General features: G+C 44.3%; 8 protein-coding genes across 14 annotated transcripts; 5 read left to right on the top strand and 3 right to left on the bottom strand.

Annotated features, from left to right (window-relative positions):
• Positions 1-9,397: 9,397 nt before the first annotated feature.
• On the top strand, positions 9,398-11,411 carry LOC4347746 (ornithine decarboxylase 1B, chloroplastic). The gene is made up of 2 exons (XM_015755390.3): positions 9,398-9,503; positions 9,889-11,411. Exon 2 carries the CDS (start codon positions 9,909-9,911, stop codon positions 11,151-11,153), a length of 1,245 nt encoding a protein of 414 aa, XP_015610876.1. The 5' UTR covers positions 9,398-9,503; positions 9,889-9,908; the 3' UTR covers positions 11,154-11,411.
• Positions 11,412-19,504: 8,093 nt separating this feature from the next.
• Positions 19,505-21,552, top strand: LOC136351726 (uncharacterized). Its single transcript, XM_066303994.1, has 3 exons — positions 19,505-19,510; positions 20,059-20,849; positions 20,937-21,552. Exons 1-3 carry the CDS (start codon positions 19,505-19,507, stop codon positions 21,550-21,552), a joined length of 1,413 nt encoding a protein of 470 aa, XP_066160091.1.
• A 948-nt stretch (positions 21,553-22,500) lies between these two features.
• LOC4347745 (phospholipase D delta) lies at positions 22,501-28,543 on the bottom strand. Its single transcript, XM_015756659.2, has 10 exons — positions 27,386-28,543; positions 26,773-26,889; positions 26,125-26,319; positions 25,704-25,979; positions 25,549-25,617; positions 25,246-25,393; positions 24,803-24,951; positions 23,970-24,134; positions 23,299-23,496; positions 22,501-23,084 (listed from the first exon to the last, which is right to left on the bottom strand). Exons 1-10 carry the CDS (start codon positions 28,343-28,345, stop codon positions 22,791-22,793), a joined length of 2,571 nt encoding a protein of 856 aa, XP_015612145.1. The 5' UTR covers positions 28,346-28,543; the 3' UTR covers positions 22,501-22,790.
• Positions 28,544-33,397: 4,854 nt separating this feature from the next.
• Positions 33,398-34,414, bottom strand: LOC4347744 (uncharacterized protein At1g76070). The gene has a single exon (XM_015756660.3). The coding sequence runs from the start codon at positions 34,356-34,358 to the stop codon at positions 33,594-33,596; it is 765 nt and encodes a 254-aa protein (XP_015612146.1). The 5' UTR covers positions 34,359-34,414; the 3' UTR covers positions 33,398-33,593.
• Positions 34,415-37,104: 2,690 nt separating this feature from the next.
• LOC4347743 (pentatricopeptide repeat-containing protein At1g20300, mitochondrial) lies at positions 37,105-40,527 on the top strand. Of its 3 annotated transcripts, none has more exons than XR_001548594.3 (3): positions 37,105-38,815; positions 39,586-39,809; positions 40,047-40,527. XR_001548594.3 is itself a non-coding variant. In XM_015795870.3 (2 exons), exon 1 carries the CDS (start codon positions 37,137-37,139, stop codon positions 38,766-38,768), a length of 1,632 nt encoding a protein of 543 aa, XP_015651356.1. In that variant the 5' UTR covers positions 37,105-37,136; the 3' UTR covers positions 38,769-38,815; positions 39,586-40,527. The 3 variants fall into 3 exon arrangements, 1 of the variants encoding a protein (XP_015651356.1); XR_001548593.3 differs by having other exon boundaries at positions 39,586-39,909; XM_015795870.3 differs by having other exon boundaries at positions 39,586-40,527.
• A 1,319-nt stretch (positions 40,528-41,846) lies between these two features.
• Positions 41,847-44,956, top strand: LOC4347742 (serine/threonine protein phosphatase 2A 57 kDa regulatory subunit B' alpha isoform). The gene is made up of 2 exons (XM_015755578.3): positions 41,847-43,126; positions 44,285-44,956. The coding sequence occupies exons 1-2, from the start codon at positions 42,005-42,007 to the stop codon at positions 44,609-44,611; spliced, it is 1,449 nt and encodes a 482-aa protein (XP_015611064.1). The 5' UTR covers positions 41,847-42,004; the 3' UTR covers positions 44,612-44,956.
• A 2,984-nt stretch (positions 44,957-47,940) lies between these two features.
• Positions 47,941-49,615, top strand: LOC4347741 (NEP1-interacting protein 1). Of its 5 annotated transcripts, none has more exons than XM_066304309.1 (5): positions 47,941-48,126; positions 48,243-48,424; positions 48,507-48,611; positions 49,083-49,266; positions 49,385-49,615. In XM_066304309.1, exons 1-5 carry the CDS (start codon positions 48,048-48,050, stop codon positions 49,549-49,551), a joined length of 717 nt encoding a protein of 238 aa, XP_066160406.1. In that variant the 5' UTR covers positions 47,941-48,047; the 3' UTR covers positions 49,552-49,615. The 5 variants fall into 5 exon arrangements, with proteins under 5 accessions (XP_066160406.1, XP_066160407.1, XP_025876287.1 ...); XM_066304310.1 differs by having other exon boundaries at positions 47,946-48,126; positions 48,507-48,593; XM_026020502.2 differs by having other exon boundaries at positions 47,946-48,126; positions 49,083-49,253.
• A 416-nt stretch (positions 49,616-50,031) lies between these two features.
• Positions 50,032-54,081, bottom strand: LOC4347740 (protein ALTERED PHOSPHATE STARVATION RESPONSE 1). Its single transcript, XM_015755131.3, has 4 exons — positions 53,066-54,081; positions 52,070-52,299; positions 51,190-51,413; positions 50,032-51,102 (listed from the first exon to the last, which is right to left on the bottom strand). Exons 1-4 carry the CDS (start codon positions 53,925-53,927, stop codon positions 50,250-50,252), a joined length of 2,169 nt encoding a protein of 722 aa, XP_015610617.1. The 5' UTR covers positions 53,928-54,081; the 3' UTR covers positions 50,032-50,249.
• Between the last annotated feature and the right edge of the window lie 1,632 nt (positions 54,082-55,713).

The following is a 55,713-nucleotide window of genomic DNA, read 5'->3' as shown; positions in this document are numbered from 1 at the left end:
ACGTTAAAATTGAAAGTTCGGTTGAAATTGAAACGATGTGACGGAAAAGTTGGAAATTTGTGTGTAGGAAAGTTTTGATGTGAATGAAAAGTTAGAAGTTTAAAAAAAAAGTTTGCAACTAAACACGGCCTTTAATTTCTTCTTCTTCTTCTTCACCTAACCATCTAACTGCCACAAGCTAGCTCTAGGTCAGGATTAAATTAACGGCAAGTTCTTGCAGTGTAGAATATTCTTGATCCAAAGATCAAACCTCGTTAATTAATTGTTAAATTATACATATGTGTTGTTGCATGGTACAACGATGAACCAGCTAGGAGGCTGCATGAGCTAGTGCATGCATGTGACAGGGAGACCATGGTCAATGTTTGTCTGAGTCTACTAGATCACTGTACTGTGCTCTTCAGCTCTTGTCGTGTGAACTCATGCCCGTTTATTTAGGTGATTATATTAATTGACTGACGATTAATTAGTACTACCTACTAATCGATCATATAATGTGAGATTGATTGATTCGTTGGATCTACCATATATATATATATATATATATATATATATATATATATATATATATATATATATATATATATATATATATATATATATATATATATATAGGACACTCATATGGGGCACCATGGTGCCCGGGCACCATGGTAACTAATGCACAAAATCACTCAAATTTTTTAAAATTTTCAAATTGTGAGTATATACCTAGTTATAATAATTTGATTCATACCTATACTTATCAACAAAACAACTCAAATTTAACTTTATTTCACAATCCATGATTACATACCTAACTAATTATATGTATGGATGCTATATACCTAGAATCAAAATCTAACAAAAACAAGTTCAAATTCAGTTCAAACTTGCTTTAAACTAGTTAGTAAAGTAGTTAATGTTAATACCTAAGTAATTGAAAAAGTTTCATACTCATTTGAATTGGGTATATACTCAATTTCAACAATGGTGCCCGGGCATCATGGAGCACCAAACAAATTTACTATATATATATATATATATATATATATATATATATATATATATATATATATATATATATATATATATATATATATATATATATATATATATATTAGAGAGAATCCACTCAGTACCACTGAGTTCGTCATGGTTCAACAATATGCCACTGACTTTGTCGACTTCCATTATATACCATCGCCTTTGCTTTAACCTCTACAATTTACCATCACGGGCACAAACTGTTAATTTGCATTGAAGAAAAGACAAATATGCCCTTATGATGCGTGAAGGCCAGTAGCACTACGACCATGGCATGTAGGGTCCTGAGAGTGATAATAATTGAGAGAGAATGTATAACATGACTACACATGTGAAAAATATCTCATCATGATTATAAATAATAATGAGGACATATTATAAATATGAATAATGTACAACATGTGTGCAATACAGCATGTGTGCAAGGAAATTCATCCATAAAAGGTGCATAGCACAATTTGACAGTAAGGTGTATAATATCCAATGTCCAAGTTATGTAAGGAAAAATCATCCATAAAAGGTGAACATTACAAAAGCTAAACAAATAAGTTATGTGGAAAAGATGTTACAAGCACATATCCCAGGACGACAATTACCCATCTTGGATGTCAATGGAGGGAGCAACAACGGCAATCGGCACCAGGACAACCTCCTTCGACGACGATGGCACGCGGCAGCATAGGGGTATCTTCTCCCATCGGCAGCACAGGGGCATCTTCTCCCATTGGCAGCACCTCCTTCGACGATGACAGCGGCGCTGACGACGACGGCACCACCAGCAACAGAGGTGCAAGGGATGGAGGAGCCGGGGCCGGCGGTTGTCGCGGCGCCAGGCCCGACGGTCGGGGCGGAGCTGGGGACGGCTGTTGGGGCGGCGCCGGGGACGGCTGTCGTGTTGGGGACGATGGGCGGAGATGTAGCGCGGCGGCCGGCAGAGATGCGGCGCGGCGGCCGGCAGAGATGCGGCGCGGCGGCGGAGGAGATGCGGCACGGCGACAGGCGGAGATGCGGCGCGGCGGCGGGTGGAGATGCGGCGCGGTGGTGACGTGGCGGCGCTGGTGCTAGCCCTAGAAAGGGCTCGAAGAGCCGATTGACTGGGCGCTCGAAGAGAGGATTGACTGGTTAGGTTAGATGAATCAAAGGGTATTTCGGTCATTATGGAAAAAAAACAGTACAAACGGTATATAGATGACGGACTGTGGACGGCGATGGTAAATCGTAGACGTTAAGGGAAAGGCGATGGCATATAATAGAAGTCGACAAAGTCAATGGCATATTGTTGAACCGTGATGAACTCAGTGGTACTGAGTGGATTCTCTCTATATATTAAGGGTGTTTAATTATTTTTTGCCACAATAATTTCGGTCAAGTTTCACCGAATTAGGATGGATTGATTATGAGGGTTACATGAGTTCAGGATACTTCTGAAAATAGTCTCGGTGTGATTTTGTGAAGGAATAATCAAAACCAAATTAGTGTTGAAGGTTACTCTTTTTTTTGTTTGATGTTGATATATTCTCTATTATGAGATTTGGAGTCTTAAATATTCGATACAGAGAAGTCGAATTTCTATCCATTATCTTTTTTAAAAAATTACTAATTTTCAGCAATATGTTAATTAATTGTGTTTCAGTACTATTAATATTTTTCTTGACTTAATATGGACGACGACTTAAACAAAAATGTCAGATCGTTGTGTACTATCAAGGAAGTATAGTACTACCTATAGCTGGGTAGTGATCGAAAAATCCGAAATTTTCTTCTGTTCCTAGGTTAGGTAGAACGCTGCCAGCCAAGGGCAACCTTATGCATGCCCAATGTCGTCGGGACCTGTATAGTGCAAACTTAATGTCACTGAAAATCTCGGTTAAGTTTGTTTCCACTGAAAGAAAAAAGAGAGAAGAAAATCACGCAGTGCAAACTTTAGGATTAATTTACTGTATTTTGTCAATGCATATGTCTCCTTTTATCCCAATCAAGTAATTGTCGGCTGTTAGGAACACAAATGACGGCGTACTCTTGCGCAGCCATGGCCGGTAACTAACGGAGGATTAATTAATTAATTAAAACGTGGAATACTTAACTAGTGGACGTCATGGTCGTCAGTAACACTAAACTTGAATTAAAACACATGACGTATATGAATGCGCCCTGCTATCTTAAGTGTGTGCTGTGCTTTAATCTCTACCCTTTTTTACTTCGCATTTTTCAACAGCCAGCCGTACGTTTGAATTCAACGTAACCGAGTTTCCAGTCGTCAGATCGACATAAAAATTTCTCCCAAAAAGCGAAGAAAACGTCAGGCGTCGCTAGTTCGTCGATCGATTCGAACATCCCGTTTTTCTTCACCTAATCACGAGCAGCAAATATTCCGCTGCGAAGATTTCAAACACTAGTCACTACTAATCGAGAAATTAATAAAACGAATTAGTTTCTTCTGGACCGATTTGATTGATTGCAAAACTAGTCGATGGATAGCTTTCACCGAGGTAGGTATATACAAATTCTTTCTATCTGCATAAGACGGCAATATTTAAGTTGGCCATGCATGACTGTATATGTGTAATTTGCACGTGTGTGCATGCATGGTTGGTTGCAATTTATTCTTTCTACTATAGCTGTTTCCGTTTCAAAATGAACGAGGTTCAAAAAGTTCAATCCGTTCAAATTCAACTAACAGGCTGTATGCGACCAATAAACTCTCCATCGATCAATCTGGACAGCAGCCAGATTCTGGTCCATCGATAGATATCCAGAAGTATGTTTATAACGTAGTGCCTAGTGTGTTTTTTTTAAAAAAAAAATAATTTTGAGAGAGGAGATAGTGTGTGTCTAGCATGCTGTTGAGACTTGAGACTTGAGATTTTCTGTGCTTGGTCAATTTAGATGTCTACGTAGAGCTGGACACGTCCACAAGCAGTGTCCATGCATGTAAACACTAGCTACCATACTATACACAACAACAATTTTTTGGGTTTTTTTCTCTATATATGCATGGTTCCGTAGGATGATTATTAAATCAGCAGGAGAATTACCAGATCGGTAAAATTGAAATTAAAATATTTATGATGTGTGGTGGTGTTTTCTTTTCTTCGGAATGGAATGGTATAAACATTCCGAGCTCCTAAACAGTGTGTTTTTTGTAAAAAAAAATTAACATATGTGAATTCTTTTAGAGAACCATTTACAATCCATTTTTTAACTTTATAATATTTAACTAATTCGTTTTTATTCTTAAATAATTGTGACAAATTAACCATTCATCTATTCAGCACAAAATAACAAACCTACTTAAAGTTACACTTATTTGTTTGGAGCCGCCGTTGTATTTGATATTTTGATCCATGAATCAACGAATCAAAAAACGACTGCAACAACCTTATTAAAACTCAAGATATTGACATGACTCTGATGTCTTATTAAGTTTGATGTACCAATCATATTTCAACCGAAAGTTTAGGTAATGGAAAAAAAACCTGGTTAATTCACTCATATTGCAATAATTAATTACAAATATATGTTGACCTCACTTTTTTTTCCCGAGCAACACAACTCTGAGTAATCGTTTCGGTCCTATTGGTCCCCAGCCTCACAACTGGAAACGGTCATCACCATGCTTTCTTTAGTTACGTTTGTTATAAGTCAATTCATCAGCTTTGTCCTCCCTGTGCCGTACGCATCCTTCTAGAGTTACAGTACTATCGGCATCGTGTTCGTTTGTGAAGACAGAGTTAGGACACGGAAAACAAAATAACCATTAACAAATAATTAATTGAGTTTTACTGATTGTTGCAAACTTGTAAAATGATTTATCCTATATTTTGAAGTAACTTTTATACATAAAGTTTTCACACGAAATATATTATTTAATAGTTTAAAAAACGTGCTAATAAAAACTGAAGTAAAATCCATATTTTAATCAGAAAAGAACGGGGTGTAAGGTTCCAGCTTGACTGACCTTGCGATATAATTTGCAAGTTGCCAATATAGCTTGCTCGACAACTTTGAAAATTGCAATGTTTGGTTAATTTGCCCATTTTAGACCTGTCAACAATCTAGTACTGAAAGAGCAAGACCCACTTGAGTTTGGCTTTTTTTAAACCCATCAACAATCCTACTATAGTATACTTGTACTAGCTAGTGTTGTACTACTCCTATTCAGCAACTGAAAGAACAAGACCTATTTGAGTTTGGCCTTAGAAGCATCCTAATAATGAGAATCAATTCTTTTTTTCATTAACGGTTAGCTAAGACAATGTTGTTGAACATTGCTTTTGATTAGGCTGGTCAACAAACCTTGACAAGTACAAAAATGCTAATGATACTACAGAGGTAGCATGCGTGTTGTACACTTGTACATAGTGGAGGTGGATTTCTATACCTCAAGAGAACGTTCCCTTTGTTATGCATGCTGCATAAAAAATCACAGAAAAAATTGAAAAAAAAAGACAGATCAATACATAATACATGATATATCATAAATTCGAATTTAACTTCTATAGGTAGAAAAATATGTCAAAGTTGACTGTCAACGAAGATGCAGACTATTTGCAGATTTGTTGTTTTTGTTTCTACTCGTATATATCAAAATTTTGAAATTACATGTTTGTTGAGTGATATACTCCCTCCATCCTAAAATATAAGCAATTCATAGCCAAAAATTGTTGTATTTTGGGACAGAGGTAGTACTACATTAGGGTCAATCTTACTATTATTTTTTTTAAAAAAATAAATGATTTCCCTTCCAGAACAAACGGTGGACTTTCACCTTGTAGGATTGTACAGCACCATAGCTAGGAGACATGTACGATTGAGACAGCATTTGCAGCTGTCGATTTGATGAGATGTTGCACTCACAAAGATGGGTTTACTACTGGTAGTATAGTAATCCACAGCCGTTGAATTGACGTGCAAAATCAAACGGCTGCGACTTGGCGGCTCGACGGATCATATATATATATATCAACAATAGCCACCAACTGCAAACTGGCCAAACCAATTCAACCCCTTTTATTTGTCCTTGACACACGTATGATCGATCGATCTATCAAGAACTGAAGTATGAAATGCACTGGATTCTCTTCTTTATTTTCCCGTCTGTGAAATGTCCTTTTCAATCGGAACAAATTATTATTCCGTCGCTGAAAAACACAACATGCAAGTTTCCATTTCTTTCTGCCTAAAATTAGTGCCTTTTTGTTGCATTCTCAAATCGTGAATCTCATTGTTGCAAAATTAGGAGCAATTAGCCGTTCGTTGGTACTGTCTCTCCACATATGGATGTGGCGATAATTAATTAGGATAAGTTTGTATTATTTTTGGGCTGAATGGAATGCTGAATAGCTGAATGATTCAAGGGTACAAATAAATCAATTAACTATTACTACAAAGTTAAAAAAATAACCCCGCAAAAAAAGTTTAAAAAATAAACCTAAAAAAATGTTTTAAGAAATTTATATGTAGAAAGATTTTTTTTTAGAAAAAAAAAGTAACCTGTAGGAGCACTGTTATTAAGCATGCATATTTTTATATTTCATTCTATTACGGGGAAAGAATAGGCCAGATAAAAATCAACTACTCCTTAATTAAGCCTATCTTTCTGAATAATCTGAAATGTTCAACACGATAAAGCTAGGAAGCTTTTTATTGATTCAAACACAAGATGATACAACTATACTGAAATCACATTTAAATTTAGAACCACGCTTAAATCAACAGCGAAAGAGTCTTCAGATAAAAATCAACTCGTAAGCTTATTGTTGTAAATAATCTGAACTGTTCAACACGGCGCATATATAGAACATAGGAGTAGCTGGTTGATGATGATTGAAGCATTTGCCCAGGTCAGTCAGAGGTAGGCTGACAAATTATGTGAGACCCAAATTCTACTGGGTGAAAACACACCTTGAATGTCCACACACTTTAGAAAAACTTTGTCCAACATGTTTAATTATATGCGGTGCAACGTAAGTAGATTTGTAGATTTCTCCTGAAATCTTCCGTTGTCTCATCTGTCTTCTTGACACATTCACCAGCTAGCTGCCTCTCGATCTCTCTGAATTTAGTTAGTGGAGCAAAATGTTGCGTGCGTCTCTGTCCGTAATTCTCTGTATCGCACGTACTTCGTCCGTTTTAGGTTATAAGGCGTTTTGACTTTGGTCAAAGTTAAAATGTTTCAAGTTTGACTAAGTTTATAGACAAATATAATAATATTTATAATACTAAATTGGTTTCATCAAATCAATAATTAAATATATTTTCATAATAAATTTATCTTGGGTTAAAAATGTTACTACTTTTTTCTAAAAACTTGGTCAAACTTAAAGCAATTTAACTTTATCTAAAGTCAAAACATCTTATAACCTGAAACGGATGGAGCAGTACGTGTCAGTCGTTCTCCCGGTAAATTTGAAGGCCTGCAGAATCGGAAAACTCCATCTGGTTTAACAATGATTGACGTTTTGAATAGTCCACAAAACTATAATTTCCTACTATAATATATAAGAACAAGTAAATACATCATCATATTTTAATGTATTTAAACTAAATATTTTTAAATTTAAATACTTTTAAAGGTTATTGGTGGTCAAAGTTTTAAATATTCAACTTCAACAAAAAAAAATATAGAACCTGAGTGGTAGGAATAGATGAATCTGATGAATATATGCTAAGTTGCTAACTTACAAATCGAGCCTGATAATTTCGAGTAATTTAAGGTAAAAAAAAAGAGAGAGAGCTCCGAACTTCCGTGCTTTGAAAAGAGAAAAACAAAAACAAAAAGATAAATAAATACAGACCATTGAGGAATAAGGGTTCAGAGATTAAAATTCCGAACCCCCTTGTGCGTGTGATACCCTCATTTGCAAAGCAAATATATAATGTCCCTCAGGTGTCGTTTGGCTTAAAAATAGTTCTAACATAACGAAGGTGTATGTATGTGTAATTATGTACCACGTAACCCCAATTCGATGAGGCACCAGATGGGCTAGGGCTGGGCCTGGGCTCACACAATAGGCCCATGACGGCCCAACCAGGCCCGGCCCGGTCTGGCCCGAGAAACACTGTGACTCAGCCCACCCATCCATCCAAGAAAAGCGGTAAACAAAGAAATCTCATTGGATATAAGTGTTTTTTTTCTCAGTTCAAAGAAATATATACTCCTATGTGTTTGTGTCCTTTTTGTTTCGATCGGCTGACCGGGCTCGATCGATCAAACCACCAACCACCCCTCTTGCCGGCGCTTGCGTGCATCCAAAGGACCAGGAAAGTCTTGTGTTAAAAAAAAATTAAAAATAAAGTAGGACTCTCTACCTACGTACAAAGAATGGGCGATCGAGGACGAAATGTCCTGGAATGAACAAGAACAAATTAATCCCAAAAATCTAATCAACCAAATTTAAGGGCACAAGTTACATGCGCAAGTAATGTTGTTCAGCGAGCTAGCTAGTCGATTGGTCAGTCGTTGATCGTGGCGCACTGCGCACGCGCGCCTCCGTACGTACTGCAGTCGAGTGGAAAACCACCTACCGATCGAGCAAGTAGTGCAACAAAATTATATGAGTAGACTATATGGGTTGTTACATTCGATTTTTTTAAAAAAAAAATTGATTGTCACATTTGATTTGCATTGAGGTGAATGACTACTATAAGGCTAGCTGCTCAATTTGGTTGTAGAGGGCCGGTTTAATATAAACCATTGTCAAAAATGAAATAAGGGTGGTTGTTTTGTGGTAGGCTCAGTTGAGTGTAGCTATTTAGTGATACGGAAAAATGAGATGAGATGTTATTGAATGATTAATTGAATATAACCATTATAAACTTAAAAAAGTTGTATATTATAAATGTTATATTTGTTAGTGTTACCGTGGATGACGCGGTTCTACCTCCGTTCTAAAATATAGTTATTTCTAGCATAGTACATTGTTCCAAAATAAAGTTATATTTCTCCACCTATCGGATCCTCTCAACCAATCACAAACATTCTCTTTCATCTACTTTATCTTCTCAATCATTCACACATTTTATATTTTTATCTAATCATTCTCACCTATTTTGTTAATACCCGTGTTAATCTTAAAAATACTTACATTTTAGTACGAATGAAGTGATTTTTATATATGGTCTGTTTGCTGCGCGCGCGGGTTACACCAGGTAGCGACCCAGCACAAATAGCATTTCGTGCTTTCGCTGCCCGTATACCATTGACCTAGCTTACTACCGTACCGACCTGCATGCTAGCTACCAACCGCGCCGTTGCAGGCGAGGCCTCCTTCCTTCCTTCCTCCTCCTCCAACGAATACGATCGAGGCCCATTTGACCACCATCCCACGCACCCAACCTACTCCATCTCCATCCCACGCTATATAATGCTCTTGCCTCCTCGCCAACCAAGCCGCACACACCCAAACACACTAGCAACGTGCAAAACCACTCGCATTTCCTCCCGGCAGCTGCCCGCCCGTTGCAATTAACTCTTGGTAAGTCGCCACATAATAATATACTCCCTTCCCATGCCCTAAAATATAAAAGATTTTAGACGGATGAGACATTTTCTAATACAACGAATCTGGACAGACTTACTATCCAGATTCATTGTACTAGTAAGTGTTCCATTCGTCCGAAATCTCTTATATTTTAAGACGGAGGTTGTATATGCACAACGAACTTACCACCTAGCTAATTAATTGTAATTAACTAATCATCATGCGTGTGCATTGTATTTACCGATCGAGCACGCATGAACAGTTATTTATCTAACTAGCTAGCAACATTAACCGTCGCGTACTATGTTCCTTAACTTTTAACTGACATGGTAATTAACTAACTCTCTGTGAAAATTAATGTGCAATGTTTGTTTTACAGTAACCTATCACGTAAGTACCATGGTTGGAGGAAGCCCCATGCAGGCCGTGCTCATGGCCCCCGGCGTCAAGGACAAGAAGGTGCTCGCCTTCAAGCGCGGCAAGGGCAAGGACGCCGACGCCGGCGTCACGGCGCTCATCCGCGACATCGTCGCCGGCGGCGCCCGGAGCGCGTTCCACGTCTTCGACCTCGCCAAGGTCGTCGACCTCCACCGCGGGTGGCGCCGCGCGCTCCCCGACGTGCGCCCCTGCTACGCCGTCAAGTGCAACCCCGACGGCGCCATGCTCGCCGCGCTCGCCGCGCTCGGCGCCGGCTTCGACTGCGCCAGCCGCGCCGAGATCGAGGCAGTGCTCGCGCTCGGCGTCCGCCCCGCCACCATCGTCTACGCCAACCCGTGCAAGCCCGAGGCGCACCTCGAGTACGCCGCCGAGGTCGGCGTCAACCTCACCACCTACGACTCCGAGGAGGAGGTGGCCAAGGTCCGGCGATGCCACCCGCGCTGCGAGCTGCTGCTCCGCATCAAGGCGCCCGACTCCGGCGACGCCAAGGTCGACCTGGGGCTCAAGTACGGCGCCAACCCGGACGAGGTGCTACCGCTCCTCCGCGCCGCGCAGCGCGAGGGCGTCGCCGTCGCCGGCGTCTCCTTCCACGTCGGGAGCGGCGCGTCCCGCGCCGACGTCTACCGCGGCGCCATCGAGGCGGCGCGCGAGGCGTTCGACGCCGCGGCGGCGCTCGGCATGCCGCCGATGCGCGTCCTCGACATCGGCGGCGGCTTCATGGCCGGCCGGACCTTCGACGAGGCGGCGGCGGTCATCAACCGCGCGCTGGAGCGCCACTTCGGCGACCTCCCCTGCGTCGAGGTGATCGGCGAGCCCGGGCGGTACTTCGCCGAGACGGCGTTCACCCTCGCCGCGCGCGTCATCGGGAAGCGCACCCGCGGCGAGCTCCGGGAGTACTGGATCGACGACGGCCTCTACGGCTCCCTCAACTGCATCCTCATGGACCACTACGTGCCGCGCCCGAGGCCGCTCGCCGCCGCCGCCGCCGGCGAGGACACGACGGCGGCGACGACGCACGCCTCGACGGTGTTCGGCCCGACGTGCGACTCCCTCGACACGGTGGTCACCGGCTACCAGCTGCCGGAGATGAGCGTCGGCGACTGGCTCGTGTTCGACGACATGGGCGCCTACACCACCGCGGCTGGCTCCAACTTCAACGGCTTCGCCACGTCAGCGATAAAGATCCACCTGGCATACTCCAGCTAGGCAGCCACGTCGGCAACAATATTCAAATCTGCATATATATATATATATATATATAAACTAAAACACAAGTTCATTTGTTTGTATCAAATTACAACATATTCAAAGGGTTGCAATTAAGCTGTACACAAAACGAACGCATGAACGTTCATGAGTTGTGTTAGTTGTTTCTCTAGGGGTTGATTCAATACATGTACAACTTGATTTTTATGTATCAAATGTGAAATATCAAGTGAATACATACGATTTTTTGTTCCCTAATCGAACATTTAGCCCTGAAGTATTTTAGACACTGGAAAAGAAAAAAAACAGGACATGCAACCTGGTATATATATTTTTTTTACCGTGAAACAATAGGGGATTCTTCTACGATATATTAATTTTCATACAAAGTTTATGTACAAGAAAAATTCATTTACACCTAATGGTTTCATACAAGGGGACATGCAACCTGATGATACTCCTCCCTTCATCGATTTACACCAAACTTGTACTGAAAAAAGAATTGCAATCTGACGGTTTGAGCCGTACAGAATCTGTTAGCCATGGGCCAAATACAGGCCCATTTATTTATTGAAAAGAAGGCCCAGGCAATCTCTCTACTGTCAACCACCTCCGAATATCCTCCGAATCCTGATCAGGTCGACAACAGTAGGGACTGAATTCAGAGATGACAATATGCTGTATTAATTCATACTTTTTGGATGTTTACACACACACACACAAATTCATCATAGAAAGAGCCTCTAAAAAAATCTTGTTTTTTTTTCAGATTGTTCACCTAATTCAGATTCTAATGTACTAGCTCAAAATTTCAGTTAGATATTCAGAATTAACTCGTATGGATCTACCACTGTCTCATTATATATGTGGTGGCATCTGAACAGCACCTCATCGTGGATAGAGATTTCAGAAGAAAACCTCAAATACTCCAGGAGCCGTTTAATGAGTAGAACGAACGCCATTAATTTTTGCCGATTTTAAGTCGGTTAATCTGATTGGATCAACAGCTCAACACTAATAACATTGATCTACCAATACCATTTCTTAATGCCTTTTACGTACAATTAGGTTGTCGATTAGTTGGCACAAATACAGAGCCCTGATCTGTATCACAAACGATCACTTCTAGTAGGCCCACACACCATTTTTGTCTCATCTGCTATATATGTTAATATAGTTACGTCAGTGTTAAAACATGTCTAAATATATAAGCAAGACATTGCGTATGCTGACAGCATCTGTAATTGTACACCATTTTCTGTGGCTAGGAGCTAAGTAGTTTAAGATAAATAAAATTCATGTGTAATTGTACACTTTTTTTTTCCTGTGGCTATGGAATTTCTGCCCTTTTCTTCACGACCTATGCAGATGTTTAGGGAACTGTTTTAATACAATGACATTGCATCATGATTGATTAAGCAAAGAGCAGGTACCTGCATTTTAGCTGTCCATTTAAAATTTAGTTTAGGCTGTAACTGCTCCCGAAGTACACAAGATCTCGATTAAGAAAGCAGCATTTTCCTCTGCATTTGGTCGCATCAAATGAAGATATTCCTGCGGATATCCATAGTTCTCTTCCTTTTATATTTTAGCTCGAATGAGCAGAGTCAGTAATTTATATCCGAGTTGAATGATTGAACTGCATCTTGCACATGTTTGTTGATTGTGAAAGTGCAAAAATTAATATAGCTAGCTTGTTATTCTGCCGTATAAGTATGCTCTGGTCTGTAGTTTAATTCATAGCCATGAATGAAAAATAACTAGTTTTATAAACCATACGATATTTACTTGCATTGCTTAATTATTAATTAATCATGGCTATCGTATCACATTAGGTTAGTAAGGTGTACACATGTGTTTGAATTACATTTGATGTCTGGGTTTGTTGCGTAAGTTCAGAGAAACTTAATTCATTTCTTAATTAATCAATGTCTCTTCTGCACTACATTTGTCTCGGTACTTTTCTTAAGATTACTCTAAAAACTAGTACTACCATCGAATTTACGTCATGTTGTAGCGTGTTATAATTAAGATTAGATAGGGTTTGTTCTTAGTTCACATCTATCATAATACGAAGGTAATGGCACAATTTAAATTAGTTGGCATATAACCGTGATATATACGTGTGAGGGCTTGAGATAAGGAGAAAAGGGAAGATTAAGAAGATACGTAAAATGAGGTGAGTCATTAGCATATGATTAATTAAAAATAGATTCATATGATTTTCTAAAAATAACTTTTGTATATATTTTTTTCAAAAAAAAAACACCCTACAGTTCAGGAAGCTTACGCGTGAGAATGAGATAAATATTATCTTTTTGTCCACTGATCAAACGTAGAGTCACTAATAGCTCCATCGTCTCGCTTATGTTTATGCCTTCAAGCGAAAATTAATTTAAATTTTGAAACCTAGTTTCGAAACCTAGCGAAAATGTTTTATGAATAAATTATTTTTGCATGGTTGCTGATAAGTCGTACAGATAAATATATAGCATAAGCGAAACGATGGGACTATAATTAAACTTGTGATAAATACAGCATAACACCAGTTGAAACTCTTTGGTGATCAGCTTTTGCTCAAACCAGCAACCTAAAGAAAGTATTGCACAAACAACGGAAAACATCGTTACACATGGAATCACCTCATATAGCGGTAGAGTGGGGTGCGTGATTTTAATTTGTTGGACAATTTTTTAACCTAAAACAATGGTCTTTTATGAACGGAAGGAGTACATAATTGTTATGTTTTTTTCTAACAGAATATCCGGTTTGCGCAATAACAACGTGCCTTGTGCCTTAATTACGCATGCACACACCGTAACACTGACTACCGATTAGCTAGTTAGACAAGCTTTCACACATCATTTTCACAAGGCAGCGAATTTCTGGTTCTGATTAGCTAGCTTAGGCAGATACATATTATTATCAAGTCAAAATAGTTGTCACCTGCTAGCAAGGGTCACATCTAGGATGTGAATCGGCGAAATGGAATGGGAATCAAGCCAATGAACACTTTACCTACCCAATCCTTGCACAGAGATTATGGAAAACGACTTGAGAGAGATGACATGTCAACTTGATTAATTGATCTATTAGTTACCAAAATTAATATTGGGCGACATTTGCACACATGTAGTACTATATGATTAGATCTTAGTCTTATGTAGACAACCAATTAATCAATCATATCTAATAAACTAATGTAATAGCTTTGACCTCATCTTTGAATATAAACTGACACTTCAGCATCTGGTCAAAAATAAGAAAATTAACCATCTTGAGTAAACACAACGAATTTGTTCTTAAGAATATCCGTTTTGAACCTTAACTACTCCAGGACTGGGCCAACAAAATATTAATATGCATGAAATGAACTACAATTACTCTACTATTTATAGTTGAACGTGCGTATCAGCCGGAACTAGATACAAGTGTTCCTAGATATGATTATTACAAGTGGCTAGTGATTAGTTAAATTGTTGAACCTTTGGCCATACATTATTTTTTTTAGAGGACCATACATTAATTAGTATAATCATCTATAAGCCAGGGAGAATATGGTTTCACTGTATTCCCTTACCAATGGAACTTAGACTAAAAAACGTCCGAAAACATTTCCTAATTAACCTCAATTTCCAAATACCCTAACTTACTCCCTCATGGCAAACTAGCTCAATGTTGATTTTTTTTTTTAATTCAAGGATCCGTTTAATGGTTTCTCTTTAAAAATCAGTACATTACGAACGCAGATGCTCACAACTCACGCATATTCGTCCATATGAGCACACACGACTAGACTAGAATATCCTAATTAAGATTGATGAAGTCATTACGAACGCCTCGTTATCGACGGACACGTATACATCAACTACCACCGAAAAATAATTAGCCATAAATATAACAATCTATATTACGTACATAAGATCAACAAATGGCACTACAGTATTAATTAAGACTGTATTGTTCAATAAAATCTAAAAAGAAAAGGAAATGATTATAGTACCTTCTTAATGGAAGGAGATGGATTCACAACAGTAATGGTAAGCTGAACGGTTGGGACATGCGGTTCATTGAATGTGGACATTTAGTTCCATGATCCCGGCCAGGTTCGTTTGACTTATTGGAGAATACTGTATATTCTTTTGGTGGTAGTTTGATAGTGTATAATGGGGGATTACCTAATCCTAACGCATGTCCACGGTATGGATGTATGCAACTGTGTAGCCTGCTTAATTTCTTTTCAGAACATACAGTATTTGCATGGTTTCATTTAAGACCTTATTCCGCTAATCCTCATGATAAATTGATTGTAGAGGATTTATTCTATACCTATTGTAATGTAGAATTATTTCCCCTCAATCTCCTCCAATTATCTTCAATCCTCTCCAAAGCGAACAATGGCTTAGGACTTTGCAACACACTTGCGCACGGTGTAAAGTTATGTGGAAACATTTTGTTAGGGCATTGAGATCGATGAGGTGATTAGCAGTTGTATGGAAGGATTGTAAGGGCTTGTTCACTTTGATGCCAAAAAAAAACCTTACCAAATTTTGGCATTGTCAAAATTTTAGCATAGTTACCTGCGCACGGTGTAAAGTTATGTGGAAACATTTTGTTAGGGCATTGAGATCGATGAGGTGATTAGCAATTGTATGGAAGGATTGTAAGGGCATGTTCATTTTGATGCCAAAAAAAACCTTACCAAATTTTGGTAACTATATAAGAAAGCCTGCCAAAATTTTGGCAAGTTACCAAAATTTAGCAGCAAACTAAATGTAGCCACTTTTTTGGTAACTTTACTAAAATTTGGTAAGGTTGAAAATAGCATCAAAGTGAACAGGCCCTAAATTTCAAATGTGGATTTGTGTGGAAGATAACCTTTGGGCTTTGGCCCTAACAGTCAGTATTACATCCATGGGCTTAGAAAGGCCTACACGTGCACTACCTGTCCAAAACGGAGGCCCAGCGAGATTAGTTTTCTTTTTTTCGTTTTCATACTAACTTCAGTTTATCTGTTCTTTGGAAAATTAAAGTGCCAATTTGACATGAACTCCTGTTAATTAATAACAGCAGACACATGAATTAGTGAGACTGCACGTCGTGAAAAGCTCCATTCGATCGACCGCAGCACTCGATCGAGTATATATGATTAATATCTGACCAAACACAGTTGACTAATGCAAAAACAAGAAGTCAGTCAGTTAATTGATTACCCGAGAAGAAACTGCAGTTTGCACTAATTAATTTGGTCTTATCTCACACACAAGACAGTTTCTTCGTACGCGTAGACCGAGCAATCACAGGTTGCACTACTGGGAAAACGATTTTCCTAAGATGAGGTGCTTATATTTTTTTTAGACGGACAAAAAAATTTCCACCATCGATCTGCCTGCAAAATGGGGGAGAGGGTTGAGATGACCGTCCACCTGCGAATATCAATCTTTTCGGGCGAATGATATAAAGCGCCCTATGGAAAGATACATCTTCCCAGCTGGACACCTTAAGCCAGGGATAATATAGTTGCACTGTATTCCCTTACCAATGGAACTTAAACTAAAAACTGTCCGAATGCATTTCCTAATTAACCTATATAACTTACTCCCTTCTGGCAGCTTCAATGTTGAATTTTTTTTTAATTCAAGGAGCCGAGCAATTTTAATGTTTTTTTTTAAAAAAAAGCATTACAAACGCAGTTGTTCACAATGCGCGCACGTTCATTACTATGAACACACACAACTAGGTCGGAATATTTTAAGATTGACGAAGTTACTACGCGAGTCTCGTTGTCGACGGATACGTCAACTACCACGAAAAACATAATTAGCTGTAAATGATACAATTCATGTTAAGTCTAAGAGTTGAACCCATATGGGTTGGTTCTACCACAAAGAACTTAACCAGTTTAGTTACGCTCACTTCATAATTTTAATGTTTTTCAAAACTCGAGGAGGGAAGCAATTAATTTTCAAGCTATCTTTTTTTCCCAAGAATTCGTAGTGTGTACGGTTTGATTAATTGAGAGTGCGCATGCAATTTCTGTCCCATTGAACACACAAGATGCTTGCTTAATTCTTCCAACACAAATAGACAAATAATTTTGAAAGTTTGATCACTTACCCAAAGAATAATAAAGTTTGATTGACTTGCTCGTGATCGATCAACAGGCAGACAAATTGCTTTAATTTGTTGTATGCACACCTGGCATTTTAGTTGGTTGGATGGATCATATCGATGTTCATCTAACGCAGTGTTCAGCCAGGTACAGCAGGATAATCAAGGAAAATCAAAGGATCGCGTGAGAATCTTGGGTTTGAATCTGTGCTGCAAGAAAACTAAGTGAAAACGCAGGAACATCTGAAGAATCAAACTTTAATTTACTTGGCATTGGAATATATATAGTCCTGGCCGTAATGAACATCAAACTTTATTAATTGGTAGGTAGTAATAGTAGGTAAGTAGGGACGAAAAGCAAAGGAAGGATCTGATGGAAAATAAGTTTCTTCCGTGAGACTGGCGACCGGCCGAGTAGAAGAAGAAGAAGGTGTCAATTCATCGGCTAATTAAGCTGGTTTCAATTTTCATTTTCCCTACCTGCCGACAGATCAGTTGATCCAGGCCCGTGATTAACAAGGCCCGGTGAGCATCTGACCGCGCGACGAGAGTTGGGCCTCTTCCGGCTGCCTGGTGTTTTCAATGGCTGATGGGCCTAGCCCATATGATGAGTAGACTTCTACAAGACTAATAATTTATCCGTGCTAATGCATAGTATTTCCTACGTTTCATATTGTAAGTCATTTAATTTTTTTTTAATCGGCCGGATGGTAACATGGTGTATCAGACTATCAGCACATAAAATGCTCGTTTCTAAAAGGATACTCCCTCCGTTTCGAAATGTTTGACACCGTTGACTATTTAGTACATGTTTGACCGTTCGTCTTATTTAAAAACTTTTGTGAAATATGTAAAATTATATGCCTACATGAAAATATATTTAACAATGAATCAAATGATAGGAAAAGAATTAATAATTATTTAAATTTTTGAATAAGACGAACGGTCAAATATGTGCTAAAAAGTCAACGGCGTCAAACATTTCGAAACGGATGGAGTATATTGAAATTGAAGGCTCTGAGCATTTTTCACTTGCACAAACTTATGTTTACTTTACATGATTGTACAAGTTTTTCATAATGCACTGTCATTATGCGCCGGACCTCGCAACCTTTTTAACTTGGAAGTACAGTATTGAGATAATGCAAAATGGTAAATTAAGCGTATGGGTACGTATTGTGTACAGTACAGTTTGTGAGCTTGACGAGGAGCACACGCATGGCGCTACGTGACGTGGCGCTGCTTGAGCGTGGACACGTCCGAGCCCAAGGGGCTATGGGATTGGGAGCTAATGACTTGACCATGTACAACAGCACAAGCTCTGTTGCGAAATGAAGATTTGAAGGAGAAAAAAAAATCAATTTTATTGTTTTTTTCTCCTTACGGAGCGGAGTACGAATTTAGATTTCAAATTGCTTTTCATCATTATAGATTTTGGTGTGTCAATGCGTACTACTCCCTCCGTTTCTAAATATTTGATGCCGTTGACTTTTTTAAATATGTTTGACCGTTCGTCTTATTCAAAAATATTTTAAGTAATTATTAATTTTTTTCCCTATCATTTGATTCATCGTTAAATATATTTTTATGTATACATATAGTTTTACATATTTTATAAAAAATTTTAAATAATACGAACGGTTAAATATGTACTTAAAAAGTCAACGGTATCAAAAATATATATATATATTTAGAAACGGAGGGAGTAATAGTTTATTTGAGGAAACGAGTTTAATTGGGCAGGTGCCTCTCCGTCAGGGATCGTGTTCTGCTTGCTGGGCCGGTCGTGCAGTGGAGGCAAGGGTGGTCGGCCCATCTAGTGAGGAAGGTGGTGTCACTAGCATGGAATAAGTTCACTTGTCTTCCCTCAACTTTATATCGAGTTTGTTTCACACCCCTTAACTCTAATACCAGAAATCTTCACTCCTAAACTATATAAAATCGCGCAATTTAGGTCCATAGCAACATGGATACCTAGTTTCGCTGAAATGATGTCCTATTAATAAGCAAAATAAAAATAAAAAGGGGCAATTGCGCATTTAACCCTCTTTTAAAAGTTAATTACCAATTTGACCCTATTTTATCACGTTTATTTGACCCTTCTTTTTAAAATTAAAGATATGGTATAACCCTATTCTGTTAACGTCTTCTAACGATGTTAACTAAAGCACAAACTATTTCTTTTGTCCTTACTAATTTGACCCTATTATATATGGGACCCTATAATATGTGGGTCCGACATGCAAGTGAAGTGAAAAAAAAATATGTTGCCCATGTGTCAGCTCCATCATCTTAGAGAGAGGGAGGGAGCCGGCGAGAGGGGGGAGAGGAGGTCGGCGAGCCTGGGAGGCACGGGCTTTGCTTATTTGGGCTGTCGCCACTTCTAGGTAGGCCTGGGCGTTCGCTCAGGTGGGCCGGCATAACAGGCTAGGCAAGCTCCGCCACGGCTTGCCGGGGGCCATTTTTTTTCATTTTAATTTTTTTAATATTTACATAAATATTATACCGTTGAAAATATTTAAAAAATAGAAGTAGAGAGCGGCAAGGCGACGTGCCACACGGGCCATATGTGTATTTTGCGCTGAGGTGTGAAATGTAATTTTCGCCGCATGCAAAATTCGCATGCCCGCTCAGCGGCCTCCCGCGCGTACTCACACACGTAACCTTGTCGTCCTCGGGGAGGGTTGCAGGGTCTATATTTGTAAATATTTTCACCGGTATAATATTTCTATAAATATTAAAACAAAAAATTTAAAAATGAAAAAAATTCTTGCCGGGGCACCACCCCTCGAAGAGGGCGTGGAGAGATGGCGGTCGTCACGGTCGCCGGCTCGACCTGCTCCGCCTCATCCTCCGCCGCCTCGACACCCGCTCCGCGCTCGCCACCGCCGCGCTCTCCAAGCGCTGGCCGCACCTCTCCCGCCACCTCCCCGCGCTCGACTTCCGGGTCACCGACGTCATCCCGGAGCCGGACCGCTACCACTGGTACCTCCGCCGCCGCCGCACCGCGGGAGATCGCCGCCGGCCGGTCAGGGTCTCCACGCTGAACAAGCTCGACGTCATCATCGGCAGGTACGAGCGCCATGGCATGCGCTCCTTGGCTAACTCTGTGAACAACTTCTTGGACGCGGACGACGACGACGGCGGCAATGGCGAGGCTCACCGGAGGTACCAGCGGGTGAGCCTGGAGGTGTTCCCCACCCACAACTCCGGCCACATGAACCGCCTCATCGCCACGGCCATCGCCGACTGGAGCGTGCAAGACCTCGAGGTCACCATTCTCGACACGACTAGCAACCATGGCAGCATGGGCTACAGCTTCCCCCACCATTGCTTCGACGACGACGCCATGTTCCCGGCGGCGACGGGCTGCAGCCTCAAGACTCTCAAGCTAACCAACTGTGCGCCGCTCGCCGTCGCCGGCGGCGGAGGCGACTTGCAGCACCCGCCGCGCGTGTTCGGCTCGCTGACCGTGCTCGTGCTGCAAGGCATGCCCATGTCGACGCGCTACGAGGGCGTCGTCCGCGCGTGCCCGCGGCTGGAGGTGCTGCACCTCCGGTCATGCAGCTTCCGCGAGAGGAGCCTGTCCATAGACGCGCCCGGCTCTCCGGTGACGGAGCTGCTCATCGACGGCTGAGACGTCGGGGTGGTCTACCTCCGCTCGCTCCCGAGGCTGGAGAGGCTGGCCTGCGTCGGCGGCGAGCCCGTCGAGTTCAGCTTCGGCGCCGTGCCGCGCCTCGCCCGCCTCAGCCTGAGCTTCCACGCCGACGTCAACGCCACGACATGGCTGCTGCACACCTTCGCCGGAATGACGCGAAACGAGTACCCTCTCTTCAACTTCCTCAACCGCCTGCCGGACCTGGACACCCTCGTGCTCCGGTTCACCGGCCCGGAGAGGTGGGTGGCGCCGGCGATGCTCCACGACGACGCGCCGCTGCGCAGGCTGAGGCGGCTGCTCGTCGCCGACATGCCGCCGTCGTGGGACCTCACGTGGACGCGCTACCTGCTGGAGGCGGCGGCCGCCCTCGAGACGCTGCACATCCACGTCGATGTCGCCGCCGGGACGGCGGCGTCGCCGGGTCGGCGCGTCGCCTGGCCGACGGCGGCGGAGTTCAAGCACCGCGCGCTGAGAGAGCTGGTGATCGTCGGCTACAGGCCAAGCGAGTGGCAGCACGAGGAGTTTGTGAGCTTGATGATGAGCACGTGCGTGGCGCTGCGTGACGTGGCGCTGCTCGAGCATGGACACGTCCGAGCCAAGGGACACTGGGATTGGGAGCTGATGACTTGAGCACTCCCACAAATGTGCTGATCTGTTGGATGAAACATCTTTCATCTTTTGGTGTTGTGCTCTTTCCCAGTGGAATGGAAGGAATAATTAAAAAGTACACTGCCCGTCTTTAATGTTGGAGCGATGTGTCATTTAGGTCTATAATTTTAAAAAAAAGATATTAGAGTCCGTGATCTTGTTTAAATAACTCATTGAGGTCCAGAAGACCTCTGACCGGGTTGACTGGCTTACGTGGCCATCTAGGGTGGCAGCATATTTGTATTTTAGCAACGGTGGAGGGCGGAGGGCGTCGAGCTATGGCGGCTGAGCTCTATACCTGAGGCCATGGTGGCGGAGGTTGGATTGGCGACGACTCGGGGTGTAGTGGCGGGCAGCCCGGTACAGCAGCAGCTAAGCTTGGGGATGACACGAGCGAGCTCGCCGGAGGTCACCCTCGTGTTGCTACTTCGCGTCGTCCACGCGCATATAGTCGGGAGATGACGAGGGGATGACAAGCGGTGGCAAACAACACGGAGCAGGAAGCAGCAGCACATCGAGAGCCAGGAAACGACGAGCGGCGGCAGCTTGCAGCTGTAGGGATCTGGCCGCAACTGGGATGGGATACGCCGGTGTGTGCACCGCCGCTTGACGCGGTGACGTAGACATATAAGGGCTCACATGCCATAGACAGTGAGTGACAAATAATTAATTGTTACATATTAGAAGTGGCAAAAAGTTAAATGTCCCACAATGGAAGGAAAGATACATCGTTTTTCACACGCACACTTTCCCAACTACTATATACTGTGTATTTTCTTCAAAAAGATTACACATAAAAGTAGCTTTAAAAATCATATATTAATTTAAAATTTAAAATAATTAATAATCAAGCTCATCTCATTTTATGTATCTCTCTTTTCCTTCTCTCGAACACACCACTGAATGTATGACTGTAACAGCAGCTAATCATGAATTAAAACAGTTGTGCGTGTATGATTGCAATGGAAATGAGACAACACTGTAGTCTATCGTACTGTCGTGTGTTTCATTTACAACGGCTGAAAAATTTCTCACATAGCCACAAACTTTACAGACACCATTAGCAGCTTGAGCTCTCCCTATACCCCCTCTCTGGATGATTATACAGACATGATACAAATTCCTCTCCGATACCATCTTCAAGCAATCACAAAGTTTAAAATATGAACAAAAAAGGGCTTCAATTCTGGAAAACATGTCAATATTTTGCTTGAACCGTGTTACATTGTTAGCGTATCAGGGAGTGAAGTTGGAGCTCCAAGAATCTTGCCACCAACGTCAGGAAAGCATTCGTGTTCTGGCAATGGACCAACCTTACCGTCAGCCTCTACCTTGACTGGGTATTTGAGGAGGTGCCCTTGTAACGTTATAAGTTGTTCTGCGGTGAACCTTCTCCAGTTCTCTTCTGCTATTTCATTGACATAATTTACACACTCCAAACTTGATGGATCCTTGAAGAGGTCATCAACCATCCCAAGATGCTCTGCCCAGAGGGAAGTTCTATACCCGTATACCTGCAAACGATTTGTATGCAGTTCTTTAGGAGGCAGATCTACGACAATAGCTTTGAGTGAGCCTTTGCTGTTGATATAGCTTAAATAAGTTACAGAGAGGCTCAGCAATAACAGAAGTTGGAGAAAGTTAGGATACACAGAATTTATCGATGAGTTCTATAGCATGGTATTAAGTGCAAAGAGGCGGCCATCTTGAGAAGTAAGCCACATATACCTGACCGCGAGGATGACCCCCCTTTGTAGACCATGTGTGGTGAGGCTGGTATGCGCCCATGGCAATTTCAGTATCTCTGGAACCAGCCAAAGATCTTTGGTTGATGTTTGCTGACCCCAGAATAACATATTCATCATCTACAATCATCCCCTTTGCATGAACATAGATCATAAAACGCCGGTATTTTCTAGCCAAGGCCTGTGAATGTAAAGAACAGGGAAATGGAAAATAAGTATGTGTATACATAGTGACTTCTCAAAAGGAAAAAAAAATGGATCTATCCTCGTGACAAGTAGATTATGAGAGAGCAAAAGTAGAGTGAAGTGACAAAAACTCAGTATCATATTGTCAACTAACGGAAAGAAATATCTTGGAATGTGTAAATATATATGACTGGGACAAAAAAAATTACAGCACAAGTTCAGATCATCAAAAGAGCCAGCCAATATGACAGTATAAAAGCAACCTTCCTAACCAATGGATGAGCATTTTTCAAGCAAGTTAAACGAAACCAAGGTTCTTTTTACATGTAAAGAGTAAGAATAAATCTTACTACCCACGCTATGAGTTCGGACGATGAAAAGATACCAACCAGCGAGAAGGTACTGATATTAGCAATGTAATTGAGATAATGTTATCTTAAAAAAGATGATGAAGATTGAAAAAATTACCGCTGCACTTTTATCGTTAGATTCAGGGCTGCCATTTGATGATGATGATTCTTCTCGATTGCCCAGACAATAGAAGTTCAAGTAATCTTGAGGGTGTGCATTCTTAATATTCATGGCCTTGAGCTCTTGTGCAATTATACGATACATCATCTCCATTGTCTGTGCCTGGGAGAGAGCAAAAAAATCATGGGTATGAATGCTCTGCTGCAAAAATCCAATTTCGACCCCCACCAGAATTTTGTTTCCAAAAAAGGCAAAAGGACTTCTCTATAACACCTTGGCGGAATTAACTATTTGGATTTTTATATATGAGAAAAGAATAACTGAACTCAAATTTGAACCAAGGACTCAAAACTGAGTTGTGAAGGCACAGCTCCTCAAAAGGTGGAAGGGCTTGCCTCAAAAGAAGTGAATAAGTATATAGCCGTATAAAAAGGCTAGAAAACAATAACATTAGAAAATATGCCAAGGGGAGTGCAGATAGCAAGAATATTCCTAGTGTTTGGAAACCTGAGACTGAAGTTGCAAGGCAGAAATCATAAAAAGAGAACAGAATTAACGGTTTTCATTAGCTGCTGGATTATGGGCTTCTTGACAGCTATTGGACTCAATTCCACACAGCCAAATTGCAAGCCCTTGACAAGTGGTCCTTATTCCTCAACATGAATGCACAAGTGTGTCCCCTACCCTAGGATTAGCGACTTAGCACACGTGAGGAGAATCCAACCGTAGCCATGTTGGTGCAAAGTGAAATAGCCAGTGAAAGTAGCTATGGCTTATCTGAAAGTAGTTCTGTGAAATTACATACTGTTAAAAATAATAAATAAACTTACCTGAAAGAAAAGAATTTCTTGTACAGAAGCTGCTGTAGGGACTCCTTCAGGCCACATCGGTATGACTACATAAACTGCAAACCGTTCACCAGCCCTAATCTTGCTTGCAATTTTGAGGGCCAATTCAATAGGTACCAGATTGTCAGCACCTGCAAAACACTAAGAGGTCAGTTCCATTTTTATGTAAATCATTAAACACTAATGCTGTAGATCACACAGCAGCACCATCAACAACAACAGGATGGGAAAATAAAAACTCGGCCAACCTAAAAGTGTAACATAAAAAAATGTTTTCCATTCATCTGTTATGACCTTTGTTTTTAGAAGGATATGGAGGAATAGTTGGCCTTATTTATCAGCGGAAGATCGTGTGGGCAACTTGGAGTGTTAAATTACAACTAGCAAGGATTACAGGCAGGATCTAAAAGGCGAAAGCAGCACACCTGAATTAACATAGGACGGCCAAGCATATGATGACCCAAGGAAATATTGATTTTCAATATAAATGAAATGCTGGGCGGATCTGATTGCCCGGACATAAGCAGTGTGGATGCTCTTATCAATTATCAGGTCCTTCCGGCAAATAAGATTCTGCAGAAGTACATGAAACAGTTAAAACATTTACCAGATCACATTTTGGAATGGTGTAAGATGAGAAAGTAAGAATAAAAAAATATAGGACCACTAACGTCATCAAAACTGTAGATTTGTTTAACATTTCAGATTAGGAGATGTATCGGACTAACCTGCTTTGAAGCTTCTTTGCAATCACTAGGAAACCCTTTAAGCGAACCAGAGTCTATTGACCGGAATACCTGAGAAAAATAACATATTTGTATCGCTGCCAAAATTTTCAGAAGTATTTTAGCACAAGCAGAAATTAAAAGAGGAGTGGTAATACCTGAACATGCCAATTTTCAGGATCTTCTTCTTTTGAAACCCGCAAACTAATATCATCATTTGGAATAGTAGGCGAAGGGCTAAGTATCCATGAGATACGTTCCAACTTTATCAGGGCATCATCTTTCCAATGAGACACTTTTCTAAATCGTTCACGCCATTTCGTTGCCTTTCTCCAGCGTTGCTCAAAATTTTTCAAGACATCATACGCAGCTGGACCATCAATCCTACAGTGAAGGTCATGCCATGGTTGTCTAGGCCCCCCCTTTGCACCTGACTGCATCAAGAGAGTATAAAGTATTGAAATGATGACAGTCAGGAAATATTGCACCACGAACCCAGGAGCCTATGTCCTGACTCCATGTTGGTATGGCATGGAGAAGTTATGTAGAACTTATTACTAGCAAAACATAAGTACTCACCGGAAATGTAGGGTTATGATAATCATTATCGAATACTGTGTCAAGATCCTTAAAAAGCCTATGTTCGGGTGTATCATAACGCCCATCACAAAGATCCAGGCCACCGATAAAAGCAGTAATCTTCCGCTTGTTTCCCCAAGCTTGTGTATCAACCAGCACGCATTTTTGATGATGGGTAAACAAAGTCCCAACAACCTGCAAGCTACAAAATTCAAGATCATCAAAATGAGGGAATAAAATTCAATAAATTAAGTTACAGAAGTCCCAACAACCTGCAAACTTTTCTACAAACTTAGGATAATAAAAAATAGAGAATAAAATACATACTAAATTTCAGTGTAAACGTTCACAATATAATAAATAGTGGGCTTATTCAAAACAATAGATGATAGACATATCCTGATTTTGTTTAAACAAGGCTGTCCATCAACTTGGTTGCATCATGTTATATCCAAATGACACCAACCCATAATGAGTTTCTATAGAACATGGAGCTCCTCAAGAAGGGGCAGCACACATAAGCTCGAGAAGGGGCAGCACACATGAGCAAACAATAAACTTCCTTAAGGTTTATGGTGATAACCATTATCTGGAACGTATAAAAGTGCTAACAGTTATCAGCTATATACTATCCAGCCTGGCACTTGCCTGTTGTTTGAAAATGCTCAGCTTACTGCTGGCATACCGAGGTGAAAGAACACAAATGACTGAGGAATGCTTGAAGAATTTTCTAGTTTCTTCATCATGTGTCGCCATCACTCCACCCTGCAAAAGAACAAAAAGGAGGAACTTTTCTCTTAACCAAAAGTAACAGTACGCATGAATTATGATGGGGATGATAAACTGTGCAGCCTGTTCAGTACCTCAGAAAGGAAAACGACAAAGATATGAATTTGCATAAAAATGCATGGTCCCAGTTTATATCCAATCAAAACAGAGGAAAGTCATGCAGACCAAATATTCGGTTACCAGAAAAACCTTTCAAGTCTAGAACATTCAGAATGACACCCTTACTATTTTGTTACTAGGAACACTGAAATTATTAATGACTGAAACCCAACGACCACTGAATAACTAAATTCGTACTATTTATGGAGCGATACCGATGAATTACACGCAATTACATCAACATTAAATGCCTATGAAGCATCCCGACGTCCCCCCCGCCACCGCCCCCCCCCCCCCCCAAAAAAAAAAAAAACTAAGCATGAGTAGTTAAATTAAGCACAAAAACAAAACTAGATTGTGTGCAATTCCTCACCGTTTTGATGAACAACTTGTCGTGCGACGTCTTGTCGTCCCACACGAGCAGGCACACCCTCACGCCCTCCTGCGACTTGAACTTGAGCAGCTCCCCGAGATTGAGGTCGCCGCCTTCCGGCAGCGGCCTCGACGGCGACGGCTCCCGGACGAGGCGCACCTTGTCGTACACCGACCAGCCGACGATGTATATCATGTGGTGCGCCTCGAGGATGGCGTGGCAGATGTCCTCCCAGCACGCGTTGTGGTCGAACACCTTGCCCCCCTCGTCGAGCTCGATCTCCGGCAGGTCCCCTTCCCTGTAGTGGGCGTCCTGGTACAGCGTGACGCGGCCGCCGTGGCGGAGCGGGAAGTAGGAGTCCTTGATCCCCTGGTGGTCGGGGTCGCCGGGGATGCCGCGGCGGTAGAGCGGGTTGTCGGCCGCGGGGTTGAAGCGGAGGCGGAGGCGGAGCGCCGTGTCGGGCTTGTACGGCCTGCCGTTGTTGCCGATGATGGGGAACCAGTCCTCCACCTCCTGGCACGAGGCGACCCTGTCGGCGGGGATGGTGACGGTGCCGATGAGCTGCGCGCCGAACGTGTCGTTGTCCTTGACGTGGAACTCGAGCGCGGCGGCGTAGTGGGCGAGGGGCACGGCGAAGCGCTCGTCCCAGACGGGGTCCTGGTCGTTGGGGATGACGCGGGTGCGCGCCACCACGGCGCCGGCGACGGAGAGCGTGACGTAGGGGTCGCTGGTGATGATCTTCCGGCGGTGGTGGCCGCGGGCGTGGCGCGGCTGCCTGGCGGTGGCGCAGGAGGTGGGCGGCTTGCAGGCGGCGAAGCACCGCCGTACGTGCTCGGAGAACATGTCCATGTTTGGGAGCAGGCGCGCCTCGACCACCCACAGGTCGAGGTCCCCGTGGAGCAGCACGGGCTTCGCCGGAGGCGGAGACTCGCCGCCGCCGCCGCCGGCCGACGACTCCATCGGCGGCGACGAGGCCTCCCTCCCTCCCTCGGCACGCACACGCACACAGCAGCGGGACCCACCACCCACCGAATCCGGGAGACCACCGTCTCACCTCTTTATACCCCCCGCTCTCTGCGGCGCGGATTCCGGCGGCGAAACGCGCGGTGGGAGAGGGAGATCTCGGGCGGACGGCCGCGCTGGATTACGCCCAAAAATAGTCTCTCTCTCTCGCCGCGCCGCTATATCTAATTCTGCGAGGGGTTAATCGTAAAAGAGATCGCGAAGCGGTGAGCGTGATGGTGGTGGGACGTAACGGTCGCCTGTATGGCTCCCGGCCACTCGGTCGCTGGCACGCGGGGCCCAGCACGACCACGCGGCTGAGCTGGGGGCGCGACGCGATCCGATCGGAAAACGCATGAACAGATCGGTCGTCGTGGTGGCCGGTGGCGTGGCGTGGCGCGCGGCGGGGGTCAAACGAGGCGGGAGGCGGCTTGCGGCGAGGTGAGGGTGAGGTGGCTTGCGACGGGAGAGGTGTCCGTTTCCGCACCAAAGCCAACTTCTCTCCTGCGATTCTGCGTGCGTGCGGGAGCGCAGTTGGCGCCGTGTTTAGTTTCAAATTTATTCTTTAAATTTCTAATTTTTTCATCACATAAAAACTTTTATACACACAAACTTCTAACTTTTCCATCACATCGTTCCAATTTTAATCAAACTTTTAATTGTGATGTGATCTAAACACAGCCTGAGAGGGGAAAAAAGGGGAAAAGGTGGGTGACGTCGTCTTCCTCCAACCGCCAACGGCGAGCTGCAACTGGAGAGGAGAGGAGAGGTGGGTAGGTTTAACGTGCGGCGCCAGATTTGTCCGGGCGGTTTCGACGGTTTCATTGCCCCCGGCTCGGCCGGCCGGAGAAATTACTTCTACTTCTACATGAAACTGCTGCTATAGGTAACACATATTGGATTCTTGATCTGGAATTAGCAAGTGGGCTTCCTTTTTGTGCAAGCGGACCAAAGTGATGCTCAGTCACGAGCTGATGGTGGTGGTACTTCTCTCTCTCTCTCTCTGGTTGGGGTCACCTGAAAGCGATGCTGAACCTAACCATCATAAAATGTCTCGCCTTGGGACGAATGCTGCTAATGGTGTGTTTAGTTCTCTGGACGTAAGGTTTTTAAAATATATGGATACACATTTAAAGTATTAAACGTAGACTAATAATAAAATAAATTGCATATTCCACCTGTAAACTGCGAGACGAATTTATTAAGCCTAATTAATTTATCATTAGCAAATGTTTACTGTAGCATCACATTGTCAAATCATGGCGAAATTAGGCTCAAAAGATTCGTCTCACAATTTACATGCAAACTGTGAAATTGATTTTTTCTTATATTTAATGTCCCATGCATATATGTGTCCAAATATTTAATACGACGTTTTTGACCAAAAATTTTTAATCTAAACAAGGCCTAACACAGTACTCGCAGCAAATGAAGCATGTCCTGTCCTACACGCTAGTACAAGCCCGGACACCCTGTCAGGATCGAAGCTGAACCGAACCGCCCCAGAGATCACATGAGCACGTACTCCACTACTTGAAGCAGCCGTACTATACCTCCAGCTAATGCGATTCCGTCAACATGTAGGAACGTACTAATCATCGCCAAAATTACTAAACGCTTGGACGGCAGCGAGACACGATCCGCTCTCGCGGCCACCAATTCAGCGAGGACGACGATCTCTCGCACACAGCTTTGCATTGCATTGCTGTAATGCTGTGCCATCGTGCGATTACCAGCGTCGTTAGGCTCACGACTTCATTCCATTAATTGATTACATATTCTGATGTGGCCCGTCACTAAGCATATAATTATTGGGTTCTTTGTTCTCCCTTTCGCTTCACGCCGCTGCTTCCTGCTCAAGTGCTCATGTCGATCTCCCCTTACACATTAGACAGATTAATCAAGAATTTAAGATGCAACTTTCATTGCTACTCGAACGGTTTCCTGCCCACAAAAACTTTAGCTTAGCTGTGTCATATCATATGTGTGTGAATCAAGAATGGATAATAGATTGCTCACGCACGTCAGAGTTTCGGTTTCCTTTGACTGACAATATCAGCTTAGTACCTGTGTTGATTAACAGCTTGAGCAGGAGAATTTCGCTACTACTCCTCCTATAAAGTCCTATCTCGATCTCTTGCCCCTCTGTACAACAGGACAAACCATGTGGAGGCCGTGAAGAACGGGGAGGTTCCATGTGTCACACCGTCATGCACCAGAGGAGGTTCCGGATCAGCTTTACTTTAATTAGTTGTAGCATCTATCCCGATTTCTTTAATGATCTGATTCAATGTTGGTAGGTTAAGATCTGATTCCAGAGATATACCACTTCAGCTTTATTCAGTCACAGGCCTGCTAGTACTCCCTCTGTTTCAAAATAAGTGCAGCTATAATTTTCCGCGTCCAACTTTAACTGTTCATCTTATTTAAATTTTATTTTTAAAAAAATTAAAAACATAAGTCACGAGTAAAGTACTATTCATGTTTTATCATCTCATAACAACAAAAATACTAATTATAAAAAATTTTTAAATAAGACGGACGATCAAAATTGAACGCGAAAATTTATGGCTGCACTTATTTTGGGATGGAAGTAGTATTTTACAGAGCGAGAGCTCGCTGCAGACGCCGGCGTCTGGTGATTATTTTACATAATCAAGATAGCAGCTGGACATTTTCGTTTCATCAACTTGGGTAGCATGCACTAGTGGCAACAGAATGGATTTACATCGAGACAGCACGAGTGTGCAGATAGATCCAGATTAGCACGACAGACACGAGCTGAATCAGCTGAACGATACACTGGGTGTGGGTTTCGGTGACTGAAGAATTTGTCATTAGTGGTCTTCCAGAAAGTGCAGAGGAAGAGCCGTGAGCACCGTGTCTTTCTGAAAAAATAGTGTCGTTCAAGGAGTGGTACGTATGGACGTACTCCCTCGTTAAAATAAATTAAAAAACTAGTATATTATGTTTCCTAGTTCAATAAATCTAGGTATACTCTCACAAAAACACCAATCTAATATTAGACAGGATGTTTCATAGTCTATATTGGAAAAAAAAAGGAAAACAAAGTTGATTCACTACTAAGTTGGACTAGGAAACATCTCATCCAATACTAAATTGGTTATTTTTGGGACTGAGCGAGTACCTACACCTCCGTAAACATGTTGAATTGTTGAGCACCGAATTACTACCATCAACTGGTCCTATTCGATTAATATCAATACATGCATATTTGTGTCTGAAAAAGCTCAAACTCTGTACCGCAACGTTTATTTAATGTTCATGTCAGATAAAAAGAGGTCAACTGTCCACAGTTGGAAGCCCTAAATTTCGCATTGACAGAGGTCAATTTTTTAAGATAATCGAAAGAATTTAATTAATAAGTAAATCAAATTACACCTGCTCTATGCTTTCATCAGGATGCAAACAACAAAAAAGAGGGGAACTTTTATAAAAAAAACAAAAAAGAGGGGAAAAACCCTCAAGACAGATAAGAACAAATCACATTGTCTTGCTTGCAACATCTCAGTCACCGAACAGACTCTATATGAACATAATATGAAGCCAGAACTAAAATTAGAAGTGTTTGAGTTTCAAAAAATGGAAAAAAAAACTCATTATCGATGTCGCCGTCACAGTCGCTTTTCGGGCCCACCACCAGTCCAAAAGTTGCACCCCTATCCGCAACATAGGCCTTCGCTTTCCGCTCGCTAGTTCCGATGTTCTAGATGGGCTTCGGCCCGCGGTTTCCCCGCTTTCTTTTCCGAACATCACTGGCCCACGTTTGTATCTTTCCCCATTTCCGCGTGATATTTGATTCGATTTTTTTATTGTTCATTTTTTTTCTTGTGTGTGTGACACGCAAGCAACGGGTTAAATGTGCTGACAAATTAAGACAAGGACAATTCAACCCTTCCCTTTTTGTCTTCATGTCTTGGCACGAGACATCGATCTGCATGCCTCCAAAAGTCATACTCCCTCCGTTTAAATTATTTGTTGTTTTTAAGTCCAACATATCTATTTTATATCATAATTTTTGTAAAAAAAAGTTGTTTAGATTAGCAATATGTGAATTATAAATTATGAAAGTATTTTCCATAGTGAATCAACAAATATAAATCTTATGATATTAAGTTATGATCTTATAGAAATTGATAGTCAGATATTAAAAATGTTTTAATTTAAGATAACCTAGGATGACAGTTAATTTGAAATGGAGAGGGTACGCAATGACCTAGGACAACAACAGGTAATTTGAAATGGAGACGGTACGCAAAATGACATCAGCAATTTAATTACAGACATGGAGATGAATTGTATGAAACGAACAAGTGCTAGCTGATGATGCTGTCGCGCATAAAAAGATGACGAAAAACTTGGTGTAATCATGCATATTAGTACTAGCTTGCTTCTTTGGAACGCTAAAAAGATATATAGCCGCATATTCAGGTCCATGAATCACGTACCGCATTCGCGAAGCTCGGAGAAATTCGGCGTCTACTCCGATAATTCGATCCGAATTTTTTCAGACCACTTGATGAGCAATTCACTCTTGTACGGAGCTTTTTAAAATTAAGTCCTGCACCACTTAATTAACCATTGAAAAATCATCATTCGGACATTTATTAATGGTTGGCTTGGCTCTTGTCAGCACTGGCTGGCTTGTGCTGACCGAACTTATTTTTCACAAGTCGTAACTGCACGCTCGATGGAGGCCGGATTTTCAGAGAAAATGTGCGGAGAAATTAAGCAGAACATTAATTAGAAAAGTTGAACTCGTGACAATTCCAGGCACTAATAAGTCAAAATCCTGTAGCTTCCGTTTTCGGACTCAATCCAACAATTATGAATTCTGAGTTGTCAAGCATATTCCAAGACTCATCTTACACGAAATCCATTCATATACTTATCAAAACAACAAGTTGTTTTCATCTAACAACCTTTTTTTAATTATTTTGTTCTCTTTCGTTGTATCTTCTTTTCTAAACAAAAGCATCACATCTAAAATTTAAGGAGAAGAAAAAACAACTATCGATGTACTTTTGATCAGTTTCGTGTGAAGTATATGACTGTACAAATTACTCCAAGAACAAAAAAAAATCAAAAAATTACATTGGAATGGGAATACGCTCGCATTTGGGCCTAGAAATGGACGAACAGATCGATGAACACGCATGCAAAAGCTCATGCACGCTGACGTCATCTATGGAAGTCGAAGCGGAGTGGGAGGAGCCATGGGTCGCCGGCTCCAGAGGTTCACCTCCTTCCTCGGCTCCGACGCCACCAGGCCGCCGCCGAGCACGAGCGGCGCCGAGTGCGCGACGAGCACGTCGTCGTCGTCGTCACTCGCCATCCTCTCCGCCTCCCTCCAGTCGAAGTCCTCGAACGCCGCGCGGCCGCTGGTGAACCGCTTCATCTGCCCGAGCCCCGCCGGTGCCGGCGCCGCAGCCACGGCGGCGCCGGCGCGCCCGGCCGTCCTCCCCTTGAAGAAGCCGCCGTCCCTCGACGACGACGATGACGCCTTCCGCGACCTGCTGCGGCGGAAGAGCATCCTCCTGACGAGCGAGCTCTTCTGCCTACGCGCGGCGGCGGCGTCGGCCGGCGGCCGGGGCGGGAGCGGGCACGCGCCGTTCTTGCAGCTCGCCTTGACCTTCTTGGCGTTGGCCTTCTTGATCTGGCCGATGCAGGAGACCTTGGGCGACGACGGCTCGGGCGTCCGGTACCCGGAGCGGTGCTCCCGGCGGCTGCCGCCGCCGCCGCCGCGCGCCTCCGGCGGGACGATGGAGACGATGGGCCCCGAGAAGGCGTTGCGGTGGTTGAACGACGACCTGCCGTGCGGCGGCGGCGGCGCGGAGGCCGTGGTGGTGGTCGCCGTGAAGGATGCCGCCGTGCTCTTGAGGAAGGAGACGATGGCGCCGCCGCTGAAGCTCCTGGACCTCGCGTGCCTGTGCTTCTTCTCCATTGGCATGATGTGTGCGTGCGTACGGATTGTGTCTTTGGTTCTCTTGTCGTGTGCAGATCGATGTAGCTTTAGGCGGCTTTAGTTTGGGTTATATACCACAGGCAGAGGGGCATGAGATGATTATGTTTAGGGTTGGTGAATGAATGCGATTATACGAGTAGATTGTGATGGGATGGCTAGCTGCCGCGACTAATAATAACAACTCGCGTGCGTTGTCGTGTGTTCGCGTGTGCGTGCGTGGTCAAAGCGAGGAGCGGGTATTGAATTCACGGCGAAACACAGCTATCAATCAACCAACCAGCGCGCGCGCGGGCGCGAGGCAGGCGGTGACAGCGAGCAGTGGTGTGGTGGGGGGTTGGGCGTGCGTTGGGTTTTTCCTGGGCGGGACGCGGTCTCTGCACCGGTCGATCCGACGCGGCGTACGTTCGGTTGAACGGGCCGTTTGCTTGCGTTTGGAAATGAAACGCGAGACCTGGTTGCTGCATGCGCGACGAGACTTTGGACTGGTTAGCCGCAGCGGCCGCGCACCGCGGCTGTGGATTGGATGCGACCTGCGGCCACGGTTGGTGCGCGCGCAAGAGAGTTTCCTCGTCGCGTCAAACGTACGCGCGGGCGCAGGTGCGGGTGCAGGGCCGCGGAGTTTCCGGCGGTGGCCGTGACCACGGCCGATCGACGACTTGGTTGGCGTACGTGCTGCAATGCAAGTGATCCGTATGCGACGGCCTGACGGACGGTGTCGGTGGCGTCGTCGACGCGTGGGGATCGATTGTGTTCTCTCGTTTGCGGAGGGCAATACGATTTTTTAATTCACCGGGAAAACGATGAAAACGTTTTTCATTTTTCTTGGGTTTGACTGACTGAGACACAGTCACACGTATTAAAATACCCCGCGGGCCCCATTGTGCTGGATTAGTCCAGCGAACATATATATGTTTCGTATAAAAAAGAACCAGTGGTCGTTCTATGTAAATCCTATAGTACACCCGTCCAGTTTGAATACTACTCGCTAGCGTACGTCCACCCACAAGTATATGTATGGAACTCTGAATTTTCTGTATGGCATACGTAATAAAAATTGACTCTACCTGTTGAAAAAATGCAATGTGTGATTTGACTTCATGATTCATCAATCCTAGAATTAGTAAACTTTACCAGTTCCTTCTTTTTAAAAGAAAAAAAATCAATATGATTAGTAGTAACTGAGAGAATCAGCTTGAAAGTAATGCTGCGTATGAATGTTCGCTGGGTTGTTTTCTCCTGCAGAACGACATCTTAGTTACTACGTACTTCCTCTATCTTAAAAAAAGACAACATACGTACTCTCTTCTAAGTTGTCTTTTTTTTTTGGAACGAAGAGAGTATTTCAATAGGCAATAAAGCAAGTATTTTTTTTAAAAAAAAAACTTTACCGATGAGAGCATGCATGCCTCTGAAAAAGATCTACAGATTAATCAAGGATGTGATGCTCACTGTGAAGCAAATCAGGGAAGAATGCGTCCATTCCCATGGTGAGAAAAGGCTAGCGGCTGTGCTATGGATAACGTGAAAATATGAATAAAACAACTGGCAAGAATTTTAAATAAACTTTCATATACAGAGATGTTCTGCAGTGCTACTTGGCAACCAACAGCTACAATAGAAAAAAAGAGAATGTATGGTGGCAACTGTGGCTGCCAAAGCCGCGGTGTAGCACCTCCTATGCTTGCATAGTGTATCATTCACTTATGGTTTAAAGGTCAACTACGAAAAATAGACAACGTTGAAAAGTACGTACTAGTAATAAAATCAATTCTATATCTAAAATTGAAGTTTTGAAATTTAAATTTTGACCGAGATGAGATTGATAAACTACCCAAGTTAGCAAAGTATGAAAGTCTAAAAGAAATTGCACGCGATATGCTATTGTTATTCAAGATTGGATGAAGGATGACACCTCGACGTAGATATGATGGTGCATAGATGCGTCATTTTGTCGTCATAAATTGTGTGCGCGACACCATTGTTCTCCGAGATTCTCAAGGTCCCTTGTAAATTGATTTGTATATGGCCATTTCCAACCCAAAACACTAGACATAGTTTTCATAAACTTCACATCATCAAGAAATTAATACTATACACTACTCTTTCAATGCAAACACCATTTTTTCATACTTAAATTTAATGCTACTTATCACATGATGTCTTGGATGTTGTGTAGAAATCATGTCTCACGCAAGATCTGGTGTCCTTCTCTTTTCTCATTTATTCACTTGTCACATCACATCATCTTTCATTCATGTAACAACTTATTTAATATTATGGACATTATCCTAATCATTGGGTTAGGAATGGCCTACTACACCTCACGTAGGTTCCAAAAAGCTTGGATGAACGAATTGACCGTCGTCCTGCAGCGGTTAATGACTCGTAATCTCGTTCATTAGCTCTTGACAACAACAGATATGGTGCAGTGGGCGCCCATGCCGTCACGATAAGGTCGTCCACGTCAACTCTCACGCCACGTGGCCACCAATCCAGCCATGAATTGGATCCACGCCACGTGCATTCGTGCAGCCAAGCCCATTTTCCGATCGAATCCAACGTGAAAGCCCAAACTAGTGATTATGTGGGCCTAAGAAAGAAAAGCCCATTACATTTACAAGATAAATAGGCCGAAAATATACTGGGCCGCGTATTCCCACAAAAGCCTGGGCCCAAGCGAACTTCTCAACCAAAACCCTACTACTATACTCCACTCCGGCGGCGGCAAACCGAGCACCCCCACCCACCTCCGCGTCGCGCGCCATGGCTCTCCTCCTCAAGCCCAAGCGCCACCTCTTCCCCTCCTCCGCTCGCCACCTCCGACGTCTATGCGACGCCGCGCCAACCCTGGCGCCGCCGCCGGAGCCGGAGCCAGAGCCGGAGCTGGAGCCGGAGCCCGCGTTGGCTCCGTCGCTGACCACCGCGGAAACCAAGCTCTTGGACGCGCTCCACGCGGCCCTCGTCGACCACCGCCGCGCCCACCCGGCCGCGCCGGTGCCCGCCACCGCGCCCTCCGAGCCGCCGCTGCCGGAGCTCTCCTCCGCGCTCTCCGGCCTGCTCGCTTCCCCTCCTTCCCCGCAGCTCCCGCTCGGCCTCCTCCGCCGCCTCCTCGCGCTCCGCCGCGGCGTCCCACTCCCCGAGGCGGTGGCGTTCTTCCACCACGTCCTCCCGTCGCTTCCGCCCGACTCGCTCCCCGCCTTGTACGCCGCCATGATAGACCTGCTCGCCAAGCACCACCACTTTCCCCTCGCCCGCCACCTGCTCGACGAAATGCGCGAGCGCTCCGTCCCCATCTCGGCGCAGCTCATCCTCGCCCTGATCCGGAGGTACGTCCGCGCGGAGATGCCGTCGGAGGCTTCCGACCTCTTCCGCCGCATGGAGGAGTATGGCGCCGGGGCTCCCGACCCGGCCACGCTTGCTTCTCTTCTTGGGGCGCTCTCCAAGAAGCGCCTTGCCAGTGAGGCCCAGGCTATGTTTGACAGTTACAAGTCCGTCTTTACGCCGGATGTTGTGCTTTACACAACGCTGGTGCACGCGTGGTGCCGTTCTGGGCGGCTCAATGAGGCCGAGCGGGTGTTCGCTGAAATGCAGCAAGCTGGGGTCACACCAAATGTGTATACATACACAGCGGTGATTGATGCAATGTACCGTGCAGGGCAGGTGCCCCGTGCTCAGGAGCTCCTGTGCCAGATGATCGACTCTGGGTGCCCGCCGAACACAGCGACGTTCAATGCCATCATGAGGGCGCATGTCAAGGCTGGGCGATCCGAGCAGGTTCTGCAGGTGCACAACCAGATGCGGCAGCTCGGCTGTGAGCCCGACATTATCACATACAATTTCTTGATGGAGACACATTGTGGGAAGGGGCAGAGTAACCTTGATGCTGCGATGAAAATGCTCACAAGGATGATTGCCAAGGGTTGCATTCCTGATTGCCACACATTTAACCCCATGCTGAAACTGGTGCTTGTGCTTGGCAATGTAAATGCTGCCCGGAAATTGTATGAGCGGATGCAGGAGCTGCAGTGCAAGCCAAATGTCGTCACATATAATTTGCTTATGAGATTGTTCAATTTGGAGAAGTCAATGGACATGGTGCTGAGGATAAAGAAGGACATGGATGCACAGGGAGTGGAGCCAAATGTGAATACTTACGCTGCTCTAATAGAGGCCTTCTGTGGAAGGGGAAACTGGAAACGTGCACACATGACGCTGAGGGAAATGGTTGAGGAGAAAGCCCTTAAACCCACAAAGCCAGTCTATGATATGGTATTGGCCCTGTTGAGGAAGGCTGGTCAGCTCAGGAGGCATGAAGAGCTTGTGGAGATGATGGTGGACCGGGGTTTCATCAGCCGCCCAGCTAATGATGCATTGTGGAGGGCAATATCTGCTTGATGATCTTTATGTTTATTATGTTATTGGTGTGCAATCTCATAAAAAAGGTATTACATTGTGATCTGTACCCTACCTCATTGAGGAATAATGATGCTTCCTGGGTAAAATGATGAGGTTGCCGAACTGAAATTTTTCAGAATGCCTGTTCTTTGGCTAGTGTGGTTATAGTCCTTATGGAGTGGGTTGCGTGTGGATGTTGGGGGTAGAGACTATACATAGTTGTGAAAGGAAGAAACATTTTGGTTTTTTGTTCAGAACTTGTGACAAAAGTTGATCTGGTAATCTGTGGCTTGCATTTCTGATCGTGCAGATTCTGATAATCAACTATTTCAATCACTCAACTATATATGTTGACTGTGATCTGGAAAGTAGTACGTACGACACTTATTTGGTGAAGGAAGCGTACCTTGTACTATGCAAATTATTTGAACTTTACAGGAAGAATTAATGTTAGGATGGTTCGATCTTTAGCAGTTGGTATTATGTGGCTTCATGGTTTGCATTAATTAACAAACGTGCTGACTTAATATCCAGATAACAGCAGTCCTTGCAATTTGAACTGCTGTAGAATGTAGGCAAATCCTATGTCGTACGACTACAACTTAACCGTGTGTACTATCTTCGATCTTATGGAAATTATATTCCTTCTAGAAATATTAGTCTTGCTCTAGCTTGAGAAGTTTGTGTTTTCTCTGAATTCTATCTTTATGAGCTTACCAAATTCACCGTGCAGAACCAGTTGTCTTTATAGTATAGTGGATTCTGTTTGAGCTATGCTCTCACTTGCATGATTAACTAGGTGCAACATGTCTCTCAGTTTTTCTTGCAGGGAGTTTGCATCTGGAATATCTGCAAAATGTCGGCTGATAGAATCAAACAGCAGGGGTCAGCCTTGTCTCATGGGTGATCACAGGATGGCCTCCCTGTTTCTGCTGTTGTTTCCATGGACTGTTGAGATATGATTGAGATAATCTACGCGGCTCCAAATCTCATTTCCAATGCTTATCTGGCACATCAAATGATCTCCTCTATTGTATTTGTGTAAGTACCCAGGTACAAAAGGCAAGCAAATATAAAACAAACTATTATGATCTGTACATGGGCCATGAGCCCATGAGTAATCTATAGGACAAAATCAAAGGTCAGTAAGCACCGCACAAGTACTTTTTGCAGCTTAATATATGTTAATTATGCTTCAACAACATCACCTTTTTCTGAAACTGCATGCTTGGCACTATCTTACACTTTCCTTTAATCAGGTTCTTTATTTCTTTTCAGGTAATGCAAGATTCACTTTTGTGGTGTTGGCATGCATGCATGGCTCACCGAATGGCCGGTGCGTCTTGTTAGGCCGGTTCATGCAACTGCATTTTTTGCACTGGTACACCGCTCTGACTCGATTCGCCTATCAATTCCAAGCCTAAGCTTCCTAGCTTGCAAGCAATCACATGGCAGTAGGGCATCTTTTCTCGCTTGGAATCATCTACCGGGGAACTGTCAGGCATGAGGCACAACCGGACACAGGGATATGCCTCTCCAAGAAATGAAATAGGAGCAAATTGGTCAGAATCTTGTTTGAGCCTGTGGGCTAAGGTCTACATGTGAACCTTTTTCCTTCGCCGTGTGAGGGACTCCAGCTTCTTCCCAGATCCCACTGCCTGGTTGGTTTGTGTTAGTAGTATGTTACTCTCTGCAATTAGATTAATTAACCTGTGACTGTGAGCCTGTTGGAGCAAGCAATCATCTTTTATGTTTGCCACCACCTCATCTCCTCTTTTTCTTTTGTTTATTTAATTTAATCTGATGCATGGATGTAGCATTGTACTATTGTACCTGCCTACCTGGTTTGTCCCAATGATGGCATTTGCGCTTGCCAATCTACTGTTTGCTTCTGCAAATTAACCCATGTTCATATGACCGCAGCCTGTAGGCTTAAGCTGTCAGTCAACTTGCTCAACACTGGAAATGCATGCAAAAATTTGCTCTCCAGCTTACCATTTACCAACGAGACGTAGCTAAAATTTAAATTAAAATTTTATAGTTGATTTTAATGTTTTTCCTTCATACTTTATTTTTTAGCTTGGGCTTTTAAGTCATCAAGATAATGTGTATAAAAAAGTTTTATCTACAAATTATCTTTTTTATGACGGTTTATAATCAGCTGTAGGGCATCGATTGCTTGGTTGTTTTAGCTTCTTCTCAGCATTCACCTGTGAACCAACGAAGCAATCAAAGGGACCACATCACCACATGCGCACAGCGCACAGTAACCAAGAGCAGCATGTATCGATCCGGCTAAATCCAAGTGGATTTTTCTCTCTGAATTTCCTGACCACCTGCTTCCTCATAAAAATATACCAACAAATATATAAGGCATTCTAATATTACAAATCTAAATATTTTTTTTGTTTGGATACATTATATCTTGTATTCCATCCGTTCTATTTTAGACGCAGCTATAAATTTTCGTATTCAAATTTAATCGTTTGTCTTATTTAATTTTTTTATGATTAATATTTTTATTGCTGTTAGATGATAAAATATGAATAATACTTTATTTGTAACTTATGTTTTTTAATGTTTTTTTAAAAAAATTAAATAAGACAGACGATTAAAATTGGACATGAAGGGCTTGTTCACTTTGATACTATTTTCAACCATACCTTTTTTTTTTAAAGTTGCCAAAATAATGTCTACGTTTAGTTTGTTGCTAAATTTGGTCAATACATAAAAAATTCTACTAAAATTTTGGTAATATTGCCATCTTGCCAAAATTTTAGCATTGCCAAAACTTAGGAAGTTTTATTTTGGCTAAAAACTTATGACTACCTTTGTTTTTTTATGGGATCAGGGAGTACGAGTTTACCCCGGCCTGAATCCTGATGACCTGACCTGACGCTGAGCATGAGCAGTAGTGAGTGAGGCAGTGAGCCTCACCACCAAGACGAAGAAGATCTCCTCCGTTGCTTTCGAGGATGAACGGGTCCCATGCGCTACCCTCCAAACCCCCCTCCCTCCACTCCACATTGTTTCTCTCTCCCGCCCTATATCAACCCACGCTGCTTCCAAAACTAGGGCGATGCACCTCAGCTCGGCGTTCGTCTCCAAGCTCTCGCAACCAAACCGCCGCCATTTTTGGCCGCTTCTATACCAGCTTCCTTGCTTAATTTGCTTGCCCTCCCGTGACAACAACCTCGTCGTCTCCCCTCCCTGAGCTGTCTTGGGTAATTCGATCGATGGGCGCCGCCGCGGCGGAGGAGGCGGTGGTGGTGGTGAGGGGGGCGCCGCCGCCGCCGTCGTCGGGGAAGAGGAGGTCCACCACGCTGCTGCACCTCTTCCAGCTCGAGAAGCCCGACGTCGTCGTTGGTGCGATGCTGCTCCCGCCGCCGTCGCCGGAGCCCGAGGAGGATCGTCTGATCACCAAGATCGAGTCGTGCAGCCGGGTCTTCACGTTCGTCGATGGTGGCGGCGCCGCAGGGGGGGAGTCCGGCGAGGAGAGGGACGCGAAGACGGAGGCGCTCGGTGAGGTGCTCGCCGCGGTGAGGGCGAGCGGGAAGAGGAAGCAGGGGCTGGACCACCGGGTGATGGTGGCGCTGGTCAAGATGGTCGCCGCCAACCTGTTCCGGGCGATGCCGCCGTCCGCCTACCCGTCGTCGCTCCCGCCGCCGTCCGACGTGCTCGACGACGAGGTCCCCGTGATGGTGCTGCTCCCGTCGTGGCCGCACCTCCACCTCGTCTACGACGTCCTCACCGCCGCCGTCGCCGCGGCGGACGCCAGGGCGCTCCGCAACCACGTCGACCGGAGCTTCCTCGCCGGCCTAGTCACCCTCTTCGCCTCCGAGGACCCGCGTGAGCGCGACCGCCTCAAGACCGCCTACCACCTGCTCTACTCCAAGCTCACCGGCGAGCGCGCGTTCATGCGGCGCACCATGGCCGCCGCGCTGCTCCGGTTCGTCTACGACGCGTCCCCGGCGGAGGCCGAGCGCCACTGCGGCGTCGGCGAGCTGCTCGAGGTCTGCGGCAGCATCATCAACGGCTTCGCCGTGCCGCTCAAGGAGGAGCACCGGGCGTTCATGGCGCGCGTGCTGCTGCCGCTGCACCGGACGCGGTGGGTGCACACGTACCACCGCCAGCTCGCCTACTGCGTGCTCCAGTTCGTCCACAAGGACCCCGGCCTCGCCGGCGCCGCCGTCAGGGACATCCTCCGCCACTGGCCGGCGACCAACTGCCAGAAGGAGGTGCTGCTCATCGACGAGCTCGAGGAGATCGTCGAGATCCTCGACCAGCACCACTTCGACAAGCTCGTCGTCCCCGTCTGCTCCCGGATCGCCCGCTGCGTCAGCAGCTGCAGCTCACAGGTTTGTGTTCTTGCTCCATTTTCACCATCGATTTTAACTACATTTTCACATTTCAATTATTACTGCTTGCTTCCAACATGCATAATTACCTCTTGCTTCCAACATTTTCTTGTACATTTTACATGTTAGGATCAATCAGCACAATTTTGTGGAATTCAGTTTCAGAAATCTAAACTTTGAGCAGTTGAAATTGAAAATTAATCTGAAAAATGGGTTTCAGAATATACGCTGTTAAGCAAAATTTCAGTGAACTTTTGAGCAGATTCATCTCAGTGATCCATTCTGCCCCCCATGCTGTTAGTGTGGTACATGTGGGGAAAAAAGTTCGGTGTGATTGAAAGTTTCGATAAAAAGCGGCTTTATAAAGCGTCGTCACTTTAATCTGTCCACTCCACGTACAGCGTTCGTGTAATTCAGTTTCAAAAATAAACTCCATTTTTACGCAATCCAATCCATCTTCAAAATCCCAACCCATTCAATTTCTGAATATCCATTATATTCTGAGTACTGAACACTGATGATGCTCTGCTCTGCATCTGAATATACTAGTAGCTGTAGCAAACTGATCTAAAGCTTCTGCATCTGAATATACCTGTAACAAACTGATGATCCAAAGTTTTCGGTAATAAAGAGGGATATGATTCCGATTGCACTTTTCTTGTCGTGTAATCCAGCCTTTGTTGATATCATCAGTACTAGTAATAGTAGCATTAGTTGTTGCCATAGTGGTTGCTGTGTGTAGTTTACTTCAAACTTCTAACTTTTATGTCGCATTAAATGTTTGGATATATACATAGAGCATTAAATGTGGATGAAAAAAAACCAATTGCACAGTTTATATGCAAATTGCGAGACGAATCTTTTGAGACTAATTACGCCATGATTTGGCATTGTGGTGCTACAGTAAATATTTACTAATGATGGATTAATTAGGCTTAATAGATTCGTCTCATAGTTTACAGGCGGAATTTATAATTTATTTTGTTATTAGTCTACGTTTAATTCTACAAATGTGTGTCCGTATGTGTAAAAAAAAAATTTCGCCAAAACAACTAAACACGGCCTAACTCACACTCACTTTAGCAGGTTGGAAAAATAATCAAATCTTGGACCAGCAGTTGCGGTGTTAATTTCGGTGTGCTGCGTGTGATTTTGCAGGTGGCGGAGAGGGCGCTGTACGTGTGGAACAACGAGCGGTTCGTGGCGATGGCGTGCGCGGCGGGGCCGGCGGCGATGGAGGAGCGGATCCTGCCGGCGTTCGTGGCGAGCATGGAGGCTAACCTGGAGCGGCACTGGAGCAGGTGCGTGCAGCAGGTGACGGCCAGCGTGCGTGCGCTGCTTGACCGGGTGGCGCCGGGGGCCTACGCCCGCTGCGCCGCCGGCCTCGCCGCGCGCCTGGCCGAGGCCGACGCCGACGCCGCCGCGCGCCGCGCACGGTGGCGCCGCCTGGAGCTCGCCGCCGACGCCGGCGCCGATGCCAAGTAGCGTAGCAGTAGTAGTACGCTTTGTACATGCCAAAACAAGCAAGCAAGCAAGCAACGATATGTGTTCCGCTCGTACGTGTTTTTGGTCGTGACCGTGTAACTCGTCGTGGTGCATGCAGCGAGATGGAGGTGAGCGTTTTTATCGGTAATCGTAAAAACTCTATAGATTCGCAGCCATGTTAAAGTCTGATTGTAGAGGTCTACACCCTCCGTCAGAAAAGAAAATCCAATGTTTAAATATACACTGGATTTTCTTTTTGACAGAGGGAGAAACTTTTAAATTTAGCTTTAAAAGTTTGGTGTGGACTGAAGCTGTGAAGTAACTTGTAAAAGCGTTCTACCCATATCCGTTTCTATCTTCGGTGGAGATAAAACTGTTTGACTAAAATCTACTCCCTCCGTCTCTAAATATTTGACGTTGTTGACCTTTTTAAACATGTTTGATCGTTTGTCTTATTCAAAAATTTTTAGGAATTATTAATTCTTTTTCTATCATTTGATTCAATGTTAAATATACTACTACTACTTAAGGTTTTGAATAATATTCATAAAAGTTTTTGAATAAGACAAACGGTGAAACATGTTTTAAGAAAAAGATGGAGTATTTTAGAATAGGTGGAACTGAAACGGGAGCTGCCCTCACCATGTCTCAAAATTATGTAAGGTAAGTTAGGGGAAAAGGACAAAAGCGAGCAGGTGAGGAGACGCGACGCAACAGCAAATGGTGCGCGGGCGTGTCACGGACGGGGGTGAGTTCACGTGGGCGCGCGTCGTGGTTTCGGTGGTGGGCGTTTGACCCCTGCAGGATTTCGGCCTTTGGGCCGTCGCGTCTGTGGCAGCCCGTGCTGTTTTGTTAGTTGGTTTCATGGATCCCGGCCGGATAGAGAGTGTCAGCTGAGTCGTCGCCTGCCCTGCATGTCTCCTCCAACGGAACGGCCGACGCCAGTGTCAGCCTGTGCACTTGCAGTGCAGGCGAATGCATTACACAAGGCACACCGGACACGTTACCTGGTTACCGCCAGTAAAAACTAGGGCCTCTCTGCCACGGCAACTAAGGGTCTTCCGGCTACCGGCTAGCAGCTAGCTTCATAATGTGGTGGTCTACGATTTGAGTTCGAAACCTCACCCCTTCTAATTATTTGATATTAGGTTATTTCCTAATATTCGCGTCTTTTTTTTCACGCGTACCAAATCTAGACTGTTGAGAGGGCAAGATCGGAAAGGAAAAGAAAACGACGGCATCGAGTACTGCCTTTATCCCAAAATATAGCAATATAGTACGAGCTGAGACATCCTAGGACTATAAAACTAAACATATCTTAGGTTACTACATTTTAGGATGGAAGGAGTACCTCTGCGAGAAAAGATAAGGGATGTGAAAGTGTGAAATTGTATTTTTCGCGTTGATATGAGCCTCTTAACATGTTGGGACAGGGCTTGCAAAGGCAATCCCTGGAGAGCCCAAGGATGGAGGTGTCGATGCAGGCAAATCCTAAAATTTTGGTATTTTTTTAAGCAGGACAAATTACTCTCTAACTTGACTACAACTTACAACTTATGTTCCGTTCTTTTCCCAAACAAAAATTAGATGAAGATTAAGATTTTCGTGACACGTTTTTTAAACTGCTAAACGGTGCGTAGTGGTATAATAATCTTGTATTATGTTTGATTTTTATAGGGGAGGGAGTAGCTATGAGATTCAGTCTAGTCATGAAATCTTCTCAAGACAATATTGAGGCGGGTGAATGTTCAGGAATTTCACAAAAGAGTATAAGCAGAGAAGAGCCAACAAATGGGCAGTTGTACGAATCCGCCTCTCCGTGCATATGTCAAATACGACAATAGTACAATACAGATGCGATTGTGAACCGGGTTGGTCGATCGATCGCCGGCGGCAATTTCCCATCAACTTTCAGGTTCTGGTTGCCGACTTGCCGTCATCAAACTTTTCGTCTGAAAGAGAACTGCATCCATAACTACTACTTGTAGAGCAGGAGCAGTATACCTGGATGGTGAAATTGATTGGTGATTGCCCATTAGCAGTTATAGATGATACAATCCATTCCCGGCCTCCTCACCTCACGGCGTTGATCGGTAAACGTACACCAGTGTTATCTATCTGCAGTATTTGCAGTTGAAGCACAATCATGGATGAATGATCGATCGGTGTAGCTGTTGCCATGTCGGTTTTGGCGCGGATTGGGCAATAGCCTATCCGCACCTTTTTTACAAAGATAGTAATTCCTCCATCCTAGAATATAACTATTTTTGGGGTAGGCACGGGTATTAAGAAACTAGGTATAAATGATTAGAGGAGGTTTGTGAACTTGTGATTGGTGGAGAAGAGAAAGTAGGTGAAGAAAATGGTTGTGATTGGTTCAGAGGAGAGGGTAGGTGGAGAAATAGCTTCATTTTGGGACAAGCTACCATGCTAGAAATAGCTACATTTTGAGACGGGGTGGTATAAATTTTAACCTTTGCGCTAAGAGGAAACTATTCTAAATTTTTGAAATGATGTTCTTTCGTTATTTGCATGGCACTCAAATGGTTATAAAAAATTTAAGAAGATATATTAATATGTGATGTATCACTCTACGAATATATAAGTTCAAATTTAACTTTTACATATCACAGAGAAAAAAAATTAATTCCCAATCTAATTTATTTTTTTTGTTGTGATAAGTAGAAATTGAATTTAAATTTGCATTAGTAAGCTATCTGCTATGATGCAGCTTGCCCTCAACAGTTGTAGTCAAGCTGCCACAGGAAAATAGACGCATATCGTTGTAATTCCTCACCCGTGGTAGCGACACAAACCTGCCTGCCGCCACTGTAGGCAAAGGCCTGTGATGATGTGCACGCACTGCTTCTCAGACAGGGAAAGCTAACCGGATCGACGACTACAAGTAGCTAGCTATAGCATTAGCAGCCGTTGGATAGATATATACCAATGATTGTGTCGACATTATATTGCACACTATTGAAATGTTGAATGGAAATATGAAATGAAATGCAATGCCGAATAGCTCAATACCTGAATGATTAAAGAATTCTTATCGTATCGTTTGGCGATCTGAACTTTTAATGTAGGAGTAAGACTGAATTCTTGAGCTAGCCTGGCGATCTGAATGTTAATTAGTGGTTGGCAGGCAGGCGCCAACCAGCTTGGAGTGATCTGCGGGAGATGGATTTTAATCACTCGAGTGGACATCCACTCGTTTATTATATGTCAACTAAATTTTTTTATAACTATTTAGATGACATATATCATAAACGGGTGGACATCCACCCGAGTCCCGAGTGATTAAAACGGTTTCCGGTTAGCTGCGTGCTCTATTTCCACTTTAAAACCCATGTGTATCTCGCGCCAAACTCGCTAGCTGCGCTGCTCCCGTTTTCGCGCGAAAGCAAGCAAGCAAGCAACGGCGGCGGCGGCGATGCTCTCGTTGGCCACCCGACTCCGGCGAGTCGCCGGCAAACTCGCCCGCTGCTTAGCCACCTGCGTCTTCGCCACAGGTAATAGTTTACCTAGTGTCAATTCTCTTTCAGATTATTGTATGTAGATATGCATCAGATCACTGACGATGTGTGATATGATGTGTTATTATCTGTTGCCTCTGCATGCGTGCAAGCCGGAATGATGCTAGGCGCCATTGCTGGCGTCATCGCAGGCTTCGTCAGCGAGGACGGGTTGCTCCAGGGGACGCTGATCGGGGCCATCTCCGGAGCTTTCATCGCCATGGAGGTCGTCGACTCGCTCGCCAAGATTTGGTGCTACGAGGAGTACTCCATCGCCACTCGAGCTCACCTCATGGTTAGCTATCTTCGTGTTTCTTGTCAGAAAAAGAATGTTCATCGCCATGGCTGCAGACTAACCGATCTCCTGCGTAGCTCAGCTGCTTGTGTTCTGGAATCTTGTGATTGATCGCCTCACCGTGCGCACCTCGGTTTTCCCTACCTTAACCACGGTGTTGGATAGCCAGGTACTACCTCCGTTTCAGGTTGGTTATAAGATGTTTTTGACTTTGGTCAAAATTAAATTGTTTTAAGTTTGATTAATTTTGTAAAAAAATAATAACATTTTCAACGCAAGATAAATTTATTATGAAAATATATTCAATTATTGATTTAATAAAACTAATTTGTTATTATAAATGTTACTTTATTTATTTATAAACGTAGTTAAATTTGAAGTAGTTTGACTTTAATCAAAGTCAAAACGTCTTATAATGGAGGGAGTAGTAAATAAGAAAATATTGTCACTTCCTGAAATTCATCATGCGGATTAATTAATTACATTCTGTCTACCTGAAAGCACCATACAGAACATTTTCAAATGAATCTTTTGAGTGAGTACATAAATTCAAGAACAGTCTGTGATGTGACAAATGAAATTTATTGCCTTTTGTATTAAGTAGTATTAAAACAACTAATGAAAGCGCTAGCTAACAGTGTCATTGATGAATATCTAGTTGAACGCGGTGCCGTCGCGCCATAGACGAGCAGAGGTGAGCGGCGACCTGACCGGCCGGAGTTACCCGGTGGTGATGGGCATGCGGCTCGCCGCCGTCGACCAGCTTCCGGTGATCAAGCTCACGGCGGCGCAGACGGACGCCACCGGCGCCTGCCCCATTTGCCTTCACGTACGTCGCCGCCGTCGGTCCACAATTAACACTCCCCCATCTTCCATGAACAAATGTACAATCAGAGATGCATCATTTACAGTTTATTCAGAGTTATTTTGCTTCTCTTTTTTTTCCCCATTTTGTCGTAGGATTTCAAGGCCGGCGAGATTGCCAGGAGATTGCCGGCGTGTTGCCACATCTTCCATTTGGGGTGCATCGACAACTGGTTGCTGTGGCATGCCCTATGCCCAATGTGCCGTCGTCCTGTCAACTAAATGCAGGTGTACATAGTACATATGTAGACTTGCAAAAATAACTCAGGAAACCTAGAAACCTTTTTGTTGCACAAAGCATTTAACAAGAGTTTAATTTTTTTGCGACTCTGTTTCTTCATTTTCTACATAGCCCAGCATGAATAAAGCTACAGTTTCAGAGATAATAAATACGTATACACACCACTGCACAAAACGATATCTCAGGAGAAATCCAAAAGAACCTCGCAAAAAAGAATTTCAGGTGTGTTTAGTTCACGTCAAAATTAGAAGTTTGGTTGAAATTGGAACGATGTGACGAAAAAGTTAAAAGTTTGTGTGTGTATGAAAGTTTTAATGTGATGGAAAAGTTGAAAGTTTGAAGAAAAAGTTTGGAACTAAACTCGGCCTTCTACTGAAAATGAACCTGCATGTGCAAACCTGCTCAGTGCTCCAATATCGCCAGCATATGGATAGAAATCATGGCATTGACCACGACCAGATTGCAGCATGACAGGGTAACCATGTGGTGCGACAAGAAAACGGCAACAAAGAGAATCAATCCTCTCTGATATCAAACTAAAACGAATAATTACAAGCAGTAAGTAGATGCCCACAAGAATGACCCTACCGCCCCACCACACACAACCAACATGGTACTACTACACTACTCTACAGGTTAACATCAGCACGCACATTCTAGGGGTCCAAAAACTGGGGCAAATGCAACAAGCTCCTACTGAATGTGGGGGCACTGAGACAGTCATGTAGCATCCACTGAAATCTGAGAGTATGGCCCCTCCACGCAGGGCCGTTTCTCGGTAGCGTCCTCCGAACCTTTGGGTTCGGCATGCGTTAGAAGGTCTTCGTAGAGTTTGACGGAATCCTTGGAGAATTCGGTCAGCGACTCGAATATGCTGGCCAGGCCGATCTTGAACCCGTTGAGAGTAACATCGTGCGTATCGCGCATACAGGCGTGGTGCTTCGCTTTCTCGGCCTCGACCCTCTTCCTCAGCACATTCAGCATTTCCTTCTTCTCCGACAGGTGCTCCATGCGCTGCTTCGCGTCCTGCTCAGGTCTGTGCTCCAGAAGCTTGGTCTCAATAACCTTGTTCTCTGCTCTCTTGTAAGCACTGATCTTCTTGTCCATCTCTTTCGCGAGGCTGTCCACCTTTCTTTTCTGCTGTTGCTCTTCCCCTTGCTTGAGCCATAGCACTCTCACGCTTCTGATGAAGTTTCTCATGGTGAAAGCTACCCGCTTGTTTTGAAACTTTGACAGCGTAGTGTACCAGTCATGACAAATCACGACCAAAGGTGGAGCACTGGACCTATCAGGAGCAATCGACGATATCCCTCGAGAATAACGGATGGTATCCGTTAGGATAAACTTGGAGAGCCAGCCATCAAGAGCTTCAATGTATGCTTTCTGAGCACTGACATAGATCATAAAGCAGGACCTCCAGTTACGCAGTTCAGCCTCCAACTTAAGAGTAGCATGCCGCTGGGCATCGTTACAGAATTTGCCATAAGCAGGGCAGGTGAACGAATTCACCTCAAACATTATCTGTCTCTGGGTTTCATGTGAGTCCACCATTATTTTCCAAGTTCTTGTCAGCCTGCCAAGGAGGCAAGCAAACCATCAGTTTTAACAACAGGAATGGGACTAGCAGAACTTACCACACACGGATGTAAGGTCAGCTTACCCCTGCAAAAGCTCAACAAGTTGTGGTTGCAGTTCCTCATCCCGCAATTTTTGAATTCTATCAGATATTGATTCCGCTGCACGTAGAGAAACCCAGATCCTTGTGTACAAGTCTCTAACAGTTGTCCTAGTTTTTTCAGCGCAGCGCAGTTCTGAACCTTTGGCGTCTTGGTTCCTCAGCTGCACGCACTTCTTCTCATAAGTTTGTCGGATTTGATCTATAGCCTGAACAGTATCAAATACGATGAAAATACATTAGATAACTAAACAAAATGTCTTGACTGAACATGCTACCGGAGTACAAGATGAAGTAATCAGAGAGCTAACAAACAACATAAACTGTTTTTTGGACAAAAGGCCCATGGCCCAGCTTTTTACCTAAAGTATAACATGTTCAGAACAAAGTATTGCTGGGAATACCAGCTTTCGAAACACCGCCCAAAACATTCTACCTACACGACAGGCCAAACGACAAAGAAAAGGAACGTCTGAAAAACTTGAACCTGCCAAAACATCCAACATCCCACAGACAAGAGCAGCGAAACCCTCCTGGACACAAAAGCAACATAAACTGTGGTACTTTGTATTTCGAACATCATCTAACAAAGTTGGTGAGATGAACCATATGGCCGTATCCACAATGCACCCAATGTAGCTTTCAGACTTAGCTTCATTCGCTAATTTGATCATCAGGTAGTGCCGCTTTAGCTCAGAAAATTAGTTGTTTCAACCATAGATGGAACAATAGCACCATGCACGTAAAGATAATCTAATATACACCATGTTCTTTATTTATGCAGCGAAATGAAAGTCAAATGGCAATCAGATAAAAGAACTCAGCAAGATCAAATGGAATCATCAACAAAGTATCAATAACACACCTTAACTTCTTCATAGAGTTTCTTCTCCCAGGCATACAATCTCCCTAAAGTCTGTGAGTGACTTCCTGACTTCATTCCGCCATAGTCATCGAATATATCACTCTTAGTTTCACTCTTGTCTGTCCATGACAAACTGTTCGAGCTGGCTCCCAGCTCACTCCTGTAGGATGAGGACACCGATGATGGGGATCGGTGCCATGTAATGGCATGGATTATTTTTGATGAATTTTCTGCACCAAGAAACCTCAAAGTTAAATATTACACATACTAGTAAGTGATAATACCATGTGCTAATAATGTTCAGATGTGGTCAAACTCCTCAATCTTAATACAAAGATATGCAAGACTTAACAGTATTCCCGAAAAAAAAAGGGGGCTAAGAATGTACTGTCGACCAAAGAATAGTATCAAATGAATTGCTCAAACAGGACTGAAAGAACAGATTCATGATACTGATCATCAAGCAGGCGCCTTTAGCCTTTTGAAGCCCGAAAAGAATTCCTTTGGCTACCAACAATCATCAAGAACACCATATAGTAGCATCAAAAGGGATATAAAATGGTCCAATGAAATGACTGCAAAGTGGAAAAGGGGATAACAAATTGACAGTGGGTGGCTATTACATCAGCCAAAGAATATTTAAAGGCACTTTTTTAAGAAATATGCTCTGTCTAATCTCCAGAGGCACAGGCGGTCCTAAACAAAGAACAGTACCATCTAAAATTCCATGATACCCTGAGTATAAAAAGGCAGTATATCCAAGTTTATAACAAATGCCTTTCTCTTAGATATAAAAAGATCTATCCAAAACCACTCAAAACTCGCAGCTTTTACCCCCAAAAACCTTGCGATTTCCACAAACAGCAAAAGGGATTTGTCCATCCCTTCTTGGCAGTACAATGTGTGTGGCATAGATCGAGTAAAGTGGCAGTAAGAAAAGAGAGAGAAATCGAGGTGAGGAAAAGTTAATGAGACGCAGTTAAGAGAAGGCGAGACCTTTGAGCTCGGGGACACGGGAGGCGGCCTCGAGCATGGCGGTGACCTCCTTGCCGGCCTCGGCGGCGCGCGCGAAGAGCTCCTCGATCTCCTTGAGCGCCGCGAGCAGCTCGCGCCCGGGCTGCGACACGGCCACCTCCAGCCCGCCGCCGCGGCCGCCATTGTTGCTCGCTACCTCGCACACGTCTTTGGCCTCTTCTTGCTTGGTCACTCCGAGCGAAGTTTCCGCTGCTTTGGGGGTCTTGGCGTTCGCCGCCGCCGCGGACTTTGCCCCCTCGTCGTCTTCCTCCTCCGCCTCCTCTAGCTCCGGGATCCCCTCCCGCTCCCTCACCGCGCGCATCTCCTCGTCGCTGATGGCCGCGGCCGCCACCTCCTCCGTTCCGTAGAACGGGTTAAAGAAATCCCACCCTCCAACCGCCGACGCCGCAGGAGGCGGCGGCGGCGGCGTCGCCGTCGCCGTCTCCGGTGGGGCGTAGTAGTAGGGGCACCCCAAATCCGGCGTCCGCGCGCCGCCGCCGTCATCCACCTCCGCCTTCCCCTCCTCCTCCTCCCCCCCCTGCGCCACCGAGGCGAGCGCCGCGGGCGCGGGGGCGGGGGCGGGGGACGCGGGGGGCGAGCCCGTCGGGGTGGGGAGCGTGATGAGTATCGGCGCCGGCGCGGTGTGGCGCGCGACGAACACGTCCACCGCGTCGGCGACCGACCGCAGCGCCGCCGCGTACGCCGCGTGCGCCCCGGCCAGCGCGAACCTACGGTCCGCCGCCGCCTTGATGAGCCGCTTCCGGTCGCGGCACACCGCCACGGGGTCCCCGCACCCGCCCCCGCCCCCGCCGCCGGCGAGGCGGGACGCGGCGCAGTTCCCCATCCCACCACCACCACCACTAAACGAGGGTTTTGTGCAGGGTTTAGAGGAGAGTGAGAGTGATGGGGAGGAGAGGAGTGGTCAAAGTCAAAGTGGGGGTGTGTGCAAGAGACAGTGGGAGAGATGAGAGGAAGGGTGGTGAAGGTGAGGTTTTGTTGGGGGAGGAAGAAAGGGGGGGTAGGAGCCCTAAATTCTGATGATGATGGCAAGGGAATCTTTGGTGATTTGTTTATGTGGGCCACAAAGATTTGGGTTTTGTGGGGTTGGGGAGGAGTGATGTGCCATTATGGCACATGAATATTGCTATGGTGACCAGATGAATACTCTTGGGTTGACCACTTAACCCTCTCCTTTCATTTCATCGATGCAGGACATTCCCGGTACACTAATGTAGTGAGTGGCTCGCACTGGTTAGGTTGGTGTGGCGGCTTTAGCTCGACCTAGCTCGTGCCCGGCAGAGAGCGTGGACTCGCCGATAGGAATGTGGGAGGTTCCTCTTGCCGATACTGATGTGTTTTCTCTTTGTCGATATTGATGTGATCGCCCTCCATAGTACTCCCTCCATAAAAAAAAAAAAGATAAATCATGGGTTTCCGTGTCCAACGTTTAACCGTCCATTTTATTTAAAAAAATTATGAAAAAAAATTAAAAAGACAAGTCACGCATAAAAGTATTAATCATGTTTTATCATTGTAACATCCCGGCCTAGGGCTTAATAGGATTAATAGAATACTCATATCAACAAGTTGCAACTTCTTTTCCGGAAGCCAATCTCCAAAGAACTCCAGGGTTAAGCGTGCTTGGCCTGGAGCAATTTGGGATGGGTGACCGACCGGGAACCAGGGCAGTCTATGACCTATGAAATCTATCAGATGTAAGTGGGCCCGGCCTGGGGGAAAAAATTTCATATAAGACAGACAGTCAAATGTTGGACACGGAAACCCAGGGTTTGTCTTATTTTGGGACGGAGGGAGTAAGAAATACCATAATAACCTTAAGGAATTTCATTAGATTGTCTTCACCTTGAAGAATCAAGCTTGGAATTACATCTTTTGCCACCCATAAGCCCCTTGTGCAATAGGCATGCCCCTACGTGACGCTTACGACCCCCTTCCCTTAGCATGGTTTCTGGGCGGGTGGCGGCTAGAGAGGAAAGAGGCATATCTAGAGAAGGAAGAGGTAGATTTATAACGATTGTACTAGGAGGGTCTCGCCACTGTCGCAATCACCAACCATGGAACTCATCGGCCAAAGCCGCTTCCAACTCATCGCATCATGATGCTTGTGGGTCGATTTGTGCTGTTTTAGAGCTCATCGGCCCATGCCATCTTTTGATATATACTTGCTTTAGATCTATACCACTACATAGCTCAATAATTGTCCCTAGTTAAACCAAGTCGATCAAGATTCGGAGTGGTAATCATAAAAGCAAAAGGAGTTCTAATCGGGGACAGGCGAGGAGTAGACAAATTGTGCTTGGAGGCGAGGGGGAAGCTGGTTGCGACAACGATGGGATCAGACTGGTGACGTTGGAGCTAAGACAACAAACAACGATAGGGTCTAAGAATCATAGGGCTTAGAGAGAAAATGAGCGAAGAATTGAGGATTTAAAAAGTTATCCGCGAAAAAGTAATGAAGAAAGCTTTTGTAAAATAAAAATCATTTTGTAGCATGAAAAGCGCGTCCATAAATACTACTTCATCCGTTTCATGTTATAAGATGTTTTGACTTTGGTTAAAGTCAAACTGCTTCAAGTTTGACTAAATTGTAGAAAAAAAATAATAAAATT

Source organism: Oryza sativa, chromosome 9, assembly GCF_034140825.1.
Source record: "Oryza sativa Japonica Group chromosome 9, ASM3414082v1".
Taxonomy (NCBI): Eukaryota; Viridiplantae; Streptophyta; class Magnoliopsida; order Poales; family Poaceae; genus Oryza; species Oryza sativa.
This window is presented reverse-complemented; position numbering and strand designations above follow the sequence as displayed.

Coding starts and splice junctions, on each gene's coding strand:
- LOC136351726 (XM_066303994.1), top strand. Junction 20,850..20,936: donor AGCTTCCGCGAGAGGAGCCT/GTCCATAGACGC, acceptor CTCGCTCCCGAG/GCTGGAGAGGCTGGCCTGCG.
- LOC4347741 (XM_066304309.1), top strand. CDS start 48,048: ATGCTCTCGTTGGCCACCCGACTCCGGCGAGTCGCCGGCAAACTCGCC. Junction 48,127..48,242: donor CACCTGCGTCTTCGCCACAG/GTAATAGTTTAC, acceptor CATGCGTGCAAG/CCGGAATGATGCTAGGCGCC. Junction 48,425..48,506: donor CCACTCGAGCTCACCTCATG/GTTAGCTATCTT, acceptor TGCGTAGCTCAG/CTGCTTGTGTTCTGGAATCT.
- LOC4347744 (XM_015756660.3), bottom strand. CDS start 34,358: ATGCCAATGGAGAAGAAGCACAGGCACGCGAGGTCCAGGAGCTTCAGC.
- LOC4347742 (XM_015755578.3), top strand. CDS start 42,005: ATGGGCGCCGCCGCGGCGGAGGAGGCGGTGGTGGTGGTGAGGGGGGCG. Junction 43,127..44,284: donor TCAGCAGCTGCAGCTCACAG/GTTTGTGTTCTT, acceptor GTGATTTTGCAG/GTGGCGGAGAGGGCGCTGTA.
- LOC4347740 (XM_015755131.3), bottom strand. CDS start 53,927: ATGGGGAACTGCGCCGCGTCCCGCCTCGCCGGCGGCGGGGGCGGGGGC. Junction 52,300..53,065: donor CCGTGTCCCCGAGCTCAAAG/GTCTCGCCTTCT, acceptor TTCTTGGTGCAG/AAAATTCATCAAAAATAATC. Junction 51,414..52,069: donor AACTCTATGAAGAAGTTAAG/GTGTGTTATTGA, acceptor GATACTGTTCAG/GCTATAGATCAAATCCGACA.
- LOC4347743 (XM_015795870.3), top strand. CDS start 37,137: ATGGCTCTCCTCCTCAAGCCCAAGCGCCACCTCTTCCCCTCCTCCGCT.
- LOC4347746 (XM_015755390.3), top strand. CDS start 9,909: ATGGTTGGAGGAAGCCCCATGCAGGCCGTGCTCATGGCCCCCGGCGTC.
- LOC4347745 (XM_015756659.2), bottom strand. CDS start 28,345: ATGGAGTCGTCGGCCGGCGGCGGCGGCGGCGAGTCTCCGCCTCCGGCG. Junction 25,980..26,124: donor ATCATAACCCTACATTTCCG/GTGAGTACTTAT, acceptor CTCTTGATGCAG/TCAGGTGCAAAGGGGGGGCC. Junction 25,394..25,548: donor GCAAAGAAGCTTCAAAGCAG/GTTAGTCCGATA, acceptor GTACTTCTGCAG/AATCTTATTTGCCGGAAGGA.